General features: G+C 29.8%; 6 protein-coding genes across 6 annotated transcripts in view; 2 read left to right on the plus strand and 4 right to left on the minus strand.

The window, feature by feature from the left end:
• Window positions 1-1,488, minus strand: part of LOC124912008 (subtilisin-like protease SBT3) — a 2,433-nt gene extending 945 nt beyond the window's left edge. Inside the window, exon 1 of the mRNA XM_047452561.1 lies at window positions 1-1,488. This exon is cut by the window's left edge and continues 945 nt beyond it. Coding sequence (XP_047308517.1) covers window positions 1-1,465 — 1,465 coding nt within the window. The 5' untranslated portion in view covers window positions 1,466-1,488.
• A 3,663-nt stretch (window positions 1,489-5,151) lies between these two features.
• LOC124913133 (agamous-like MADS-box protein AGL62) lies at window positions 5,152-5,697 on the minus strand. The gene has a single exon (XM_047453747.1). The coding sequence runs from the start codon at window positions 5,695-5,697 to the stop codon at window positions 5,152-5,154; it is 546 nt and encodes a 181-aa protein (XP_047309703.1).
• Window positions 5,698-19,793: 14,096 nt separating this feature from the next.
• LOC124913134 (secreted RxLR effector protein 161-like) lies at window positions 19,794-20,402 on the plus strand. Its single transcript, XM_047453748.1, has one exon. It carries the CDS (start codon window positions 19,794-19,796, stop codon window positions 20,400-20,402), a length of 609 nt encoding a protein of 202 aa, XP_047309704.1.
• A 17,457-nt stretch (window positions 20,403-37,859) lies between these two features.
• Window positions 37,860-40,151, minus strand: LOC124913135 (subtilisin-like protease SBT3). Its single transcript, XM_047453749.1, has one exon. It carries the CDS (start codon window positions 40,149-40,151, stop codon window positions 37,860-37,862), a length of 2,292 nt encoding a protein of 763 aa, XP_047309705.1.
• Window positions 40,152-63,007: 22,856 nt separating this feature from the next.
• Window positions 63,008-65,056, plus strand: LOC124911616 (pentatricopeptide repeat-containing protein At5g13770, chloroplastic). The gene has a single exon (XM_047452120.1). The coding sequence runs from the start codon at window positions 63,038-63,040 to the stop codon at window positions 64,814-64,816; it is 1,779 nt and encodes a 592-aa protein (XP_047308076.1). The 5' UTR covers window positions 63,008-63,037; the 3' UTR covers window positions 64,817-65,056.
• Window positions 65,057-66,618: 1,562 nt separating this feature from the next.
• Window positions 66,619-72,089, minus strand: part of LOC124911353 (tobamovirus multiplication protein 3-like) — a 7,104-nt gene continuing 1,633 nt past the window's right edge. Inside the window, exons 6-11 of the mRNA XM_047451821.1 lie at window positions 69,892-69,964; window positions 69,751-69,796; window positions 68,250-68,313; window positions 68,119-68,172; window positions 67,635-67,712; window positions 66,619-67,006 (exon numbers count right to left, since the gene is read on the minus strand). Of these exons, the coding sequence (XP_047307777.1) occupies window positions 66,914-67,006; window positions 67,635-67,712; window positions 68,119-68,172; window positions 68,250-68,313; window positions 69,751-69,796; window positions 69,892-69,964 (408 nt within the window). The 3' untranslated portion in view covers window positions 66,619-66,913. The remainder of the gene's footprint in view (window positions 67,007-67,634; window positions 67,713-68,118; window positions 68,173-68,249; window positions 68,314-69,750; window positions 69,797-69,891; window positions 69,965-72,089) is intronic.

The raw sequence follows: 72,089 nt of genomic DNA on the forward strand, positions 1-72,089 counted from the left end.
CGGGATAAGGCATGGCAGGGCCTCGAGATGTGTAGGTTGCAACTTTTGGAGCTGGCTTGATTCCAATGATTGTCTCCTTAAACTTGATGCTGGCTATTGGATTGGAACCATGGTTTCTCGTCTTTGCATATTCAATCACCGATATAGCTTCGTTTGAGGTTATTGCAACTCCGGGCCATGGAAACTTTGAGAAAACATACAACAAGGGGTCGTCGTTGACAAAAATGGCGGCGGCTATGGTCGACTTTGCGATTATTTTGAATTGTTCTTGCCAATTGTTAGTGTTGTCGCATATTATCACGGTTGATGGAGGTAATGTATTAATATACTCTACGGAATCACATAAGGCTATGGTTTCGTTATACAATAGTGGGAGCTTGTCTATAGTAGCACTAAGAGGAAAAGTAGTCCATCCCATGATTGTCATATTGTTTCCTAGTTTCAATGTTCCCGCGAACCTACGATCGGTGTCCCCAGCACCGACTGTTATTGTCCACGGGATTGCATCGGTTATAGATGAAAAGCCTGGCCCCGAGTTCCCTCCGGCTTGAGCTACAACGATACCTTTCTCCATAGCCGCGAATGTAGCAATAGCAATGGGATTTTCATAGAATGGGATGACGGTATCTACACCAAATGAGAGCGACAAAACATCAACACCATCTTCAACCGCTTTGTCGATGGCAGCTAGTACATCGCATGTCGTAACGTCCACTCCCCAATAGATCTTGTATGAAGCAACCCTAGCATGAGGTGCCATGCCACGAGCCGTTCCTTCAGCATATCCAAAGAAATCCACATTATCTACATAACCGCCGGCTGCTGTTGAAGCACAATGCGTGCCATGTCCATCCTCGTCTCGAGCCGATTTAAGCCCTAGGTTGACATGTGGCTTGATGGATAGTAAACCCTTGTTGAATGACCTAGCACAAACTAACTTAGAATTGCACATGGATGCATTGAAACCTTCTCCTTCCTCGCATTTTCCTTTCCACTTATCGGGCACGGGAGTAATGTTGTCGTGAAAGCTCCGACTTTCCGGCCATACTCCCGTGTCCACAATTCCGACCACGACTCCTTCTCCGTAGTCGGAGGCTGGCCATAACCCATTGTTGCGATTTAACGAGAGAAAATCTGTTGTGTGAGTAGTTCGGAGACTAATAGGTTTGTCGTGGTACGACGAGACGAAAGAGGGTGAAGCCTTGACGGATTCGAGCTCGGTTTTGGAAAGGTAGGCGCAAAAGCCATCGGCAACATTGGAGTAGGTGTAGATCACATTGTTTTTGTTGTTGGTGGTGGTGGAAGAAGAAGTTAGAGAAGTGTACCAATGGTGGTTGGAAGTGAAAGGTTTTGGCATTAGAGAAAGATCCATATGGAGTATGTATAAGGATCTCTCATTGCCCAAAACTGGATTGGCGGAGGATGATGTTGTTAGAAGTAGGAGGAGAAGCCATGAAAAGGTCATCTCCAACTCAAATGGAAACTCCATAATCACCACTCATAAGGTACCCCTCATATATATATATATATATAGAACCATATAATGGTATCACTATTATTGTCTTTTATTAAAAAAAAATATAAATTATAATATATAACATTAAATCATTTACATTTATCAATTACATTATTTAATTTATTAGTTAAAATAAAAAAAAATATATTTTTTAAAAATATCATTTTATATTAATAACCTTTAAATATTTTTACCAAAATAAACTCATTTTCAAAATAATCAATACTCAACATTTATCATATTATCTCAGTGTGGGAAGATTCTTACTAAAAGGATTAATATAGTTAATTTCAAGTTAATTTATTAGTGAAAATAACATTTTAAAGTATTTTTTAAAAAGATTTATGAAAAAAAAAATTCGATTAAAAAAAAGAAACAAAACATTACATCAGAAAATTAAATAAAAATACAATAAAAAAAAAAAAAAGTTGAAAAAAAACACAAATAGCATAACACTATTTAAAGTGAATGTTTATTACAATATATTCATGTTATTCTTTTCACCCAAAAAAAATGGATAAATATCAAACGAAACAAATAAAAGAAAGGAAAAAAAGAGTAGTGTATTTGTAAGAATAAAAAAAAATTGAAGAGAAAATATGAAAAATAATTGTTCACGTGATGATATAACTAAGGATGGCAATTTAAAACCGCCCCGCGAAAATCGAACCGAATTGTCCAAACGACGGTTTTTCCCCGAAACCGAACGAGGATAGGGCGGGGATGGTATTTGTGTCCCCCGCCCCGACCCGCCCCAATTTCACCCCGTTTTCACCCCGATTCTGTCCCGAATACCATAAACATAATTAAATATATTAAATCACCATTATATTTATTTATTTACTATATTTTATAATAGTATTAAAATTATTTTTTTATAGTAATATAAAATTTTAATATATTATAATTTATATTATATTAAAAAAATCGTTTATATAACTTTATTGTATAATTTTTATTTTTATTTTTAAATAAAAAATATTAACGGTGCCCCGTGGGATTCCCCGAAACCGAAAAAAACCAAACGGGACAAGGATGGTATTAAAAAAATCCCCGAAATTAAAACGGGACGGGGATGGTAATTGCATTTCCCGCCCCGAACCGCCCCATTGCCATCCCTAGTTACAACCCAATCCCAAAGTTTATTTAATTTTCTTTTTTCCTTATATATATATTATTAATAGTGTATTATTAATGTATATTTAAAACTTTTAAATATACTAGTGACAGCTCTAAAGTCAATACACACGATCTCCACCGTAAACTTTATTAAAGTAAAATTTTATTAACATTTAACCGAACCCAATTGATTTTGAGATAATTTTTCTCTTAAATAAAATTACTTACCCTCGAGTTATTTTGGTTATTAAATAATAATACAACACTTGTTTTTGGATATTTATGTCTAATTAACTTATATTTTAATTTTCAAAGTAAAGTATGGTTTCTTCTTCTTTAGTAAATGACACTATCTAATAAAAACACATCAAGAATAACTATCAAATCAAAATCTAAAAATCATAATGTTAAGTTTTTTTTTAATATTTTTCGAAGTTTCATTAGAGTGTTCAATAATTCAACATAATTTTTTTTTCTCTTTATAATATAATCATTCCATTCATTAATTAAAATATAATATTTTTTATTTTATAATTATAGATTAATATCTTTAAAATCTTTTTATCAACAAATATTATTATCTTCTCAAAATTATCGCCATCATTACTTTTCAAGTAACTCATTTTATTTGAAAAAAACGAATCCGAACAAATTAACCTTAACAAACATATCTTGGATATCTCATTTCCATCAAATCAAAACCTAAATCAGTTTAGTGGTCTCCTCAATAAAGAAAAAAATATATGCAATTGTCGGATGTAAATCAACTAATAATTATTCTCATTATACAATAAGAACTTGTTTGATTGTTGATGTAATATGATTTGGTTTTTTGTTCAGAAAAAATAATTGGTGTGTTTAAAAATGGTTTATTTAGATGATTCAGAATAAAATGATTAAAAAAAGGTACTAGTTGAAGAAATATATATTTATTGATTTATTTGAAAATAATCTCAAAGAATTCACATGACCAAACAAGCTCTAATAATCATCGTCAGCTTCTTACGTTATAAAGTCGTAATGTTTGTTAAAGACCCACCCACCCACCCATCTTTGATTGTTTGTTCTCCTTAGTGGGTGATCATGTCGATTATAAAAGAAGTGAAAGAATTTCATAAATAAGCTATTCAACTATTAGCAATTGTTTATATCCTTCCTCCATCTTTATAATATTTTTATTTAGCTCACTTGAGTTTTAAAAAAGAATAGAAAACCCATTCTTTTAGGATTTTGTTTTTTTGTTTTTGCCATATTGGACATAATATCATAATATCGTGGTTTATAATATAGATTATCAGCCACGAAATTATGTTATCGCCGTGACTGATATTCTAAAAATTCTTAGGACGGCGATAACATAATCGAAAATCGTCGCAAATAATAATGGCGGGAGAGCGATGGGAGATAATAATTTTTTTTTATATGTTTTTTAAATAAAATTCATTAAAATTAAAATTAAAATTAACACATAATATTAATTGCACAGTAAAAGAACAGATAATTAAAGCTGAAAAAATAAATATGTTGAAAGTCTTTTAATATGCTTCTCTCTCAAAATTACATTTAAAACCATGAGAATTATTATGACAAATTTATTAGAACTATACTAATCCAAAATTAAGTCATATTAATCAATGATACTTATTTAGTTGTTTATTTTTAATGGCATGGTTCATCAAATTTAATAGCTCTTTACAAATATATAATTTTTTCAAAAAAATATTCTTAATATATATATCTTTTATTACAATTATTTATATTGATAAATAATTATTAATTTTAGATAAGTAATTATAATTTAGTTAAATTTGTTATTTATTTATGTATTAATATGAATATTTTTGTTATTGTTATAATTCATTGTTTATTAATTATACATTTATTATGAAATTTATAACAATTCTTGTTTTTAACTTATAATTGATTAATAAATTGCAAGAAGTAGTTTGAGATTTAAGAGAATTGAAAACTAAACTGCTTGTTATCTTTCTTTTTTTTCTATATAAGAAACAAAATAATTTTAGAAAGCTAATGTAGACTTTATTGTAATGACCTCAAATTTAAATTTATGGTTTTCTAAATGAAAATTAATGAAACCTTGTAAATATGGACATTAACTTATACTAGTTCTTCTTATTTCAAAAAAACAAACTTATACTATATGTTAAATTAGTGATTAATTACATCAATGAAGTGCAAAAAAATAAGATACAATAAAATATGAATTGTTTTTTCATAAGACAATAAATTTCATAGTAATATAAAGACTAATTTCTCAATTTATCATGATTATACTATATGTTAAATTAGTGGTTAAAGAAACTCATTGATGTGCATAAAAAATCAATATATGATTAATATCAATAAACTATTCATTGTTTCTTTTATAGCAGATTAAATTTCATAGAAATATAGAGTCTGAATTCATTGTGATTATAACATAATATAAATTATAAATATTAAACTTACGCGAATGTGTCTACTTTTTTTATACAACCAGCACATTCTCGACCACCTTAATTTGAGTTGAGTTGGTTGATTCTTTCCTTCACACAATCCTGAATTTTATTTAGTGAATCTTTCAAAATGTTAACTTGATCATCACTAAGATCTGAAATAGGAGTGTCGATAATCGACCACATTTGGCGTGCCTTAACCATTGTGTCTATTCTTTTTTCCCTCTCTTCCTCTTGATCCAAAAGATTGCTCACCTCGATAAACTGACGAGTTAGTTCATCCAATGTTGATCTATAAGAGGCCTCCATAAGTAAATCATTTTCATCTCTATTGTGAAGTTTTTGATTGTTGAGAAGTCTCACTGCAATCGACTCCATGTTTGGGGAAGTGAAAGAGTAGAGCTTCCCTGATGGGGAGAACATCATGGCAATAAAATCGAGACCACAATCAATGCTTAGGTCACTGATCTTTTTGTACAATCCATTACGACGTTTAGAAAATGTGTTCCAACAATCTTCATCCTTCTCCCGACGTTGGTCAATGGGGATTCTTTGACGGCCTTTGGACATCTTGTTGGATATCGAGTTGCTAGGAGCATTCTTCATTATAAGTTCCCAAAATATTATACAGATCCTAAAGTAGGAAGAAGTTTGGTTTGTCTCTCCTTCACTAAGTTAGAGTTCACTAAGTTAGAGTTGTATTTAAATATATAAGAATGAAAAACCATTAGAAATTCAATTAAAAATTTAATTAAAAGATCAAATTGTAGTAGTCAATGACAATCTATCTAATTTGATTTGGCAAGTTTCAAATATAGAAATTTAGAATATTTAAAACTAATTGTAAAGCATTCAACATATTGACCATTTGAAAATCAATTATCATCTAGTCCATTTTAACATATTTTTCAAAGCTCAATAATATTAGTTGTATGAGTACTTGTTTGTTGACCACAATTAAATTATTTACTTGTGTTGTTTTGACTACTATAATTAGTTATTTCTATCTTAAGAAGATATTGTTGTAACATAAATATAAATTATATGTAATATAATACTAATTTATTTTTTAGATATTGTTGTAACATAAATATAAATTATATTTAATATTATACTCATTTATTAGGTCCATTTTAGTTGATATATCTAATAAATCTTTCAACATGCTAAATGTTTTTCCCTTCATATCTATTATAAATATCAAATGCAGATATTTTTGTAACATAAATATAAATTATAATTATATATTCATTACAATATTTATTGAAGTGTATTGCGAATTTTCAATAACTTAGAATTTTCGTGAGTGTGAATGAATATGGTTGATTTTCTAGAAAATATACAGGTCATACTCATTAATATGTCAAATGATCCCATAATACATGTAAAAAGAGGTCATATATAATCTCATGTTACAAATGATTTGGTGTGATATTCTTTATTTCACGATTTATGTACAAAGTTTGAAACAACATAAAATCCACAATAAAAATGTATTTAATTTATCTGTGAAATAACTCCAACAAGACTTAAGATGGGGTGACATGAAAAATAGAAACTTCTAGTATATAAAAAATAAAGTCTATTTATATAACATAAAAAACCTAAGTTGTCACAATTTATTTAAACTTAAATTACCCATCCATCCCTAACTTATTTTTGTTTGTAATGTTCTCAATTCAGGGAAATTAAAAGGTCCAACACAAAACAATTCATGCATGTTTATGAGGAGAACTTACTAAATTTGACGAGACTAGAGAGAAAAATAACTTCAAACAAATATGCATCATCCATCTAACCAATATTTTGGATTCCCATATCCTTGGATCGTCTTATATTTATTGATCTTTCAATGTGATCTCAAGGTGCCTCTTTATAGACTCATCAATACTATATCGATTAAACTCCATATTTTCACTTTGATTCTTGACCTGACTCAATAGTATATCGATTAAACTTTATATATTCACTTTAGTAAGTATTAACATGGAGTGAGTTTGAATCCAACAAAAAAGGTTAAATTAAAAAAAATTTATAAACTAAAACTTTAAACTCCTTAGTAATTTAAACCTTTTTGTATCATCATTTAAACGTTTATTCATGATGATACAAGATGTGTAATACCTTTATCTTTTTGATGTAGTCACAAATAAGTACTTCTAGATTTTGACCTCTTCTAAAAAAAAATATAGATCTGGATAGTTAAATAATAGGCCACAACTTAGATCAAGTTATGAAACCTATCCATGTGAAATATGTGGCACCAAATTTAACACCTTGAATAAACGAGTGGTGATCCAACCAAATGTACAATAAATAAGAAGGAATCTACCTCGAATGAAATATATAAATTGCCCAAAATTCAGATCGAAATACAAATGACGCAATACGGTTTGGTAATCTAACAACGTCAATGAAATCTAGTGAAATAGTGTATTTATATAAAGAAGACGAAGCATCTTGGGAAGAGTTCATCTAGAGATGCTTATCTAGAGATGCTTAATTGTGTTTGGCATAAGATAGCTAAATATAAATTTAGTGACAGAGGGTTAGGGTTTACTTTGAGTATGCGAATGGGCTTTTTTCGGCCCAACCTTAAGCGCACAATCCCTTTAACCCTATTTATTTGTTTCCGTTTTATTAAATAAAATATCATGCGATACAAGGTCCTTTAACTCTATTCATTTTCCTCATGTTTCATAAATGAAAAATCAAATACATTTTATGTTGTATAATCAATTCTCGAATTAAGTCCTATCAATTAGAATTCAACTCTTGATTTTAAATTATGTTTATTGTTTCGATTTTTATATCATCCATTGCAACTATTTGATTTAGAGTACATATGGTATTAAATATTATCCCACTAGGTATATAACTCGCACTTAGTCTATTAAGTGTTTAATTATTTGTCATGTTTACAAAGAAAATATATATATATATATATATATAAATTTTGTGCAACAAGAAATTACGCACGCTCTTATTCTTCATAATTTGCCGTCAAGTGAAATTTTTGTTCTAGATTTAATGCAATTTAATTCGATAGGGAATGAAATATCTGGTTTGTACTAGTTGAATTATTAAATTTGTTTCATTATCTATACTAGTAAAAAACAGTTCAATAACGACGGGAAATGTTGTCGCTATTGCATATCTTTACCGTCGCTAAACATGAATAGTCACGGTAAGACAGCCCGTTGCCAACCGACGCCATTGCTTCCGTAGCTAAAATATAGCAACAAAACCAAGTACTATCGCTGTTGTGTAGCTATAGTAATAAAATACTGTGGCTAAGGATGTGACTATAGGATATATTTACTGCCGCTAAAGGGTACCTTAAATTAATTCACTATTTTTTTTATAATTAACTAAATTTTTAACAACATTAATAAAAAGTTTACAAATATCTCAAAATATGATTTATTTTTAGTAAAACTAGATGATTCATATTACTAAAACAAATATACATAATATCTTTATTAAATACAAACATTGTTTCTCATTCTTATAAAGTAAAAATAAAATACATGAATCCTTAAAATACAACGCTCTTCATTTGTTTCTCAATAATCTCAGTTTATAATTGTCAAATTAGTTGGCTTGCCAAAGACCAAATACTGAATGAAAAGATACCATCATCATTTTATCATCTAAGAATACTATAATGTACTCATATAATCATTTAAATAACAATTAAGTCAAATTTAAACTCAATTCAATCACATTTAAAATACAAATAAAATGAAATTAAAAGTGTCTTAAGTCTAATGCATATTGAAATATAATTTTGTTTTCACAAATATTTTGATCTCCCAATGTGGTCCTTTCACAAATAAATTTATGATTAATTGAGAACAATAATACCAGTGGATTCAATCAATTTCATAAAGTAAAAAACTATAATTTTTTTTTGTTCCCATAAAAAGATAAACAACTTTATTAATAAGTACTAAAAATCTTAATCAAATATTAATATTGAAATGCATTGGTTCAATTATGCCTACATTTAAAAAGGTTAGATTGAATCATAATCAAATAACTAGTCAACAAAATTTGGAGAATGACTTCATTGCTCTATAGGAAGAATTAATGAAAGTTTGCGATTGACAGAAGGCAACAAGTTTAATTATATACCAGAGGTTGTGCATGTGTTTATAACCAATCATCATCCTTTTTTTATATTGTTCATATATATCATCATCATGCACCACTTCTAAAGGTTGGCTAGCTCCGACACCCAAATTTTTCAATTTACATCACCTACCATTATTGGATTTGCAATCTCAGTCCTAGAGCACCCTAGACTCTCTCCTGCATACCCCAATCATTCAGAATTACTAAGAAAGTTAAGTAAATAGTTTAAGTTAACTTATTTCCAACCCATCTTGGATAGGAGTTTATGGCTAATATTATCTAATTAGATATTTGTCTTCTCTACATCATCACTGTTTGCTTTAACTTGTTTTTTATCATCACTGTTTGCTTTAACTTGTTTTTTCTGTGGAGCTTCATCATTGCACGAAGTCATAAATATCTCAAGCTCTTCTTGCGGGATATAGTCACCCATATGGTGTCCCTTTTCCTAGAATCTCCTCCTACCACACACACATTCAGGGAACTTGGTCATCAGAAAGAAGAAAAAACAACTCTTCTTCTGAGAGAAGACACTAAGTAACCTTGAATAGAAGAATGGTGAGACATTTCACCCTTTGAATGTTTCACTGGTCCTCTCTTCTCCTCTCAAACAACCTAACAATAAAAATCAACAAGTCAAGTATAAAAACAAAAACAATAAACAAAAAACAGAAAAACAATAAACATTATGTTGATTTCTTCCAACACATCCCTCATCTCTGCATTTTCTCCAAAACTACTTATTAAATATAACTTCATATGGTGATAAAAAATTTGCTTCAACTGTAAACATTTTTGAACTAGATTGTACATGATTTCTACACCCCTTAAGAAAGGAATACACAAATTAAGAGATAGTCAATTAAGATGCAGTATTATGAAAAACATATTACTATAAATAATAGATAGATGTTAGTAAAAAAATGTTCAGTTCAAAGTAAATCAGAACTAACCAACTTGAAGAGTTATATATACAATGAAAAATTACAATGTGGAAAGAGAACAAGTATTTAGGAATATAATTAAGGCAATAATTTTATTAGTTGAATTAAGCCACCAAATAGAACTATCTATATTCTAAAACTATTTCTATACAATAGTTAACCTGGGGTAGATAATTAAATAAATAATATATATAGACAGAACAAATTTCAATGTTGGAAAAACACAATAGATCAAGTTCTTACATAAAATTATCAAAAACAAAAGAGAAGAGAAGAGGCCAAAACTAACATATTTCAACTCCATCCAACTGAAACTCACTAAGTCTGTCTTTCTCTCTCAGTTAGTTCTCAATTTATAATCTGAGTTAAGTAAGGATCACCCGATTAATAGTTAAAGAAGCTGATGGTCTAGTTCAAACTAGGTAAGCTTATACATGTTAGAGTTTGAATAGGATTCCATCTATACAATAGTTAAGCTGATATGTCTTTCTAATAATAAAGAAGCATTATCCAGAAAAATAGCCATTAATGATCACTTCTATTGGGTATTAAAGATGTGTATAATTGTACACAAAATACGGTTTTGACTAATAGTAAAGACCTTTATTTCAATGTTAATGCTACTTCAACTTATGAAGTTAGAGAAATCTTCATATTAAGACTATTATCAAGTAATAATGTTCGAGCAAAAGATTCTTCATGTAACAGATGAAAATGCACAAATGTCTTGCTTTTAAGGTAGGAAAGTGCAAGGACTCCTTAATTTCTTATTTTCTATTATTTTCTATTTTCTTTTATAAATTTTAAAAAAAGTTTATAAACTAACTTTCATCAATCATTTTATTCATAATTTTTTTTATTTAACTCCAATCCCAACAAAACTTTAAACTCACTTTAATTCTTGGATCTGTCCTTAAACATAATTAATAAATTCTAAATTTAACAACTTTGATTTTTTTATATCAATGATATCAGGTTATATAAGAAAATAAATAATTAGAAATCGGGGCCTTTAGCTTGAATAAGATATACAAATTTTTAATTTTTCTTTAAAATGATTTTGTTCATTAGCATTTTCTTTAAGTTCTTCAATTATTCTTGTTAGAATCTAAACCACAATAAACGAGGATAAAAGCGATAAAGAAGAACGAACACCAAGATTACGTGGAAAACCCTTTACGGGTGAAAAACCACGGGCAGAAGAGAAGATTTCACTATAACGAAGATTGTACAGAATTTTGGTGGATAACGTAAAACTGTTCGAAAGAGAAAAGACGGCCGCAATCTCTATATATTGTTTAACCCTAGAATATGATGTAAATTAAAAGGGGCAAACCCATTAAGACTACAGGTCCATATAGTGCGGGCAAAGCCCGCTGACCTTACAAGAATTCGGGCCGCAAACTCTAACAATCTCCACCTTGAAACGAATTCCAATCTTTGATAGCATAACCACAAAATCAAACATCTTCCACCAAAGCCCCTAAGGGCATAACTCAACAATGAAGACCAACCAAGTTCAAACAATGCTCAAACTTGGTAATAGGAAGTGACTTGGTCATCATATCTGCAGGATTATTGTGTGTACTCACCTTGCTCACAATAATATCACCACGAGCAATCACATCACGCACAAAATGATATCGTACATCAATGTGCTTAGTCCTCTCGTGAAACATCTGATCCTTTGTCATAAAAATAGCACTCTGGCTATCACAAAAGATTGTAGAAATCTGCAAATCATCACTAAGTTCGCCAAACAAGCCTTTCATCCAAATTGCTTCTTTGCAAGCTTCTGTAATCGCCATGTACTCTGCCTCTGTAGTAGACAAAGCAACTGTAGCTTGCAACATAGCCTTCCAACTAATAGCGCAACCACCAACACAAAAAATATAACCAGACAATGATCTTCTCTTATCAAGATCTCCAGCGTAATCGGAATCAACGTAACCGACAACTCCATCTCTACTTTTCCCAAACTGTAAACAAACATCAGTAGAACCACATAAGTATCTGAGAATCCACTGAACTGCTTTCCAATGTTCCTTACCAGGGTTTGCCATATATCTACTAACAACACTAACTGCATATGCTAAGTCAGGTCGTGAACAAACCATAGCATACATAAGGGAGCCAACAGCACTAGAGTATGGCACTCGCGACATATAATCATCATCACTATCTGACTGTGGTGACAAAGAAGACGAAAGTCTAAAATGAGCAGCTAGTGGAGTACTTACCGGCTTAGCACTTTGCATGTTAAACCTACTAAGGACTTTTTCGATGTACCTCTTTTGACTTATGTACAATTTACCAGCCGGTCGATCTCTAAGAATCTCCATTCCAAGCATCTTCTTTGCTGCACCTAAATCTTTCATCTCAAACTCGCTACTCAACTGTGCTTTCACCTTTCTGACCTCTCTTTGATCTTTAGCGGCAATTAGCATATCGTCAACATACAACAACAGGTAAACGAACGACCCATCATCACATACTTTAAAGTAGACACAACTATCGTAATTGCTCCTTCTGAAATCATGAGTGGTCATAAATGTATCAAATCTCTTGTACCATTGGCTCGGTGACTGTTTCAAACCATAAAGAGACTTTTTCAGCTGACATACATAGTCCTCCTTTCCTAAGGCTACGAATCCCTCTGGTTGTTGCATGTAGATGTCTTCTTCAAGTTCTCCGTGTAAGAATGCAATTTTTACATCTAACTGCTCAAGCTCAAGATCGTGGTATGCCACAATACCTAGTAAAGCCCGAATAGAACTATGTTTCACAACTAGAGAAAATACATCAGTAAAATCAACACCTGGAGTTTGACTATATCCTTTTGCAACAAGCCTAGCTTTATACCTGGCTTCTTCAACTCCCAGTGTACCTTCCTTTCTCTTATACACCCATTTGCAGCGAACAACCTTCTTGCTCTTTGGTAACTTCACTAGATCCCATGTAGCGTTCTTGTGAAGCGATTATATCTCTTCCTGCATAGCGATCATCCACATACCAGAGTTTTCGCAAGTAATCGCCTCTGAATATGTCGCAGGTTCTTCTTCTGAATCAATCTCTTCAGCCACATTTAATGCATACGCAACTAAATCAGCCTCTGCATATCTTTGAGGGCGTCTAATTTCTCTACGAGGCCTATTTTTAGCAATTGAATGTTGTGGAGGTGCTTCTGAGGAGCTAGCATCATCCATTAAAACTGGAATAGGCTCTGGAGTTTGCTTTGGTGTAGGTTTCAACCCAATTTCAAGCTCCACCTCAATACTTGACTTCTGTTGATTTCCCTCGGAGGGAGTTGAAGATGGAGACCCCTGAAGCATGCTAGTCTCATCAAAAACAACATCTCTACTGATGACGACTTTACTAGTCTCAAGACACCACAACTTGTATCCCTTCACACCTTGCTTGAACCCTATGAACACACACTTCAGCGAACGAGACTCTAACTTCCCATTATCCACATGAGCATACGCAGGACATCCAAAAAATTTTAAATCAGAATAACTAGCAAGAGAACCAGTCCATACCTCTTGTGGAGTTTTCTTATCAATAGCAGTCGAAGGAGAGCGATTAACGAGATGACATGCATACGTAGCGGTCTCAGCCCAAAACGACATCGGTAGCCCAGCATTAAGGCGCATACAACGCACCTTCTCCATCAAAGTCCTATTCATCCTCTCTGTAACTCCATTCTGTTGAGGATTATGTCGAACTGTATGATGCCTCACAATACCTTCAGTTCTACATAAAGTATTAAACTCATTAGAACAAAACTCCAAACCATTATCAGTTCGGAGATGCTTCACTTGCCTCCCTGTCTGCTTCTCAATCATTAACTTCCACTCTTTAAAGGTAGAAAACACGTCACTCTTTTGTTTCAAAAAGAATGCCTAAACCTTCCTGGAGAAATCATCTATAATAGTCAACATATAGAACGCACCACCTTTAGATGGTACTCTAGAAGGCCCCCACAAATCAGAATGAATGTAGTCTAGAGTCCCCCTCGTATTATGAATACCAGCCGAGAACCTAACTCTTTTCTGCTTACCAAAAACGCAGTGTTCACAAAACTTCAGCTTCGTAATACCCTGCACATCAAGAAGCCCTCTCTTGTTCAATTCGACCATGCCATTCTCACTCATGTGACCTAGACGCATGTGCCATAATCTTGTAACATCGGAATCAGACAAAGACGAACTAGCAACAGCAACATCTCCTGTAATCGTAGAGCCTTGCAGAAAATATAAATTGGCAGTTTTCTTGAGTCCCTTCATTACAACAAGAGACCCCTTGCTGACCTTCACAACTCCACCTTCACCAGTGTATTTGTACCCTTTAGAATCAAGAATACTCAATGAGATCAGATTTCTCTTCATGTCAGGAATGTGCCTTACATCACCAAGTGTTCGAATAGTGCCATCAAACATTTTAACTCTAACCGTACCAATACCAGCAATTCTGCAAGATGCATTATTACCCATCACAACGGTACCTCTAGAGATCACTTCATATGTAGAGAACTAGTCCCGATTAGGACACATATGAAACGTGCATCCAGAATCAAGAATCCATTCATCGCTCTGTTTCGAATCAATATCAGACGTAACGAGGAGTTCTCCATCATTGTACTTTTCAGCAACATCAGCTTCGCCATATTTCTCTGGTTGATTGCTCTTATGATCCTCACCAACCCTCTTATTTTTATTCTGTAACTTATAACACTCAACAACAATATGACCTTTCTTCTTGCAGTACCTACACGTCTTATCTCTGTTCTTGGATTTTGACCTGCCACGGTTATTGCTGCTAGAATACCTCTCCTGCTGTCTGCCTCGTGCAACAAGGCCTTCAGCCATATTATCTGAACCAACAAGTTTATGCATCTTCTCTTTCGAGAAGAGTGCATCATAAACCTCATCCAGAGTCAAAGTCTCACGACTATAGAGAATGGTATCTCTAAAATTAGCATACGAAGGAGGTAGTGAACACAATAATATGAGCCCTAAATCTTCTTCATCGTACTTAACCTCCATAGATTCCAAATTAGAGACTATTTCTTTAAAAACAGTTAAGTGATTTTCTAAAGACGTACCGTCAGACATACGTTGGGAATACAAGCGTTGCTTCAAGTGTAGCTTGTTAGTCAACGTTTTCGTCATGCATAATTGCTCCAATCTTAGCCAGAGTGCAGCAGCTGTTTTTTTCTTCAAACAGTCTTGAAGAATCTGATTCGACAGATGCAGATAAATCTGCGATAGAGCCTTACGATCTGCTCGTTGCTTCTCTTCATCAGTCCACGAAGACGACATCTTGTCAGCGCCATATAGCGCATCTTCCAGATCCATCTGTGCCAAAATAGCTCGCATCTTCACTTGCCATAACGCAAATCTGGTGTTACGATCCAGCAGCGGAATATCATATTTCATCGTGGTCATGACCAAAGAATAAAACAAACAAATTTGGCTCTGATACCAATTTGTTAGAATCTAAACCACAATAAACGAGGATAAAAGCGATAAAGAAGAACGAACACCAAGATTACGTGGAAAACCCTTTACGGGTGAAAAACCACGGGCAGAAGAGAAGATTTCACTATAACGAAGATTGTACAGAATTTTGGTGGACAACGTAAAACTGTTCGAAAGAGAAAAGACGGCCACAATCTCTATATATTGTTTAACCCTAGAATATGATGTAAATTAAAAGGGGAAAACCCATTAAGACTACATGTCCATATAGTGCGGGCAAAGCCCGCTGACCCAACAAGAATTCGGGCCACAAACTCTAACAATTCTCATGATTTTATTAGTGACTTGATTTGATTTTTTTTTTAATTATAATGCTTAATAATGATAAATTTGAGCTTTTTAACTCATAATAATTGTTTTCTTGAAGATTAATTTATGATGATTTCAACATAGGAAAAAAAACAATACATTAGCAAAACTACTTTAAGATGTTTTTAATTATAATCCATTTAAGATTTTTTGTCTCACAATAACTGTTATGAAATTTAGGTTAGGATGATTTTAACATTTTGGAGATAAGTTAGAAATTAACATTCTTAAAACTACATTAAGATGCTCACATTGACTCTAGACTACATAAATTAATCTTATGTAGGCGAATTCTAACTTTAGTTTAAAGAATATATACTTAATTAAACGATGTTAAGAGTCACTAAGAAGGTGCTTTATTTTTATAATAATATGTGGATTTAGTCATTCAAAAAAAACTTTTAATTATTTAAATTGGGTTACTAAATGTTGAATAGACTTGAATAGTTGGGCCTTCTTAATGGGTCGGCCCAATTCTCTATTTGTTAGGGTTTCTGAGGTTTCAGGAGACCGAATGTTATATAAACTCGTGTTATAACTCTAGTTTGTTATATCATCTTTGTAAACAATCTTCTCAATAATAATCTCTCTCTTCTGGGTGGACGTAGTCAAGTTCTATCTTGGTGAACTACGTTAAATCTGTCCCTTTTTATTGTTTACGTCATTCTCACGCGTTCTGTTCTAACAAACTGGTATCAGACCTTCAGGTTATTCGATTGTTTGTTCTTCAACTGAGATGGCAGCAATGAACATTAAAATCGACAAGTTCACGGGGAGAAACAACTTTAGAATATGATAGATCAAGATGCGGGCTTTGCTAAAACAACATGGCCTATGGGGGGCACTGAAAGTGTCATCAGGAGCAGATATATCCGCTGAGATGGCCATTCTGGAGGAGAAGGCGCATTCAACAATAATGTTGTGTCTTGCAGACGATGTTATCACCGAGGTCTTAGAGGAGGAGAAGGCCACTAGGTTATGGTTGAAGTTAGAGAGTCTCTATATGACGAAATCACTCACCAACAAGTTGCTTTTGAAGCAACGTTTGTTCACTCTACAAATGCAGGAAGGTATGCAAATCAAAGAACACCTAGATCAATTAAATTCTATTATGTTAAATTAAGAAATATTGATGTTAAGGTTGATGATGAAGATGCTGCATTAATCTTGTTAGTATCCTTGCCTCCATTATATGAAAATTTTGTCCAGTCTTTCATTATTGGGAAAGATACAGTAAGTCTGGAAGATGTCAGGTCTTCCCTTCATTCAAGGGATCTACGTCATATGGCGTCTGGTACAATAACAGAATATCAATCTTCGGGGTTGTTTATCAGCGGAAGTAATGGGTGAGGGAAAGAGAAGAAACGTGACAAGTCGTTTACTTCAAAGGGTCCTAAGCCGACTGATATATGCAATTACTGCAAAGAGAAAGGACATTGGAAGAATGAATGCCCTTTGAAGAAAAATCCACAGATATTTTTTCTGGTTCTGTAGCTGTTGCAGAAGATAATATATTATTTGACGATGACATTGCTCTAGTGGTAGATGGTCATACCCATCAAACTGATACATAGGTTCTTGATTCTGGAGCTTCGTATCATATTTGCCCTCGAAGAGAGTGGTTTGATTCCTACAAACAGGTAGATGGTGATAGTGTTTCTATGGCAAATAATTTTGTTTATAAGGCAGTTGGGATTGGCTCAATCAAGATCAGGACACACGATGGTAGATTCTGTACACTAAATGAGGTTAGACATGTTCCACTTATCACTAAGAATTTGATATATCTAAGTATGTTAGATAGTAAAGGATTTTGGTTCAATGGTGAAAGTAGAGTTCTGAATGTGTGCAAGGGTTCTGATGTTATTCTAAAAGGTGTCAAGAATGGCACTTTATATTTTTTGCAAGGTTCTACTATCGCAGGTTCTGTTTCTGTTGCATCCTCAGAGATTCACAAGGATGATATGACTAAACTTTGGCATATGAGGCTTGGTCATATGAGTGAAAGGGGGATGTAGATTCTAGCAAAGGAGGATCTTCTTGGAGGTCACAAGATCACGAGTCTTGACTTCTATGAGCATTGTGTTTTTGGGAAACTACATCGCAACAAGTTTCCAAAGGCTATTCACCCAACAAAAGACACACTTGATTATATCCATTCAAATTATTGGGGTTCAGCTAGCGTTGAATCTATTGGAGGTCAGAGATACTTCTTGACAATTATTGATGATTTCTCAATGATGACTTGGTTGTTTGTCATGAAAAATAAAGGAGATGCCTTTAGATACTTCAAAGAATGGAAAACATTGGTGGAAAATTAAACTGGAAAGAAAATCAAAAGGTTGTGAACTGACAATGGTCTGGAGTTTTGTTCATTTGATTTCAATCAGTTCTGCAAGGATGCAATGATTGCTCGACATCACACGGTAAGGCATATGCCACAGTAGAACGATATAGTTGAAAGAATGAATAAGACATTACTGGAAAGAGCAAGGTGCATGCTCTCTAATGCAAAGCTTGATAAAAGTTTTTGGGCAGTGACGGTGACTACATCATGTTATTTGATAAATCGTGGGCCTCACACCGGGATTAACTGTAAAACACCTTACGAGGTATGGTCTGGAAAATCTGTTGATTACTCGGGTCTAAAAGTCTTTGATTGCACAGTTTATTAACATGTTAGTGACGGTAAACTAGAGGCAAGAGCGAAGTAAGGAGTATTTGTGGGCTATGGAGATGGTGTAAAAGGATACAAAATATGATCTCCATTTGAAAAAAAAGAGTTATTTTGAGTAGAAACGTCATCTTTGATGAGAACTCTATACTTAACTCTATTGAGAAATCTGTAGCAGAAAGTAGTAGTGCTAACAAATAGGTGGAGTTAGAAACTACTTTACAAAAGGAAAAAGAACCCCACGTTGAGGGTCAGCTGCTAGAGTCTGAACAATTAGATTCTCAACCATCTAAAGTTATTCATGAGAGTGTAGCTGAAGGTCAGTTAAGGAGGATTAGAGTTAGACCACCTCAGAGATACAGTTATGAAGATATGGTTGGTTATGCACTATAGGTTGCTGAGGAGGGAGTGAATACGTCTGTACCATCCACTTACAAAGAAGCTGTATCCGGGTTTGAAGTTGCGCAGTGGTTCACAGCAATGGGAGATGAGATGGAATCACTTCACAAAAATCATACTTGGGAGTTAGTCTCTTTGACTCCAGGGAGAAAGGTTATTACCTGCAAATGGGTTTTCAAGAAAAAGGAAGGTATAACAGCTATTGAAGGAGTCAAGTTTAAGGCTCGAGTCGTTGCAAGGGGGTTCAATCAGAAAGAGGGAGTAGACTATAACGAAATTTTCTCACTAGTAGTCAAACATACTTCTATCAGGGTGTTACTAGAAATAGTGACACATTAGGATTTAGAGCTCGAACAACTTGATGTCAAAACAATATTTTTACATGGAGAGTTAGAGGAAGAAATATACATGACTCAGCCAAAAGGTTTACAAGTTCCAGGAAAGGAAAAATATGTTTGCAAGTTGAAGAAGTCTTTATACGGACTTAAACAGTCTCCAAGACAGTGGTATAAGAGGTTTGACAACTTTATGATGTCTCTTAACTACAAGAGGAGTGCATATGACTGTTGTGTGTACTACAACAAGTTGAAGGATGAATCATTCATCTACTTAGTCCTGTATGTAGATGACATGTTGGTAGCAGCAAAGAGAAAAACAGATGTTTAGAAGCTAAAAGATCTTCTAAATGATGAGTTTGAGATGAAAGATCTAGGAGTAGCTCGGAAAATTCTAGGAATAGAGATTCTTAGAGATAGAGGCCAGAAGAAACTTTTCTTATCACAAAAAGGTTACATTGAGAAAGTGCTGTCAAGGTTTGGGATATCATCGGCTAAACCTATAGATACACCTTGTGCTGCTAATATTCATCTTACTACATTGTTTTCTCCTCAGACATATGAAGAGAAAAAGTATATGAGTCGAGTTCCTTATTATAGTGCAGTAGGGAGTTTGATGTATGTTATGGTTTGTACAAGACCAGATCTGGCACAGGTAGTGAGTGTTGTGAGCAGATTTATGGTACAACCAGGGAAGGATCATTGGCAATCTGTGAAGAGGATATTCAGGTATCTACGGGGAACTTTTGATGTTGGTCTCATATATGGAGGTGATACACAATATCTGATTACTAGGTATTCAGATTCTGATTATGCTAGAGACGTTGATAGTAGGAGATCTATGACTGGTTATGTATTTACTCTTGGGGGCTCAGTTGTTAGTTGGAAAGCGACTCTGCAACCTACTGTGACTCTGTCTACAACAGAAGTAGAGTACATGGCATTAACAGAAGCTGTTAAAGAGGGAATATAGTTGAAAGTACTAATTAGTGATTTGGGCCTACATCAGGATCAAACAACTGTCTTTTGTGACAGTTTGAGTGCTATATGCTTAGCCAAAGATCAAGTTCATCATGAACGGACTAAGCATATTGACGTGCGATATCATTTCCTAAGGCATGAGAAGAGGATAAATGTGAAAAAGGTAGGAACTGTTGACAATCCTGCTGATATGTTCACCAAGCCAGTTCCTCATAGCAAGTTCCAACATTGTTTGGACTTGCTTAACGTCAGAAACTATTAGTTTCCCTAAGGGCAACTTTAGAAGAGAGAGAGATAGAGAAGATTGAACATCTGGGCATTGACTAATGCATTTGGGCCATCTGGACATTGACTAATGCATCTAGGTCATCTGGGCATTGACTAATGCATCTAGGCATTGACTAATGCATCTGGGCCATCTGGTATTGACGAATGCATCTGGGCTATCTAGTATTGACTAATACATCTGGGTCATCTGGCACCGGCGAGTGTATTTGGGTCATCCGACACCGGTGAGTGCATATGGGTCATCCGACACCAGCGAGTGCATCTGGGCCATCCAGCACCGACGAGTGCATCTGGACCATTTGACATTGACGAATGTATTTGGGAGATCTAAGCATTGACTAATGCACCTGGGACATCAGAGAGAATTTAAGTCAAGGTGGAGATTTGTTGAATAGACTTGAATAGTTGGGCCTTCTTAATGGGCCGGCCCAATTCTCTATTTGTTAGGGTTTATGTATTAGGGTTTTAGGGGACCGAGTGTTATATAAACTCGTGTTATAACCCTAGTTTGTTATATCATCTCTGTAAACAATCTTCTCAATAATAATCTTTCTCTTTTTGGTGGACGTAGTCAAGTTCTATCTTGGTGAACCACATTAAATCTCTGTCCCTTTTTATTGTTTACATCATTCTCACGCCTTCTGTTCTAACACTAAATTTAAAAGAATTCAATAATTTGTACCTAATTAATAAATTCAAAATTTTGTACGTTTTATATATCTCTTGACAAATGTGATTAAGCTATCCACCTCAATATTGCAAGGTTTATTCATATTTATTCTTTGCCTCCCTCTGCTACTTGATCCAACATTGTTGGATTTCTCCATAAGTTTAAAGTTTATGGATAACAAATGGGATATGGAGAGGAGAAATGTGTTTACTATCTCCACCCATCCTACTTCAAGAATTATTTTTATTATTATCTCCACCTAGTTCGATTTAATATAAAGAAACTCTGTGGGGCACGTTATACTATATTCTATAAAAATAAATAAAAAAATTATTTTATAAAATAATATAAACATTATCTTAATATTATATAGAAGAAATTGGGAGAGAGAATGATGTGGCACTATATTACTAGCTAAAAAAATGATAAAGGTTTAGAAGAGAAAGAAAATTTGTTATTTTTTCGACGAATCGGATTGCGTCACGTCATTTCTTTCAAATTTCTTCTACCAAATTCTCTCCCTGATCATTTCTCTATTATATATGTTAATATATTAAAAAATTTATATTATTACAATAAAATAAACTTATAACAATAGTGCAATTGCTCAATTCAAATCAACAATTCATTTGAAACTTTGTTCCTCTTAGGCCTTGTTCGTATTTAGGTTTTCAAAATAACCCAACCAAATCAATTGTCACTTCACTCTCCCTTTTATCCTTCAAATCAATCAAGTCATTAACCAAAATACTAAAATACCCTCTATTTTAAATTATAATTATTTATTTTATTTATATATATTAATATCCTTTAAGTCTTTTTACCAAAAAACATCATCATTTTCTCAAAATTATCACCAATCATTACCAATAATCATTTTTCTCTCTTTCCAGGTTATTTAAATAACTTGAACCGAACAAGCCCTTAGTATTGTCCAATGGATTGGCAGTAGTTTAGAGACGATTGGATGGCTGCGGGAGGATCCAAGTTGTATGAGCTCCACGCATGATAGCCGCAATGCCAGCCACATTAGGGTAAGCCATTGAAATCTATTAAAATAATATATAAAAATAGTATTTATTGTATTTTATGAATTTATTTTTATACATATCTATAGAAAAACTTAATAGTTGTACGAAAAAAAATTATATTAAATATATTAGTTAGTTAAAATTACATTTTAGATGTAATAATATAAATAAAAATAAAAATATAATACTAATGTTTTTTTTGTTTAATGTTACATTAATTATATATATATATATATACATATAATATTTATTAATTTATTTGTATATATATTAATTATTTTAATTTATAATATTACACATTTTAAACTAATTTATAATATAGATTGTTTTATCTTCTTTTTTATTTAGTTTAAATGGTTATAGATATGAGGAACTTTATCTGGGGTAGTAGCGAAAGTCAATTGGACCGCTCTCTGCAAACCGAAGGACGAGGGAGGCATCGGCTTAAAGAATTGTATCGAGTGGAACAAAACTCTCACATTTAAGCATCTGTGGGCTTTGGAGCGAAATCAGGAGTCACAATGGATCAAATGGGTGCATACGAGGTTTATGAAATACAAAACCAACATCTGGATCTGCAAAATTCATGAAGGTATGAGTTGGTCTCTGAAAAAGATTCTGAAACTAAGAAGCGATATTGCAGATCTTTATGACATCCGGTTAAGGGACGGGAAAGGCACTCTATTCTGGCACGACCCCTAGTTCGAAAACCAGACTATCATCTACAAGGAGGAGTTTTAAAATACTCGTATCAGAAGGGACTGTGCAGAAGCGAAAATCAAAGATATTAAAAACGGGAATTGGGACTCACTCATGAAAAGAAATCTAGAAGGACAGAGGATACTTGATCATATAAGTAACATACAACTACATGACAAACCGGATATTCATGAATGGAAAGCTGAGGACAATGGGAAGCTAGTATCGAAGAAAATATGGGAGGTAACCCGGGAAAAAGCGCAGAAAGTAGAATGGGCTCCTCTTATATGGTCAACGAAGATTATCCCTTGACACCAGTTCATTCTATGGCTCGCCTTCTAGGAAAGACTCAACACTCGTGATCATATCAGCAAGTATATGAGCATCCTGGACGCGAGTTGTCTTCTATGCAAAAGAAATGAAAAAATCATAGATCACCTATTAGGGAGCTACTGTATTGCTTCGGAGCTTTGGAACAGATTCTATAAAAGCCTGGAGTTGATCAGTTTCCCGAGCGAATGGATTGAAATCAAAGAAGCGACACTACTCAAAACCAAGGGAAATAGATTTGCAACAAGCGTGTTCAAGTGCGGCTTTGGAACATTGGTATATAACATTTGGCAGGAACTGAATGCAAGGGTATATGGCAGAACCCGCAGGAGCGTTGAAGAGTTATAGAAAGATATTGTATCGGATTACAGCGTCCTCACCGGAACGTGGAGAAGAATTCCAAGCACGGAGCAGAACTGAAATATCTGTAGGAACTGGAATTTACCGTTTTTTGAACTCACTAAAATTGAAAGCATTATAATCAGATAATTCATTTACATTTTTATCTTTTTAGCTTTTATTAAGAATGATACGACTTCAAAATCATTTTAGGCCTGTCTAAAATGGTCTCTTAAACTCGTGGTTTTTTTTCCCGTTATAAGAATTTTTAATGAAATGAAATCGTTTTTCCCCGCCCAAAAAAAATGGTTATAGATTATAAAATTAAAATAATATAATTAAATTAAAACTAAACATTCTAAAATTAAAAATTCAAGTTATTAATTATTATATTTTTGTATTGATATTTAAAATTATTTATTATTTCTGTAAATAAATCCACACAACTAGTAATATATATATATATATATATATATATATATATATATATATATATATATATATATTATTTATTTAATTTATAATGTTATTATAGTTATAATTTTTTATATATAATATTATATTATTATTGTTAAATAAAAATTAATATTATCGTTTATTAAAAATAATAATTATATAAGTATTAAATAGAAAGTTAGAATAAAAAAAGTTTCATAATAATAAATGAAAAATAATGTTAAAATGTTGAAAAACAAAATAATATATATATATATATATATATATATATATATATATATATATATATATATATATATATATTAAATTTTTAAGTTAGTGAGAAATATTTTTTATACTTATTTAGTATTAAAAAAAGTAAATTAAGATTTATATATATATATATATATATATATATATATATATATATATATATATATATATATATATATATATATATATATATATATATATATATATTAAAGAACAATTTAAGAATTCTTGCAAAAATATTCAGATTTACAATTTTTTAAAATTTCTTTTGTATTTCCACCTTGTCCAAATCCAAATACTTAAAGCAATCTTGTATTCTTTATTTATCATTGCTTGAATGTTTATCCCTAAACTTTACTTTTGTTTAAAATAACCCTTGGTCGGCTGCTATTTTGTACACATAGATCCTCTAACTTTTTGATCTTTTTAAAACAAATACCAAACTATTCAAAGTATATTATTCGCCCAAAACATTTACACAAAAGCCTCTATCTAAACTTTCAGATTTAATTGATTTTATCTTTAAACATTTTAAACTGGAATGAGTTAAGTTTGGATTATGATTGTCTAAATTATTAAACAAAAATTATTCATCAAAATAAATTGTTTTTGTATTTTTTTTTAAGTAACCATTAGTTTAAATTTTTCACTTTAAATATTTATCAGTGAACATATTTTGTTATTTCACTTATTGTATCAGTCAAAAAATTAATAAAAAAATATATTTCAGTAACCATAATTTTTTTTTCTTCTTCTAAATTTAACAATAATTAAAAAAGTTTGTATTATTAAAAACATTTTAGTTTAATAATAATCTTTTTTTTTTTTAAATAAATGGTATATAAAGAAAAGTGAGGTCAACCTATTAAACATTAATTAGTAAAAGAAAAAAATATAAACATATTAACTAATGAGATATAATAAATAATAAATTAAATTATCCATATCAAGACTCTCAAAATCGGGAGTTTACGTAAATCGTTAAATAGTTGTAAACTCGTAAAATCTAGATTTTACTTTAAATCGTAAGAGTTTAATTTTTTAAAAATAATAGATATATATTATTATTATTATTTATATATAATTAAGTATTATATACTTAACTAATTTAAATTTTTTATATATTTAAATATAAAATTAATTAAAAAATAATAATAAGTAAATAATACTATTAAAAAATTACACTTAAAAGTTAATTAATTTAATTAATTAATTTAAATAAAAAATAACTTTATTTTTTAACTTTTAAATATAAATTTGTTTTTTTTAAACGTAAAATCGTATAAAATCGTAAAATCAAAATTATTTATAAACTCGTAAAATCGTAAAATCTTATTATCGTAAATTTAAAATCGTAAGAGTTTACTTATTTAAAAGTTACTTAAAACTAAACTCGTTAACGTAAAATTGTAAGATTTTTAAAGTCAACTCGAGATTTTAATCGTCTTAATCTACCCCATGTCCAAATAAATTCAAATCCAATCAACATAATAGTTTAGATTTAGAATTTGATAATTGACTTGGATAAAGTAAAATAAATCTGATTTAAGTATTTGCTCCCACCTAATTTTGACCCAAAGTTCAATTTGATTATTGTTTTTATTAACTTAATAAATGTTTATATTTTTTCACCTTTGATGTATTTAATATTTGGTCTGAACCGAATATTCGACCGAATTCGAATAAACTGAATTTGAATTTCATTTTTCATTTTCGATTTTTTTTTTCGAGTTTGGGTTTCAACTCGAAAACTGAACCGAAAACCGAATACATTTTTTATTATTTATTCTTCAAAGCTTCGTTTAGGTAAAATTTAAAATAATCAAATTAGAATATTTTGAATTCAATATTTAATAATAAAAGGAAAAGAAAGAAAAACATTAGTGGTCTAGTGGTAGAATAATACTTTGTCATGGTACAGAAATTCTCGGCTGGTGCATTTGATTTTAAGTTATGCTAGATCTCATTTATTCCAAAAAATAAAAGTTGAATTCGATTTATTCGTAATTCAAACCGAATATCGAATTCGGTTTAATTAGAATTTATTCGAAATCGGTGCGGTTTTGAATTGGTTAAAAAGAATAAAATTCGAATAAACCGAACTAAGGAACTCGAATAATTCGAACAGTATAATTGTTTTGTGGTTAACTATTTAAATTGCAGTGATTTATATATTACTGAAGATAATTGATATAATACCTAATAAAATACGAACATATTTACCTATTCTAATTAAAAATTTTAAAATTAAATATTATTGTTTCATATATGTATATTTGTAATAATAAAAGACTTTATTTGCAATATAGACATTTAATTAAAATTTACTAAATGGTTAAATAATATATGTACTTATGTAAGAAATTAGAAAAAAAATATTAGTATATAATTAAGATTGCTTTAATTAAAATTTACTAAATGTGTATTGTTAAAAAACATATGTATTTTCTTATAATTAAAACTATATGAGTCTTAAAATCTAGAGTAATTATATTATAATTTATAAGATTATATTAAAATAATATCTACACAACAAAAATGATTTAAAAGTGTAAAACAAATATATTATTTAAAATTTCTTAAATAAAATAATATTAGATAAAATGAAATAAAAATTTAAAATTAAATTTTGTAAATTTACACCAAAAGAATTAATGTATAAAATGTGAAAGCTATAAATATGAAATGTATGACTAAAAAACCTTATATTATAAATAAATTTCTCAATATCAAGATATCGTACCATCACCTTAATTTGTTGAGATACTTAATATAATATATAAAATGGTTAGTGAACTAAGCATTGATTGTGTAGTTGATTTTTTAATTATAATAAAAAATCTGAATCCGGAAATCCTTATACATAATCTTGTTGGAGCATTGAACCAAAGTCCTTAACATCATCCCACAACTCCAATTATTTTTACAATCTTATTAAGACTTAATGAATAACTTTACCATACAAAGAGGGAAATGAGATTAGACAATATATCTGAGAAACAACAAGTGAAGTGAGGCCCATTATAGTACCTATTGTTGAACTCGTTGAAAAAAATGTTATAATATCGGAAGAATGATTTCAATTCATATAAGGTAAGTTGTTTTAGACAATGAACTAGATCAACAACCTAACGTATATCTTTTGAAACCATCCTTCCATCATTATAACATTTTGATATGAGATCAACAATAGGATTACCAATAATAATTGTTGTTCTCATTTTCATCTCCAAATTTGTATTTATTAAATCAATAACCTTAGCTAGTTGGATAGTAAGATTATTCACCTTATTCTTAGTGCATGTCTTAATAAGATTGAAAATATCATTATTCTATAGTTGTGGAATGACGTTAAGTCGTTTTTTCTACAAATTCAATGAGTAAGAAAATGTAAAAATTATCCCGACACAGATTTACTTATAAAATAAAAATCAATTATACAAACAATGTTTTAATTCACTTACCATTTTATAGATCCCATTATGTTTCTTAACAAATGTGATGAGATATTCGCCACATGCGTTAGTTATATATATTTGTTGCCTCCTTCTGGCGTGTCTAACATCCAGGATTGTTAGATTAATTCGTAAGAATGGTTGGAAATCAAGCAAATGAATAAGAAAGAAAATGAAAAGTTGTATTTGTGTCACCTATATCGAGCAAGAACCCTGTTTATAAATATTAGGAGGAAGAATGAACTTAATGCTTATATTATAAAAATATAACTGTGATTATCTTCCATATATCTATTGGTGGAATACGTTTTAAAAATGATGATATTATGTATCTTAATATTTTAATTAACTTTTTTTCTATTTCAATTCAATTTCTTACAATCTTATTTCTTTTAAAATAATTTTGGTAAGATTCTACATTATTACAATAATATAGTTTAACACCATTGAGTCCCCCTCATCTTTTATAGACTTGGTATGATTATAATAAATTTTATTATGTAAATATTAATACACTCAATTTAAATATAGAAGTTTCATTAGTCATACATTCTATATTTATATTTATATGTTCCGACATTTGTTATAAAATTTAAAAATCTAAGTATAAAAAATTACGTTTTAAATTACGTTTTCTAAATTTTGATTTATATTTCATAGTACAAAATAAATATAGTTCAAAATTTAATCTTATTTTTAATATTTAACCGTTTCAAGTTTTATGCACGTGTCAACATTCCCGTAAATTAACAATTTATCTCGTTTACTCTAACAAAAATAAGTTTTGCGTTTTGGTGCGAAAACTCAGTAATTTTAGAAAACTATATATATGTGACAATAATAAATTTCACCCTTTTGTCTCATAATAATTATTTTCTTAAAAATTAAGATATGATAATTTCAACAAAAGAGAAAAAACAGACGCATGACATGAGCAAAAACTACTTTAATATGTTTTTAATATAATCCATTTGAGTTTATTTTTGTTTTTTTTCTCATAAACATTTTAGAGATAAGTTAGAAATTAACATTAGTAAAACAACTTTTTAGAAGCTCATATTTGACTCAAGACTACACAAATCTTAGGTGAATTAGAAATTTGGTTTAAATAATGAATACTTAATATTTAAACGATTTTATTAGTGAAAGTGGGTTATATATATATATATATATATATATATATATATATATATATATATATATATATATATATATATATATATATATATATATATATATATATATATATATATATATATTATATTATATTATATTATATTATATTTGTGAGTAAATAGATATTTGGGTTGGATAGTGAGTTGACCCGACCATAAATTTGAAATAATTAAATATAAAATTAAAAATGTTATATGTATGTTTCGAACTTGCAACATAACAAAAACAAGTAAAATCCTTAACCAACTAAGCTAATAAGAATTATATTTTAAATTCCTCACAAAATTTGATTAATGCGCAACATTCTTAATAATATAATAACGTTTAATTTGAATTTGTCGGATCGAGAGTTGTGGTTAATTTGGATATATATGTAAGCGTAAATGGATACTTGGGTCGGATCGTGGATTGACCCACCCATGAACTTGAAATGGTTGAAAATAAAATTAAAAATTCTATAGGTATGTTTCGAACTTGCAACATAAAAAATAAGTAATATTCTTTAACCAATTAAGCTGAAAAGACTTTATATTTTAAATTATACACAAAATTTGATAAATGTGCCAAATGCATAACTATATATATATATATAACTATATATATATATAATGCTTAATTTGAATTTGTTGGGTCGAGAGTTGTGGTTAATTTGGATATATATATGTGATAGTAAATAGATATTTGGGTCGAATCGTGGGTTGACCCATCCATAAACTTAAAACAATTAAAAATAAAATAAAAATGTTATAGGTATGTTTTGAACTTGCAACCTAACAAAAAAAAATATTTAACAAACTAAGGTAATAAGACTTTATAAAAAAAATGGTCTAATGTTATTTGTGAATTTTATAAAAAATAATCAAATTTTCGAAATATATGCAACAACATGCATGCACAAAATTATAAATAAAACACATCAATCAGAAATGGTTTGATGGTTAAAGTGATCATCTTCCACATTCAAGACAAGAGTTTGAATTCTTAAAAATACAAATTTAAGTAAATTATATGTGTGTATAAGAGGCCGATAATAAATAAAAGGTGGTTGATTTGATGAGGGATAAGAGACCGATAATAAAGAATCGTGAGGTGATGGTTAATTTGATGAGGATAAGAGGCCGATAATATTTGATTGCTAAGGATAAGAGACTTGTGAAAGTTTGATTGAGATTTGTGGTTGGTTTTCTAAGGGAAAAGAGGTCGGTAACAAAGGATTATGAGGTCACGAGATTAGAGGTCGGTTGAAGATTGGTGGTTGGATTGTCGATGGATATGAGAGCGGTAACATTGAGATTGAGATGTGGTTTGTTGATGGATAAGAGGTCGATTGAGATTTTGTAGTTGATTTTTTAAGAGGAATAAGAGGACAATAACAATGGTTTGTCAAGAATAAGAGAATTGTGAAATTGTGTGATTGAGATATGGTTTATCAAGGGATAAGAGGCGTACAAAAGTGTAATTGAGTTTGATGGTTGGTTTACCGAGGGATAAGAGATATGAAAGTATGATTAAGATTTGTGGTTGGATAAGAGGTATGAAAGTATGATTAAGATTTGTGGTTGATTTACCGAGGGATAAGAGGCCGGTAAACTTGGTTTTCAATGATAAGAGATTTTTTTTTATTGATATGATGTTGGTTTGTCAAAAGTGAAAATAAAAATTGTTGGTACTATTGAGATAGTTGATTGCAAAAATGAGGTTACGAGATTAGTAATATGATATGTCTATTATGTAAGAAATGATATTTTTTGTTGACTGAGAAATTATGGTGAAATCGGTAAATTAATGAGAAAAAGTTAAATGAATGTCTCCTTATCAAATATGTTATTATGTTTCTCTTTTTTAATGAATAACAAAAATAACGTTGAATGAAAAAAGTCAGACGACCACTAGATTGTCTCAACCATTGAAGCCCTCATGTTTAGACCATAGATATTGTCAACCAAAAAGATGATGAAGGCGATGAAAACGATAATGATGATGGTGACGACAAATATATGAGTATTGTCTATTTTAACTTTATCTTTGCAACGCAGGGACAATATGCTAGTATATATATATATATATATATATATATATATATAATGCTTAATTTTAATTTGTCGGGTCAAGAACTGTGATTAATTTGAATATATATGTGAGAGTAAATGAATTCTTTGGTCGGATCATAGGTTGACCCGCTCATAAACTTGAAATAGTTAAAAATAAAATTAAAAATGTTATATATATGTTTTAAACTTGTAATCTAATTAAACAAGTAAAGTCATTTAACCAACTAAGCTAATAAGACTTTATATTTTAAATTTTACACAAAATATGATGAACGCGCGACATTCATAATAATATAATAATATTTAATTTGAATTTGTCGGGTCGAGAGTTGTGGTTAATTTGAATATATATGTGAGAGTAAATGGATACTTGAGTCGGATCGTGGGTTGACCCGTCCATAAACTTGAAACAGTTAAAAATTAAATTATGAATGTTATATGTATGTTTCGAACTTGCAACCTAACAAAAACAAGTTAATCCCTTTAACCAATAATAAGATTTTATAATTTAAATTCTACACAAAATTTGATGAACAGGCGACATTGATAATAATATATATATATAATAAAGATTAATTTGAATTTGTCGGGTCGAGAGTTGTGGTTAATTTGGGTATTTATGTGAGATTAAATGGATACATGGGTCGAATCGTGAGTTGATCAACCCAAAAATTTTAAACGGTTAAAAATAAAATAAAAAATTGTATTCGTATGTTTCAAACTTGCAACCTAATAAATCAAGTAAAACTTTTTAACCAACTAAACTAATAAGACTTTATATTTTAAATTTTACACAAAATTTGATGAACGTACAATATTTATAACAATATGTTATATAAGAAAATGTGTCCATAAAGGGTTAAGTACCCCCACATAGACTTCAAACACATTTAACTATTGGACGCATAACTTTCACAAAAAAATGTAATTAAAAAATGCTTAAAATGATGGTATATTGTGATCGATAATAATGAATTAGTGAGAATAGACGGATCGAACGATGTGAGTGACTTGAATTTTTATGTTAGACAAAATGAACCGGATGAATTTATTTAAATATAAACTCAATCTTAAGTTAATGATATACCTTATACCAAAGGTCTTTTTTAATTATATATTTAAAATAATAACTAATGTATATTAATTATGAAGGTGAGAAGTATTTCCTTTTAAATATACAATATAATTTTTAATAAATAATTATATATATATTAATAATTTTATAATCTATATAATTATATATTAAATATATATATATATAACAATTTATATAAAAATTAATTTGTGATATATTATTTGTAATAAAAATAAAAATAAATTATTTTGATTGATTATTTGTCTCATTTAATGATATTTTATTAATTAATTATAAATATATTAATAATTTTACTGATATATTATCAGTGATATATTTAAATAAAAATAAATAAATTTGTTTGATTATTTATTTCTTTTTTATGAATTATTTTTAATTAATAATTATATATATTAATAATTTTATATGTATTAATTATTTTATAATTTATATAATTATTTATTAAATATAAATATAAATATAAATATAAATATAAATATATATATATATATATATATTTGTAACACCATATTTAAAAATTAATTTATGATATATTTAAATTAATTATTTTATAATGTATATAATTATATAATTATATATTAAATATAGATATATAACTTATTTAAAAATTAATTTGTGATATAATTAAATAAAAATAAATACTAGACTTATATACCATATATATATATATATATATATATAAAATTATAAAATAATTTTAATAATCATAAGTGATATATTATTAAAATATTTATATTTTAAATTTGAAAATCGTGAGGATTTGAGAGGAATATTATAAATATTAAAATGTGATATATGTCGTGAATTTGAAAAATTAAAGATTTATTGATCAAAATGCAAACTGAGTTTGTTGGTGGTATATATATAGGTGTGTATTTAAGGGATTAAATGAATAATTGATTATGTGGTGTAGATTTGAGGGACCCTCGAAATGATATAAATGATCATGGTAGATGTAACTAATAATGATGGATGTAACTAATAATGATGGTGGTATATTTTTTTTAGTTTTTAATGTTTAAAATGAGGTTAAGTGTGGTGAATGATTAGATATTTTCTAATTGGCTATTTTCGAATAATAAATCAAAATAATGAATCAGTGCTTATGTATTAATAATTTTTAATTTATATAATGAAATATTAAATATATATAAAATAACTTATTTAAAAATTAATTCGTAATATATTTAAATAAAAATAAATTAATTTGTTGGCTTATTTGTCTCCTTTTATATTAATTTTTTTTCTTCATTTATTTTATTAAATTAAAATATTTTTTTTTCATATTTATTAGATACGTCACTATACTATCATTTTTTAATTTTATATTTTTTCTTTACTTGAATTTTTTAATAAATAATTATATATATAAATATATATATCAATAATTTTATTTGTATTAATTATTTTATACTATATAATTAAATTTTAAATTTTAAAAATATTCTTACATCTCTTATTAAAATTTTCAAATATTTTATTAAAAAAATATTTTTATATATTCGAGTTTATATATAAAATATATACCTACACACAATTATAAATTGAATTCAATAATCACAAGTAGTGGTGTATATATTAAAGTGTTCACATTTCAAACTTGAAATTATGTTTTGTGTCTTAGTTAATGAGCATTTTAAAAGGTGTATTATAAAGATTAAAATTATTATGATGATATATGTGAGTGTATATTTGAGAGATTAAATAATTGTCAGATTTTAGTTGGGATGGATGCGAATTTGAGGGATTAAGAGAATGGTGGTTCGAATTGAATCAAATGCACAAAATGAGGGTATAATGTGATCGATAATGACGAATTATTTTGAGAAAAATGACCAAAGTGAAGGTAGATATTGGTCGATAATAAGATGGAACAAAATGTCCAATGTGTGAGTAGAAGGTAGTCACAGATATAGTAAAATGTTAGTTTTTGGTGTTCAAATTTTTTATTATTTGCTCATTTTCATATATGTTTTATGATTGCAATTGCACCTTATTTAAATGTCTATTTAATGGTTTCTCTTACTTTAAAAATGGTGAATTTATTTGGAAATAATCTCATTTTGAAACAATACTTATTTTTTAAAAAATATTATTAATTTTTAATTTTATTTCAATTTAATTGAGATGATCGTCTAAAATATACTTCACTTATATATATTAACAAATTTAATAACATTTTTTTATTTTAAACATAATTTCAATTCTATCTATTTCTATATTTATTCATATAAAATTAATCAATTAAATTAAAATTTTGTCTTGTACATTTAATTTGAATTTATTTGAAATTTATCAAATAATTTTGAAAACATATAATCTTAATTATTAATTCTAAAATGTCTTTTTAAACTTTAATATAAATGATTGGTATTTATAATAACGTTGATTTCTTATTGTCTAACTCTTTATTTTAATATATTTAAATAATTTTTATAAATTTTAAAATATTTAATTAACGTAAGGGATTTATCCTAGTTTTTATAATAATATGTGATTCTAATCATCCAAAATGTGTTACTCAACTTACCATTAAGAGTAATTATAAAAACCAGAAATTTGGTATCATGAATAGTGTCGATAGTCCACTTAAAACATATAAGTGGACTTAAAATCTAATACGCACCTGGTCCACGCTTCACTCATGCCACGTTGACCGGACGATGAACTAGTTGACCCCATCCCAGACCGCTACCAAAGCCGGTTAAGCGAAGCCTAAACTGCGTCCCAAAAATCTGTTTGGGATTTTTCATATCAATTATTTTTTAACAATTATATTCCCAAAATTATTTTAAAGAATTCAGAAAATAGAAAACAATCTTAAAATATATTTAAAGTATTTTCATAATATATAAAAAATAATTATAACTATTTTTTTAAAAATTATTGACATTTTGTTCAAGAATAGTTGACTACGTCTTGTATGCCCTTCTTAACTACACCCATGAAAAAGTGTAGTTAAGAAGGGCATACAAAATGTAGTCAACAATGTCTTAAACTAAATCGTCAATAATTATAAATAATTATAGTTAATTTTATGTATTATTAAATTATTGTTATGATTAAAATGTTTTAAATTTGTTTATTAATTATTTATGAAAACGTTGAAATGAATATTTATTATTATATAAAAAATGATTTAGATCTATAAATATAAAATATAAATAATTAAATTTATAAAAAAACTAATAATTTAAATATTAATCTTAAAATATATATTATTAAAATTAATAATAATAATTTAAATAGATATATTAAAATATATATAATTAAATTTATAAAATTAATAATTATAATATATATATATATAATAAATTATATTAGATTGGAAATAAATGAATAAGATCATTTTGAGAATTGGAGGTGTGAAGAGGATGTGATATAAATGAGTGATGAAGTTAATGAAGGAGAGAGGCGAAGGATTAAGCTAAGAGGGGAAAGATAAAGGAGAGTTATTTTTTTAATTAAAGTTATTTTATTTTAATAATTTGAGTAATCCTAAACCAACACAAATTAAAACTTAAATCTAATTAATCGAAATTTAATTCAAACTAAATTATCTTACCCAAATTTATATTTTGGATTTGAGTTAAGATTGGGGTTTGAGTAAACTCAAAATATGTTTACCTCTAACTAAAATATCTTTTATTTTAAATTTTAAAATTTTATTTAATTATTATATATATTAATATGGTTAGGTGAGTTTAGTAACCCTTGAATTTGAATTTGAATTTTATTTTTGAATTTGAATTTGAATTGAAATTAAAATTAAAATTGAAATTGGAATTGGAATTGGAATTTGAACTAGAACTGGAATTGATATTGAAACTGGAACTGGAACTGGAACTGGAACTGGAACTGGAACTGGAACTGGAACTGGAACTGGAACTGGAACTGAAACTGGAACTGGAACTGGAACTGAAATTGAAATTGAAATTGAAATTGGAATTGAAATTAGAATTAGAATTGAGTCCAATTTCAAATTATTATGTTTGATACACCATTTAAGATTAAATATTTAAAAATTTCAATAGAATTCAGAAAATGTAATTTTCTAATTATTAATTTTAGTCTTTTTTTTTTTAGTTCAAAATTATAATTTAAATTTTTATTTTTTTATATTTTTTCAAACAAAAACATTCTTACCTCATCATCATTTTTATATAACTAGAATCCGAACATAAATAACCAGAATCCGAACATAGTCATAGACACAAATCCAAGGTTAAGCATTAGATAAGACTATGATGAATAGATATGGTGCGATTAAAAAGTTCTGAATGGCTTATTTAAAAAAAAAATTAATTCATTCTACGTCAAAATGTATTCAGAATTGAAATTCTAAAAGATTTACAAATATTATCTTGGGGAAGTCGATGGTTTGACCCCAATGATCCGAAAATCCTATTCAAAATTAAATCTCAAAAAATTCAAATCTTGATTAAAATTACCAACAACTATTCAGCCCTACGCCTCCCAAAACACTCTCATGCACTTTTCTTGTTCAAATTCGTCCCAATTCTCGAAATTCTTAAAAGTCTATAGATGTTAAAATTCCTCTTTCTCAATAGTTTGTTCTAATTTATTAATAAGTTCTAACCATTGATTCTTTTTTTTATCTTGAATCTAATTTACTTATTTTCTACTTAAGAAAAAGTATGTTTTAACTCCTAGCCTTCTCCGCATTTTTTATATTACAAATCAATTTAAAACTTATACTCGTGCAATTTTGACCTCAAACTTTTAATGTAATATGGATTTACCCAAATATTGTTATTTATAATACTAAACACAAATTGATTTCTTAAAATAATATAGATTGCTATAAAATAATTATAAAAGTTTTTTAAACTATTCTTTGATAAGGTTACTTTTATCATTTTTATTATCAAATTGAAATGAGCATGGGTGAAGATGAGGAGGAAATAAGAAATAAATTAAAATTTTATAAAAACGAACTGGTAAATAATTAAATTCGCGCATATCCTATATCGACAGTAACATAAAATTGACATTAAAGGCTTTAACGACGGTATATTACAACGGTTAATGCTCAAATTTCAAAATCGACTACCCTTAACAACATTAGACGACGGTCAGAAACTGTTGGTGCATTTTCTAATCGATTTTGTGTTTGTTCAAATTCTTCAATATTTTCACAAATTTGTTGAAAGTAATGATAATAAATTTATTAGATCACATAGTAGTTTGAGAAGTTTAACTTACATATTAATAAGGATTCCATGTGGATCACAACTAGAGGAGACACACATGAATTGATATTAGTCTCCGTCAAGCAATGAGATCAACTAACTTCTTAAGAAATTAGAGAATTATTAGGAGAACGAAAAAAGATTATATCATAATCGATAGTAATTACTTTTAGTAACATTTTCTTATAATAGATTATTGGTTATTGAAAAAAGATTTTAGTGGCATAAACTTATATAATGCATGTTAACCTAATTTCACAAAATCAAGTTCATTATTCTAGCTAGAATTGACAACCTTTCAAAACATTACCTTTAATTTATTGCAATCTAAATTAAAAATCTTTATCTCAAAATCAACAATAATAACAATAACATCTAGCCTCCAAAATATACTTATGCAATAAATTCTGGTGATATAACAATAGGGCTCCTAACAGTGTGATTTCCATTTTGCTCAATCCAAATCAACACACCATTTGAAACATTGCTCCTCTTATTTTCATTCTTCCACTCAATCTTCAAGATATAACTTTGTTTATCGTATTTCTTATCAAAAACGAGATGTGTCGGATGGACTACAGCCTTCGAGCCCTCAGGTGCCACCACCTTAGCCTCGTATGTAGCACCGCCTAATCCCACATTTGTCAAAGTCCTATGAAATGTCATTGATACTACTGACGACGATTTATCGTTATATGTAACTATAAATGATGGATAGTTAGCATCCGGTGATGGCTCGGTGCAATTGTAACGCTTTGTCCTAGTCAATGTCATGATTTGTTCTTTTGTATAGTTCAAATAACACAAGACATTGACGTAGTCTCTAGCTGTGGCATCATAGACTAAACCTGGATCGAGGGCTCGATTTGGATCAATATGACCGGATCCCATAGCGAGTGGAGAAGCATATTGAAGATCATTTGATATGTTATCTTGGATAGGATTGTTAGTATTGTCCAATGGATTGGCGGTAGTCATTAGAGCCGATTGGATGGCTGCGGGGCTCCAAGTTGGGTGAGCTCCACGCATGAGAGCTGCAATGCCAGCCACATGAGGGCAAGCCATTGAAGTCCCGGAAACTATAACGTAGTCACTTGATAGGTTTATGTTAGTTCCGACTTTTGCTATCGGCTTATTGGGAGTATACGCCGCTAGGATTAAGGTCCCGGGTGCTATCAAATCTGGCTTTAAGATACCGGGATAAGGCATGGCAGGGCCTCGAGATGTGTAGGTTGCAACTTTTGGAGCTGGCTTGATTCCAATGATTGTCTCCTTAAACTTGATGCTGGCTATTGGATTGGAACCATGGTTTCTGGTCTTTGCATATTCAATCACCGATATAGCTTCGTTTGAGGTTATTGCAACTCCGGGCCATGGAAACTTTGAGAAAACATACAACAAGGGGTCGTCGTTGACAAAAATGGCGGCGGCTATGGTCGACTTTGCGATTATTTTGAATTGTTCTTGCCAATTGTTAGTGTTGTCGCATATTATCACGGTTGATGGAGGTAATGTGTTAATATACTCTACGGAATCACATAAGGCTATGGTTTCGTTATACAATAGTGGGAGCTTGTCTATAGTTGCACTAAGAGGAAAAGTAGTCCATCCCATGATTGTCATATTGTTTCCTAGTTTCAATGTGCCCGCAAACCTACGATCGGTGTCCCCAGCACCGACTGTTATTGTCCACGGGATTGCATCGGTTATAGATGAAAAGCCTGGCCCCGAGTTCCCTCCGGCTTGAGCTACAACGATACCTTTCTCCATAGCCGCGAATGTAGCAATAGCAATGGGATTTTCATAGAATGGGATGACGGTATCTACACCAAATGAGAGCGACAAAACATCAACACCATCTTCAACCGCTTTGTCGATGGCAGCTAGTACATCGCATGTCGTAACGTCCACTCCCCAATAGATCTTGTATGAAGCAACCCTAGCATGAGGTGCCATGCCACGAGCCGTTCCTTCAGCATATCCAAAGAAATCCACATTATCTACATAACCGCCGGCTGCTGTTGAAGCACAATGCGTGCCATGTCCATCCTCGTCTCGAGCCGAGTTAAGCCCTAGGTTGACATGTGGTTTGATGGATAATAAACCCTTGTTGAATGACCTAGCACAAACTAACTTAGAATTGCACATGGATGCATTGAAACCTTCTCCTTCCTCGCATTTTCCTTTCCACTTATCGGGCACGGGAGTAATGTTGTCGTGAAAGCTCCGACTTTCCGGCCATACTCCCGTGTCCACAATTCCGACAACGACTCCTTCTCCGTAGTCGGAAGCCGGCCATAATCCATTGTTGCGATTTAACGAGAGGAAATCGGTTGTGTGAGTAGTTCGGAGACTAATAGGTTTGTCGTGGTACGACGAGACGAAAGAGGGTGAAGCCTTGACGGATTCGAGCTCGGTTTTGGAAAGGTAGGCGCAAAAGCCATCGGCAACATTGGAGTAGGTGTAGATCACATTGTTTTTGTTGTTGGTTGTGGTGGAAGAAGAAGTTAGAGAAGTGTACCAATGGTGGTTGGAAGTGAAAGGTTTTGGCATTAGAGAAAGATCCATATGGAGTATGTATAAGGATCTCTCATTGCCCAAAACTGGATTGGCGCAGAATGATGTTGTTAGAAGTAGGAGGAGAAACCATGAAAAGGTCATCTCCAATTCAAATGGAAACTCCATAATCACCACTCATAAGATACCCCTCACATATATATATATAGAGAACCATATAATGGTATCACTATTATTGTCTTTTATTAAAAAAAAAATATATTATAATATATAACATTAAATCTTTTACATTTATCAATTACATTATTTAATTTATTAATTAAAATAAAAAAATATCATTTTATATTAATAACCTTTAAATATGTTTACCAAAATAAACTCACTTTCAAAATAATCAATACTCAACATTTATCATATTATCTCATATATTGTGGGAAGATTCTCACTAAAAGGATTAATATAGTTAATTTCAAGTTAATTTATTAGTGAAAATAACATTTTAAAGTATTTTTTAAAAAGATTTATGAAAAATTACAAAAAAGTTCGATTAAAAGAAAAAGAAACAAAACATTACATCAGAAAATTAAATAAAAATACAATAAAAAACAAAAAAGGTGAAAAAAAACACAAATAGCATAACACTATGTAAAGTGAAGGTTTATTACAATATATTCATGTTAATCTTTTCACCCAAAAAAAAAAATTGATAAATCTCAAACGAAACAAATAAAAGAAAGGAAAAAAAGAGTAGAGTATTTGTAAGAATTAAAAAAAAAATTGAAGAGAAAATATGAAAAATAATTGTTAACGTGATGTTACAACCCAATCTCAAAGTTTATTTTCATTTTTCCTTTTATATATATATATATATAAAATGATGCTTAATTTTTAAAGTGTTCGGATTGTCGGGTCGAGAGTTGTGCTTAATTTGGATATATACGTGAGAGTAAAATGATACTTGGGTCGGATTGTGGGTTGACCCGCCCATAAACTTAAAACGGTTAAAAATAAAATTAAATATGCTATAGGTATAGTTCGAACTTGCAACCTAATAAAATAAGTACAACCTTTTAACCAATATGTTAATAACACTTTATATTTTAAATTATACACTAAATTTGATGAACGCGAGACATTTTAACAATATAAGTTCAACTTTTTAACTAATTAATCTATATATATATATAATGCTGCTGAATTTTTAAAGTGTCTGTATTGCCGCGGGTCGAGAGCTGTGGTTAATTTGAATATATATGTGTGAGTAATGGATACTTGAGTTAAATTATGAGTTGACCCGCCCATAAATATTTTTACCATAATATTTTTTTTCACGATTTTTTATATTATTAATAGTGTATTATTTATGTATATTTAAAACTTTTAAATATACTAGGGACAGCTCTAAAGTCAATACACACGATCTCCACCGTATACCTTATTAAAGTCAAATTTTATTTACATTTAATCGAACCCAATTGATTTTGAGATAATTTTTCTCATAAATAAAATTACTTACCCTCGAGTTATTTTGGTTATTAAATAATAATACAACTCTTGTTTTTGGATATTTATGTCTAATTAACTTATATTTTATTTTTCAAAGTAAAGTATGGTTTCTTCTTCTTTAGTAAATGACACTATCTAATAAAAAAAACATCAAGAATAATTATCAAATCAAAATCTAAATCATAATTGTAAGTTTTTTTTTAAATATTTTTCGAAATAGTTTCATTAGAGTTGTTAAATAATTCAACATAATTTTATTTTTTTTCTCTTTATAATGTAATTATTCAATTCATTAATAAAATATATATAATATTTTTTATTTTATAATTATAGATCAATACCTCTAAAATCTTTTTACCAAAAAATAATATTCGTATCTTCTCAAAATTATCACCATCATTACTTTTCAAATAACTCATTTTATTTGAAAAAAACGAATCCAAACAAACCCTAACAAACATATCTTGGATATCTAATTTCCATCAAATCAAAACCTAAACCAGTTTAGTGGTCTCCTCAATAAAGAAATAAATATATACAATTGTCGGATGTAAATCAACTAATAATTATTCTCATTATACAATAAGAGCTTGTTTGATTGTTGATGTAATATGATTTGGGTTTTTGTTCAGAAAAAATAATTGGTGTGTTTAAAAATGGTTTATTTAGATGATTCAGAGTAAAATGATTAAAAAAAAGGTAATAGTTGAAGAAATATTTATTTGAAAATAATCTCAAAGAATTCACATGACCAAACAAGCTCTAATAATCATCGTCAGCTTCTTACGTTATAAAGTCGTAATGTTTGTTAAAGACCCACCCACCCACCCATCTTTGATTGTTTGTTCTCCTTAGTGGGTTGATCATGTTGATTATAAAAGAAGTGAAAGAAATTCATAAATAAGCTATTCAACTATTAGCAATTGTTTATATCCTTCCTCCATCTTTATAAGATTTTTATTTAGCTCACTTAAGCTTTAAAATAGAATAGAAAAAAAAGAACCATTCTTTTAGGCTTGTTTTTGACATATTGGACATCACATTATAAATAATATTAAAGAAATTGAAAGGTTGAATGTAAAATATAAAATCGTATGTTCTAGCAGCCAATGTCAGTAGGAGATATATAGTTTGCGACAGTGATAATGGTATGAAATTTTTACGAATATTTTTTTGTCATCTATGACAATTAATCTAGAACTTTTGATAGTATTTGAACATTTAGGAGATTGCATGTACAAAAGAGTTCATTTTTCAATGTTTTATGCGGGTGGTTTATAATGTTTTTTCAATATTTTATGCGAGTGGTTTACAATATTTTATGCGGGTGGTTTACAATGAATGAAATTGAAATTTATACGATATAAATGATAAGAACAATTTGTTGTGATTTTTTACATGATTAGACCTCACTTCTTTTTTCATTATTTTGGCTTGTTGCATGGTGGATTCATAATATTCTTGTTAACCCATTTCATATTTTCTTCAATTTCTCCTTATATATGTTGCTTTTTTATTTTCTTTATTTTGTATTTCTTACTCTTATTGTTTTCTTCAACCACTTTTTAAAATGATTCCCTTTTCAAAAAAATATCTCTTTAATGTCATCTATATTGTGTAGTCCAAACATAAACACTCATGTGTAATGATGGAAACAACAATAAACATGAACATGTTCGGTACAATTAGTGTCGACCAACAAGCCCTAACTCTAGCCCTATATAGCATGAAAAAAGAAAAGTCTAATATATCATCTCTTTATTTTATTTTATTTAAATTCATCAAATAAAAGTTAAAAAAACGATCATATAGTCACTGAATTACACTACATTCACATCTCTTTATTTTATTTTAGAGTGAACATTTAATTTTAGTCGTATAATTAATTCTTACATTGAGTGTAATAGGTTTTGAGTTCAATTATAGGGGTTATATATAACTTGTAAAGTTAGACTAATGCAAGTCAATAATCATGGTCCGCCCTAATAGAGAAGAAAAATGTTAGTAAAAAAATGTTTAGAAACAAAATGGGTCTAAATAATTAAAAAGAAGTTATAGTGAAATTGAATATTTGACAATAATTGTAAGGTTTATTTATATTTTTTCTCAAAAATAAACAAAACAAAACAAAAGTCAAAAGCGCATCAGCCTTCTTTATAGTTGGATTTGCGTTTATAAAAGGACCCCGGGGAGACCACTCTATTATTCACAAGTGGTGGTAGCTTTAATGGGGATGATCATAATATTGTATTAGAAAACATTAATATTGCAATGCACACTCATTCCATTATCACCTATACTTTTTCAAAAAAAAAAACATTAAGTTAGTTCAATTATTGACACAAATCATATCTCAATATTACGAAAGATGTCACGAGTTTAATTTTTTCTAAAAACTTTTTATATAAGTTCAAGTTGAGGGTGACTCTCTAGAAAGGTTGGGTATAGTTTGCTAAATTTTAAAAAATAAAATAAAATTTGTTTTAAGTGAAAAACAAATTCCTATGATTAAATATACTATATACTTTATCACCCACCCCCAACTAATCCAGAGTAAGCAAATCTTTTATATTTATTTTTAAAATAGTATGAAGATAATAAAAAAGTTAAAAACAAAACTCAATAAATAATTTATAAATAATTCTTACTTTTGATATACTCAGCCAGACTTTATCTTCTTTTATCTAGATCCTTCGAATTTAAAGAACATTCGTCAAGAAACAGTCATTTATCCACCTTTTATAATTTAAATTATCACATGCATATAAAAAAAGGTGGATAAATGAGTATCTAATAGATAGACCATTCATGAATTAAATGACGATTGAATTAAAGATAACTCTATAAAAAGTATATAGAATTATGAATACATAATCATTATGTTATTCAATCTATATCTACGTGAAGAATGACAATTGTATGGTCTTTGTGATATAAATGAAGAATGGTTGACTTTTGAGTTGTGACTTGTGACTTGTGATCGAGTGATTATCTACACCTAGGAAATGAGTTCAATATATAGTTGATGAAGCTCGAGGAATAAGTTTGATATTTGATTCTAAAGATGATAAATATGTTGTTTGGTTACAAGTGGAGAAGGACAGACAATGTTGTCTATCTTACTCTTCGAAACAATTTTATACTTCAACCGTTTAATGACATATGTTTACAAAGTTACCTTAATCCTAATTGTAACTCTATTGGAGAGGAAGAGAATGGGAGTTGAGGGGGTTAGTTTTGAGTTTTCGTGGTCGATTGATCTCTAATAAATGTACCTATATTCTGTTAGGATTTGTATCTCCCAAATCCGACCTACTTGAAAACAATCTGTAAAAACACAAGAAAGAAGAATACAAGAACACATAGATTTATAGTGGTTCACTCAAATTGAGCTACATCCACTTCAGCCACCACCAGATTTACTATGAAGAAGAAGAAGGAATACAGAGTTTTTGCCTCACACTTTATCTCTCTAGAATTCTGTCTACCAATGTAAACCCTTAATAATTACATATTTATAGGGTAAACATTCAGGTAATAAACCTAAATAACTTTAGTCAGGCCCAAGCCCAAAACTAAAAAAGATAAACCCAATAAACTCTAATTAACAATGTAGAGTTTATTATAAGTGTAGGCTCCATAACTCAACAATCTCCCACTTGGAGACTAACTTCATCATCTCTCGATCGGTAGTGACTTTCCATTCGGTTTCTTAACGAAGAAGACCAACTGAAGTTGCACACAACTTCAGTTTCTCATTTGTCACAGTTTTCGTCAACATATCAGCTGGATTCTCACTCCCGGGAATCTTCTCAAGAGCTAATACTCTATCTTCTAAAGCTGACCGGATGAAATGATAATGAACCTGTATATGCTTCGTCCTGCCATGATAAACAGGATTCTTTGCCAAATGAATGACACTCTGACTGTCGCATCGCAACATATTTCCCTCGTAGTCTTGACCCAATTCTCGCAAAAAAGGTTGTAACCACATCATCTCCTTAGCAGTTTCTGTCACAGCAACATACTCTGCCTCACAACTAAAAAGAACAACAATCTTCTGCAATTTTGAAACCTAACTGATTGCAGTACCTCCCAGATTACATATCTACCCTGTTGTGCTCTTCCTACTATCAACATCACCACCATTGTCAGCATGAACATATCCTTCCAAACCCATATTAGACTTTCGAAAACACAAAGCAAGACCCGTACTTCCTCTTAAGTATCGTAGTATCCACTATACTGCTTCCCAATGTTGTCTACCCGGATTGCTCATTATCTACTAACAACTCCCACTGCATGTGCTATGTCTGGTCTTGTGCAAACTATCGCATACATAATACAACCAATGGCAGAGGCATACAGAACAATTGCCATGTAATTTTTCTCCTCCTCTATTGAAGGCGACTAATCTTTAGATAGTCTGAAATGACTAGATAAGGGGGTAGTAACTGGTTTTGCATCATACAAGCTGAACCTGCTAAGAACTTTCTTCACATATTCTTCTTATGAAAGCTTGAGAACTTCTTCATCCCTGAAAATTCTCATCCCAAGGATTTGTTTTGCAGCACCCAAATCCTTCATTGCAAACTTTTTAGACAACTCTTTCTTAAGCTTGTTAATCTCATACAAGCTTGCTCCAGCAATCAACATGTCATCAACGTAGAGAAGAAGAATAATATACGATTTATCAAACCTCTTGATATAGCAGCAATGATCAGCTTCACACCTCAAAAAATTGTTACTTTTCATGAAGCTATCAAACTTCTTGTACCATTGCCTTGGAGCCTGTTTCAAACCATACAGACTCTTCTGAAGCTTACACACAAGCTCATTTTTTTCTTTGATTTCAAATCCTTCTGGTTGTCGCATATAAATTTCTTCATCTAGATCGCCATGAAGAAAATCAGTTTTGACATCCATTTGTTGAAGATGAAGGTCTTCTTTCACAACCAAACTCAAAATAGTTCTAATTGTCATCAATTTAACTATTGGAGAGAAGATTTCATTGTAGTCAATACCTTCTTTCTGTTGAAATCATTTCACAACCAACCTTGCCTTGTACCTCATGGTTTTATCGTGTTCTTCTTTAATCCTGAAGATCCATTTGTTGTGAAGTGCTTTCTTTCCCTTTGGTAGCTCAGTGAGCTCCCAAGTCTGATTCAACATCAAAGAGTCCATCTCATCTTTCATAGCAGACTCCCACTTAATCGATTCATCAGATTGTATTGCTTCCTCAAAACATTCAGGTTCACATCTATCTGTCAACAAGATATAGTTTAGAGATGGAGACCACCTCTCAACTGGTTTTCGATTCCTTGATGATCTTCTCAACTGTATAACCGGTGTTTGCTGATTTACCTTTGGGGCCACGTTCTCAACGATTTCATCTTCAACAACACATTGTTCTTCTTCGACAACCGGTATATATTCAGCTGAAAATTGTCTTAAATCGACTGTACCAGTCTCTTCCAACTTGGAATCACCATCTGATGTCTTCCCAAGACAATCTTTGTATAGAACCTGTTCATTGAAGATAACATTTCTGTTACGAATGATCTTCCGATTTTGATTATCCCAGAAACGATAACCAAACTCGATATCACCATAACCAATGAAAAAACATTTATTAGACTTTGGATCAAGCTTGCTCCTATCACATTCATTAATATGAACATATGATAAACAACCAAACACTTTCAAATAAGAAAGATTTACCTTTTTATTGCTCCAAGCTTCTTCAGGAATTCTGAATTCAAGAGGAACAGAGGGTCCCCTGTTTATCAAATAGGCAGCAGTATTAATAGCTTCTGCCCAGAAGGTTTTAGGTAGCCCTACATGCAATCTCATGCTTCTAGCACGCTCGTTCAATGTTCGATTCATTCGTTCAGCTACTCCATTCTCTTGAGGCGTTCGGGGAACAGTCTTCACCATACTGATCTCATTCACAGCACAATATTCTTTGAAATCTAGATTGATATATTCACCTCCATTGTCGGATCTCAAGCACTTAACTTTCTGATTTATTTCATTTTCAACTAAAGCCTTCCACTTCTTGAAAATAGCAAATACTTCAGACTTGTGCTTCATAAAGTAAACCCATACTTTTCTTGTTGAATCATCTATAAAAGTCGCATAGTAGTATGATTCGCCAATAGAAGAAACAGGTGCAGGTCCCCACACATCAGTGTGTACCAACTCTAGTCTTTCTTTCTTGAGCTCCTTCCCAATCTTTAAGAAACTCACCCGTTTCTGTTTTCCAAGAATGCAGTTTTCACATAACTGATGTTCAACAGACTTCAGTTCTGGAATCTGTCCATTCTTCAAAAGAATTTTCATCCCTTTTTCACTCATATGGCTCAACCTGCAATGCCACAACTCACTGTTCTTCGAGTCATCAACTACAGCAGCAACTGTTTCTCTGCAAGTTGAAGTCGTGTATAACGTTCCAGTTTTATGACCTCGAGCAACAACAATTGCTCCTTTAGTCACCTTTAGGGGTGAGCATAATATGGGTTTACCCAAACCCAACCCAAACCCAAAATATTAATTTGGGTTGGTTAATATGGGTTGGGTTGAGTATGGGTTGGGTTGAGTATGGGTTGAGTTTAATTTGGGTTGGATTAGGGTTACCCAAATTACCCAAACTATATAAATTTAGTTTAATTCTCTATTATTAATCCAATATTAACTAATCATCTTCCAACTTTAAGTCGAACACGTTTTTGACATATTTAACATATTTTTCATACGTTTAACACGTTTTATACACATCTAACACGTTTTTAATATTTTTAACACGTTTCACTTATAACATGTTTTTCACACGTTTAACACGTTTTTCACACGTTTAACACATTTTTCATACGTTTAACACGTTTTCACTCGTTTTCACGTTTTTGACACGTTTAACACATTTTCACGTTGTTGACACGTTTAACACGTTTTTGACATGTTTAACACATTTTCACACTAATAAGACTCACCTTCCACGCACCATTTCCACAACTAAAATTGTGACCTTCTTCATCAAGTTGTGTAATAGAAATCAGATTGCGCATTAAACCTGGAATGTGTCTCACCTTATTAATCTTCCAAACAGAACCATTTGCCATCTTCAATTTGATGTCACCAATGCCAACAATATCCAGTGGCTCACCATCTGCGAGATAAACTTTCCCACAGTTTTCAGCCACATAATTCTCCATTAATTCTTTGTGAGCAGTGGTGTGGAAAGACGCTCCTGAGTCGAAAACCCATGAATCTATCGGGCTATCAACAGACAGAAGTAACGCATCAATGACAGATTCTGTAACAACGTTGGCTGCATCATTTTTATCATCATCGTTTTTCTTCGGTTCTTTGTAGTTCCTCTTCAGATGACCCTGTTTACCACAATTCCAGCACTCAAATGTCCTCCCAGACTTGGACTGACTCCTCCTGCTCCTTGACATAGATCTGCTCTTACCTCGGTTGAAATTTCTATCATTACCTCTTCCCCTGTTTTCCACGTTTAGAGCAGAACCTTTGAATGTTTCACCAGAATCAATTTTACGAACCTCTTCAGCAAGAATACGATCTCTAACTTTAACAAATTTCAGTTTAGCATTTCCAACTGAATTACTAATTGCTGCCCTCATAGGTTCCCAACTATTTGGTAGAGATGCTAACAAAATCAGAGCACTAACTTCATCCCCAAAATCAATCTCAACAGATAGCAATTGATTCACAATTGTATTGAATTCATTCAAATGAGTAGTGACAGAAGTATCATCAACCATTCTTAAGTAAAAGAGTCTTTTCATTAAGTGTACCTTGTTGTTAGAAGATGGTTTCTCATACATATCAGAAAGAGCTTTCATCAGACCCATGGTGGTCTTCTCCTTTGCTACATTGTGAGCAACCGTCTTGGCTAGCGTCAATCGGACAACTCCCAAAACCTGTCTATCAAGGAGTTTCCATTCAGTTTCATCCATCTTCTCTGGTTTCTCACTCAAAGGAACATGAAGCTTCTTTCCATAGACATAATCTTCAATCTGCATTCTTTAGAAGACATAATCTGCCCCATCAAATCTTCCAATCCCATGTCCTATACTGTTCTCACTTGCCATTGTTTCCAATGCTCAGATCTAGCCTAGCTGCTCTAATACTAGTTGTTAGGATTTGTATCTCCCAAATCCGACCTGCTTGAAAACAATCTGTAAAAACACAAGAAAGAAGAATACAAGAACACACAGATTTATAGTGGTTCACTCAAATTGAGCTACATCCACTTCAGCCACCACCAGATTTACTATGAAGAAGAAGGAATACAGAGTTTTTGCCTCACACTTTATCTCTCTAGAATTCTGTCTACCAATATAAACCCTTAATAATTGCATATTTATAGGGTAAACATTCAGGTAATAAACCTAAATAACTTTGGTCAGGCCAAAACCCAAAACCAAAAAAAGATAAACTCAATAAACTCTAATTAACAATGTAGAGTTTATTATAAGTGTAGGCTCCATAACTCAACATATTCGTGGTCTTAGAATCATTGCCAACATATTGTGAGACGACGAGTGACTTGCATGCCCAGATGCTTGACGTTTAAGTCACATTGAAAGTTGGCGGTATGACTCCCAAAGAGTCATGATTTCAAGAGCCGGTAGTGGCTCAAGGCGAATGAAAACTGGCAATTTTGCTGACTTGAAAATCAAGATTAGAACATGGATTTGTCCTATGCACATATTTCTGGAAATGATTATCTCTAAACTAAGTTAACATATTTTTGAAATTTTAGGGATTTTTTCTATACAAGGGCCTAAAGTAGTAGATTAAGCCTAAAACTGGTAGTAGAATATGAGACTTAGGTGAGCTTAGTTCTTATGCAAACCATCTACCAAATGGTCTATTTTCATGTTCCGGACAAATCAGAATACAAATTCATTATTTTATTATTAAATTAAGTAGTGGGTTAAAAAAGAGATATTTGAAACCCGAATTTATTTCCGGGTTTATGAGAAGCGCAAAGGAGTGAAGTTTCTTTCGTTTTACTCTGTTTTACATTACCAAACTGAGAAGCATAATTCTGTTTTTACCTGAATGAAGTTTGAATGTAAAACTGAATGAAGCTTCTTTCATTTGACTCTTTAAATAAAATATATTAATTATTTTACCGTCTATATAATTATATATTATATAAATATATATAACAATATATTTATAAATTTATTTGTGATACATTTAAATTAATTTGTATGAATTATTTTATAATTTATATAATTATATATTAAATATATATATATATATAACAACATATTAAAAAAATATGTAAGATATTTAAATAATTTTTTAGAACAAAATATTTTAAAATTTATTTATAAGATATTTAAATAAATTTATTTTAATTATTTTATATTTTATATAATTATATATTAAATATATATATATATATATATATATATATATATATATATATATATATATATATATATATATATAACAACGTATTCAAAAATTTATGTGAGATATTTAAATTATTTGGTAAATAAAATATTTTAAAATTTATTTGTATGATATTTAAATAAATTTATTGTAATTATTTTATATTTTATATAATTATATATTAAATATATATAAAGGTTCATGTAAAACTAATAACACATTTATGTAAAAATATTTATACGTTCATGTAAAACTATTTATGCCTTCATGTAAACCCTACAAGAGAATAAAAAAAATATGAAACAAGTGTTACCTGGAGAGATACTTGTTTCAATAGGTATTTATAGCACTCAAAGGGTTTACTTATTTTATATTTTATATAATTATATATTAAATATATATAAACGTTAATTTAAAACCACTAACACATTTATGTAAAAACATTTATACGTTAATGTAAAAACATTTATAACTTCATGTAACCTCTGCAACAAAATAAAAAAAAATGAAACAAGCGCTACTTGGTGAGACTTGTTTCACTAGTTATTTACAGCACTCAAATTAGTGAAACAAGCGCTACGTAATGAGGTTTGCTTGCTTCACTAGGTATTTACAACGCTCAAATGAGTAAAACAAGCGCTACCTGATGATGTTTGCTACACTATGTATTGACAACGTTTAAATGAATGAAACAAGCGCTACCTGATGAGACTTGTTTCACTAAATATTTACAGCGCTGGTAGGAGTGAAGCAAGTGCTACCTAATGAAGCAAACTTTACTGTGTATTTACATTAATCAATCATTCATTTGCGTTTGATTCACTTTTACTTATATTGTTATTAAAAGTGAAGCTAGGTTCACTGAAGTAATAATTTAAATAAATAGAAATTTTTCTGTTGCACTCCCACTAGTTACTTTCTCTCTCATCGATTTTTCAAACCCTGGCACGAATCTTCTCACAAAAATGACATTTGATGGGAGTGGCGTCGAAGATTCTTTATGGTCTTTGGGATAATGTTAATGCAACATTGAATTCTTGAAGTGTGTAGCGATTTGTTGTTATACATCTGCGAGTTCTCTATTAGAAGTCGTATATCGAGTTTTTATCTTTTTTTTTGCAGATTCGGGTTAACTAGATCTACAAGAGAGTGTTCATCTTCTTTTTTAATTTTAATCGTCTTCTCAAAGTGCCCGGATGAATCCATCTATTAACTAGGTAAAACCTAAAAGATCTTTTCGTATTTTTTAACAACTGATCTTAAGGTATTTATGCATGGTTGAATTAGCAGGTACAACTCTGTTTTTGCCTCCACCATCAACAACCATATTACACAAGACCATCCTCTCTTCCATCTTTGTAGAAACAAGACAAACAAAAAGTACTAGGTTACCAATGAACAAAATCTGTATACTCTGATCTCGCAATAGTTGTTAAAGAAAGTCGACATTGTACCTGTTAAAAAATACGAAAAGATCTTTTAGGTTTTACCTAGTTAATAGACGGCTTCATCCAGACACTTTGAGAAAACGATTAAAATTAAAAAAGAAGATGAACACTCTCTTGTAGATCTAGTTAACTCGTATCTGCAAAAAGAAGACAAAAACTCGACAGACAGTTTTTAACAGAGAACTCGCAGATGTATAACAACAAATCGCTACACACTTCAAAATTCAATGTTGTATTAACATCAACCCAAAGACCATAAAGAATTTTCGATGACACTTCCATCAAATGTCATTTTTGTGAGAAGATTCGTGATAGGGTTTGAAAAATCGATGAGAGAGAAAGTAAATAATGGGAGTACAACAAAAAAATTCTATTTATTTAAATTATTACTTCAGTGAACTTAGCTTCACTTTTAATAACAATGTAAATAAAAGTGAAGCAAGGGCAAATGACTGATTGATTAATGTAAATACCTAGTGAAGTTTGTTTTATTAAGTAGCACTTGATTCACTCCTATCAGCGCTGTAAATACTTAGTGAATCAAGCCTAATCAGGTAGCGCTTGTTTCACTAATTTGAGCGTTATAAATACATAGTGAATCAAACATCATCACGTATCGTTTGTTTCACTCTTTTGAGCGATGTAAATACCTAGTGAAGCAAACCTCATCAAGTAGCGCTTGTTTCACTCTTTTGAGTGTTGTAAATACCTAGTGAAATAAGTCTCACCAGATAGCTTGTTTGATCTTTTTTTATTTTCTTGTAGGGCTTACATGAAGGCATAAATATTTTTACATTAACGTATAAATGTTTTTACATAAATGTATTAGTTGTTTTACATTAACGTTTATATATATTTAATATATAGTTATATAAAATATAAAATAATTAAACCCTTTGAGTGTTTTAATACCTAGTGAAACAAGTCTCACCAAGTAGGCATAAATGTTTTTACATGAAAGTATAAATGTTTTTACATAAAGTGGTTTTACATGAACATATATATATATTTAATATATAATTATATAAAATAATTAAATACTTTGAGTGTTGTAAATACCTTGTGAAACAAGTCTCATCAGGTAAATCAGGTAACGCTTGTTTCATCTTTTTTTTTATTCTCTTGTAGGGCTTACATTATGACATAAATGTTTTTATATGAACAAATAAATGTTTGTAGATAAATGTGTTAGTAGTTTTACAATAACGTTTATATATATTTAACATATAATTATATAAAATATAAAATAATTAAAATAAATTTATTTTATATATATATATATATATAATTATAATTATATAAAATATAAAATAATTAAAATAAATTCATTTAAATATCTTACAAATAAATTTTAAAATATTTGGTTTTATAAATTTATTTAAATATCTTACATAAATATTTTTGAATATGTTGTTATATATACATATATTTAATATATAATTATATAAATTATAAAATAATTCATTAAATTAATTTAAATATATCACAAATAAATTTATATATATATATATATATATATATAATATAATTATATAAACGATAAAATAGTTAATATATTTTATTTAAAGAGTTGAAGGAAGCTTCATTCAGTTTTACCGTCAAACTTCATTCAGTTTTACATTAAAACCTATATAATAACAGAATTGTATTTCTCAGCCTGGTAATATAAAACGGAGTGAAGTGAAGGAAGCTTCACTCATTTACGCTTCTCATGAACCCAAATAAATTCGGATTTTAGATCTCTCTCTTCTTTCAACTCATTACTTAATTTAATAATAAAATAATGAAGCTGCATTCAGATTGGTCCAATCTGGAACATGGGACAGACAATTCGATAACAGAAGATCTGGTTGGCTTAAATACCTAATAATACTATTTCTTGAATGTTTAAATTCGTGATGGGTCATGATCTTATTATTTCACAAAGATAAATGATATATATAATTTGGAAGAAGAAATGAGGGAGAACGTTTTTTGCAATTTGATTGGCTGAAAACGAAAACATAAAATGAATTCTTTATTCTCTCCCTTTTCACATTTTTTTTTCAACCAATGAGATGATGACACTATATTTTTTTTCATTCTCTCTCCCAATTCTTCTCCCCATCCTCCTTATTTCATAATTTAGGTTATGAATAAAAAGGTAAATCCAACCTATTATCTTCAATCCAATTAAATGTTTTTTTTAGACAAAATTAGTTTATATATATTATAATTCATTTAATATTTGTTTGACTCGTTTAATACATTTTTTTACCCATTTAATACATTTTGATCTTATAATACATTTTTTACTAATGTAACATTATTACCTATTCAACATATGTTTTTTTATATTTTTTTACTCCATTTCATATATTTTTTAACCTTTCAACATATTTTTTTTAATAGATAAACATTAGAACAAATTAAAATAACTTAAAAATTAATTTTGATTCAATTTGTATTTCGTATTTAATAAACACAATTTTGACCAATGTAACATGTTTTTGTGCACCTAGGATTGCCTCTCCCAAATTTCGTTGCTCCCCATATTTTCTCTCACAAAGAGGGGCAAAAAAAAGTGTAGTTAATTTATTTGTAAAATAACCGTTTTGCCCCTCCCTTGTGAAAGGGAACAGGAGACATCTAAGAGCACAGAGTATCATATCCCATTTTTTTACTCATGTAATATATTTTAAACTATTAATTTTTTTAAAAAAAATGTCTATTTATATTAAAAATGATAAAAAATCGTTTAAATATAACAAAAAAGCATGACATGAAAAAATATAAATATATAAACGTTACTTAATAGTTTATCGAGTTCGTAAGTACTCAAAAAGAACGATTAACTCTCCGACGAACTCTACTGTCTTCATGAATGAATCTTAGAAAACGTCATAATAATAGAATTATGAATGATACACATCGGACGATTACGATCATTAAAAGTTATGTGATTTCTCTCAAATTAGATAGTCCACCAAAAATAATTAGAATGGTAACCAAAATATGTAGGCATATTATATTAGCCGCATCAATCCAAACTTCTCAGCATCTATCAAAGACTTAAGTATTATCCAATGAATCCTAATAATACTCCACAAAATATTCCAAATATTAGTCATTTATCGACAATACAAAAGTAAGTGAGTTGTCGATTAAACCTTCTCGTGACATATATGACAAGTCTAACCATAATACAACATTTTTCATGCATATATCATCTGTAAGAATTCACTCGTGAATAACGCTCCATCCAAAGAACGAGATCTTTGATGGAATATTTGACTCTCAAAGTTTTTCCAACAAAAATTATATGAAATCATTGATCTTAGCGAACAACTTGTAGTAATGTCTCACATGAAAACTATATATGTCTTGCCAACGCATAACGTTTCGTTCAGACGAAGACACTTGATTACGTCCTACCAAAAGTAAAACTCTATTATGGGACAAACTCTCCATAATGTTTAATCTCATTCTATATCTAATTTGGATAGCGAAACCAATAGACCGAGGATTAAACATGTTCTTAATTGTTACATTTTCTACATATATAAATGGAAGCAAACTAAGATATGTCGTGTTAGACTTTTGACACTACACTAAATGTCGTCTCAAACACTAATCGAAGAACTATCCCCCACAATGAATATAGACTACTCACGAAACTTTTCAACATAGAATAAATTTCTCTCTAAATGTTACACCCCACTGGATAATTAGACATTTTAGTGAACCAATTAGACCAATTGTGACCATAGTTATATTTGATCATCGATGCCAAAGACTATTCAGCTCCGTTGCAAATTTACTACACCATTTTGATATAAAATCAAATAAATTCAAAGTCAACCACTTCCTCTAATTCAGTTCTTTCATATACCATAATTTTGTGTACAGTGTTCCACGTGAAAAGTTGCTCCTGCTAATTCAAATTCAAATTTCCTAATTCTTATTTATTCTATACTTAATTTATAAGTTGTTTCCATAAATATACCCTAATATCATACCTATATTATTTTATTTCCCTAATTTCATATTCTACTAATTATTTCCATCTAAATTAATAATACTTAATTTTTCTAATGTTTTACTGAGGTAAAATCTATTATTTTCTTAATATTTTTTTCTTCTAATTTTCTTTTCTAATTTAATATTTTTAATTAGTATTATTATTATCTTAATTAATTATGTATATAATATTTATAACTAACTTTATGTATATTTGAATTTTTATTGGATGTACAACCTTGAGAATTGGTAAGTTAACATTAATTAATTTTTATTATATTTTTAATTATTGGCACCCTCTAATTATTTGATAAAAAATATTTACAATTATTTGATAAAAAATATTTACTTAGTTTTTTTCCTTTAGTTTTGTAATTCTTGTTTAATAAAATACTCAATTAATCAATTAATTTGAATAGTGAATTTATCTTAAAATTTATTATAAACATTTGAGAGTTTAACATTAAGTTATTTATTTAAATAATATTTTATAATAAATTATATATATGTAATATAAAAAATATAACATCAATATGCTAGAAAAAAAAACACTGATATCCTTACTTTAAAAAAAATCATCAAACTAGTGAAAACTCAATCCACTTGCTCCAAAATTCAAAATTAATTAAGTGAAAATCTTTCAATTTTCTCCTCTAAATTTTAATAACGAACTTCATTTCAGTGAAACGATAAAACTGTTTCCATAAATTTGAAAGTTTCTACCTTCGTTGAGTTGTGTCAATAATTGATCAAAAATGGATTATCAAAATTTTATATTAGGTTAACTAAATTGATTCATATTTTTTAACCTTATATGTTTTCACGCTACTATTGAACGAACATTTTCAACAATAAAGAGGAGAATACAAAACTTCACAATAAAATAGAGGATTATTTTATTGTAGACTATTTGACTCTCTATATTTAACTAGATTTAGCTAAGATATAGATATAGATTTTATTTTAGATGAATTTTATGTTTTAAAATCTCATAAACCTCAACTTAATTATTTAAACATTATAATATAATGTCTTTATATATATATAATTTATTATTTAAATTCAAGCTCACCCCAACCCGAATTCCTAGATCCGTCTCAACGTCTTTATATATATATATAATTTATTTAACTTTTACCTTAATTAATTTATAAAATTAATAAATTATTTTACCCTTTAAATATAAAAGAGAGAAAAATTAGAGAGTATAGTATATAAATAATATTTTATTATTTCATGAATACGATGAGATAAATAAAGTAAAATGTAAGAAAATATTAAGTTTTAGATAAAATTATAAAATACTTAATATCAAACCAGTTCTAGATGTATTCATTATAATTATTTTTCTAAGAGTTTGTTTGATTATGATTATTTGGATGATAATTATTTTTAGAATTTATTTGATATAATTATCTGAGTATTTTATAATTTGTAGATATTTTTTATCTCTCAAATTATGTTTATTTATTTTATGTAAAATAATAGTTTATAATAATTTATTAAACTAATTAATATCATCAGAAATATATTAACAATAATATTTTTTTTCTATTAACTAATGTGATAATTTTAAAATCACATTATTGTACATATTATTTTTTTATTCTAGTTTTACGAAACAATTAAAAAAAAATTAAGTCCACCCTTACTATAATTCTTGGGTTTGTCCCTGATGGCATATAAATATATGTTGATGGAAGACCACCAATCATGAACCGCGTCACATTTGTCAATCTCATCCTTCTTTTATTTTAAACAAAATTTGAGAAAAAATTGACTTATTAAGATTAACTCGAAAACCGGAATATGCACTAAATAACTATAAATATCTCAAAAATATTTATAATTCTTATAGATATTAAAACTTTTTATATGTTTTTGAAATGTTTAATAAGTCTTTATCCATTTTAAAAAGATAAACATTCAACACAAATAAAAATAACTTACTAATTTGAAGCAAATGCTCGCCAATAAGTATACGTTGTATAACTCATTCTAAAAATCTATTAATATAATTTTAATAATAGTAAAATTAGGATTTAAAATGTATTGTTCTTACTTATAATTTAACATTATCCTTAAATGTTATTTTCGCGTGTAATTCATTTCTAATGAATTAGTTTGCAATAATATTAACTAGGGACGATCTTGGTAAGTCCAGCAAGCAAGCCTTCGAGTTAGGGAAGCCCACTCCTCATGACAATTTATTATATTTTTAAACATAAAATGTTGTATTATAGTAGGGCTGCAAATGAGTCAAGCTACTCGTGAGCCACTCGCGAGCCGCTCGGTCAAAACTCGACTTGAGCTTGAATTTGACCGAGCTCGAGCCAAGTTCGAGCCGGCTCTTTTAATATTCGAGTCGAGCTCGAGCTCATATAATGCTTGTTCGATGGTTTGTCGAGTTTTTTCGAGCCTCATAGTATATAATATTTTTTTTTTATTTAATATTAAAACTCAAATAATATATTTTTTCCCTCTCTTTCTCTTTAAAGCCCATAGGCCCACAATCCATAAAGTAAAACCTAATTCCTAACAATCTTCTTCATTTAATCTAATCTACGTGTCTCTTCTTCAATTTTTTCATTCTTTCTTTATTTTCTCTTTCATCTTCACCATTTCTTTCACTAACTCTTCACTATTTCTTTCACTTTTCATCTTTTCTTCCTTCATTCTACACCATTTATTTAGCTCTTAATCTCTTCTTCTTTAGTCTTCACAATTTTTTCACTCTTCATCTATTTTTTTTCTTTTTTTTTCGTCTTTACATCGATCTCATTCAGAAGAGGCTTACAGGTAATTAAAATTTGTTTTCACTTTTATGATAGCTATTATTTTTTCTTTTTATTTAACTATTTCTTTTTACTTTAAGGAAATCTAGTAACAAAGAAATGAAAAACTATTTTATTGGTAAGATAAGTCTTGTTCATCCTTTTTTCATGTATGTATTAAAAGAAATTTATGTTTATATGTCTTTTTTTCATGTATTATAAGAAACTTATGCTTACATAGGTTGGATGAATATATAAAATAATATTGATGGATGATAAAAAGACGAAAAAGAGATAAAAAAAAAAGGTTTAATAAATTATATATAATAAAAGTATATTATATATAATATTGAAAGAGATAAAAAAAAGGGTTAATATATTATATATAATAAAAGTAATATTAATGATATAATAATTAGTTTAATATAAAAAGAAATAAAAATGACTAATATATTATTTATAATAAAAGTATATTATACATAATATTGAGATAAAACTAATATTGAGATAAAAAAAAATGTTAATATATTATATATAATAAAAATAAATATTATAAATATAATAATTAGTATATTATAATATATAATATATAAAATATAAAATATTACGAATAAAAATTGTTAATATATTATATATAATAAAAGTTTATTACATATAATATTGAAAAAGATCAAAAAAAAAATAAAAGATTAAAGTAAGTTTTCATTATTAAATTATTATGTTACAAACTCAATTTTATCACCTATTTAATTGATTTTTCATTTTTTCAGAAAGAGAAAACATATTAAGAAATTTTGTTGTCCGTGTCTACCTCTTAAAGTAAGTTACATTTTAGTTATTTGTTTTAACATTTATTTTTTATATTAATTATTTTTAAGATTAAACATTTCATATTATTGAATGCAGGTAGTTGTACGTGTGCTATGATTGAAGAACACGGGTTAAAAAGATTAATATATTGAATGTTCAAATAATTTATATAGTTTTGTACTTTGATTTTTGAATTTTATGTTTTAGAATTTTGATTAGTAATGGTGATTTAATGTTTTGGATTATCATGTTTTAGAATTTTGAATAGTTATGATTGTTTCATATTTTAATTTTGAAATATCATGTTTTAAATATTTAATATGTATTGATATTTTAATTTTACAAATAAATTTGTTTCGAACTCGAGTTTGAGCTTAAAAATTCAATTTTTGTTCAAGCTTTCGAGTCGAGTCAAGCTTGTATGTAATATAGTCGAGTCGAACTCGAGCTCAAATTTATAAGCTCGTTCGAGCTCGAGTTCGAGTCGAGTTAATAAATACTTAATCGAGTCGAGCTCGAGCTCTAGTAAGCTCGAGCTCGACTCGGCTCATTTGCAACCCTATATTATAGTGGTTCAAGATAAAACTCATAATTTTTGTTTGGTTATAAGTTCATTTTTTTTTGAAAAACGGCTTAATGTCATTTCCTTTAAAAAAGATCCAAAAGTGGGGGAGAATCCAAAATGAGTCAAGATTAAAATTAGATAAACTCTACCTTGATTAAACGAAACACAACAAACCAAATGATTAAAAGACACAAAGCATACAAAACCTATGACATTAAAAGTCTGATTCAAATGAGAAATTTCATCGTTGACTGATCTCTCATTGCCTTCAAATGTTGTTATTCATTTTTTTTAATGAATATTTCTCTTTCTTTTGTGAATATATTATTTCTCAACATCAATTACAATTTTTGTGAGCAATAATTACCACATTTTTAGGGTTTTCTTTAGAAACTTCCCTTTACTTGTATCAGAACTTAACTGAAAAAAAAAATTATGTTTCAGTATGTCAAGGGGATCTTTGTTACTACCTGTAAAGTTATCAATTATTGTCTCCTTCTTTGTTCCAATTTCGCATTTACTTGTACATTACATGAGTTGTATCGAGTGTTAAGATTTGTTTTCCTCTTCTTATCTGCACTTTCATCTCTTAATTTTTCATCTTGATTTTCGGAAACATTCTTGGCGATCGGACTATCAACTTCTTTGTTATTATACCCTTGCCTTTCTGTTCATTTATCTGAACTGCTTCTTATCTTAGGCCTCGTTCGGATTTGGGTTTTCCAAATAATCCAACCAAATCAATTGTCACTTCACTCCCCCTCTCATCTTTCAAATCAATCGAGTCATTAACCAAAATACTAAAATACCCTTTATTTTAAATTATAATTATTTATTTTATTTATATATATCAATACTCTTTAAGTCTTTTTACCAAAAAAATATCATCATTTTTTCTCAAAATTATCACCAATCATTACCAATAATCATTTTTCTCTCTCTCCAGGTTATTTAAATAATCTAAAACAAACAAGCCCTTATCCAATCTTATTAAAAATAAAAATTTTTAACCGTATAAAAATTTCAGTACCAACTCTTATATTAACTAAAATAATTTAGCTGTTTGGACTTCTGGAACTGAACATGAGTTTCTAACATACAAATATTATTAATATATACATAATTAAAATATAATTCAATAACATTATTTTATTTAAATAAAATATTTCAAAAGTATATTTAAAAAAAAATTATCTGTATGTTTTCAATTTGGACTGTGCATTTGTATTTTATTTATTCTATAAAATTAAATACATGTATAATAAGTCAAATGTCATTCATATCCGAAATTTTCAATCAGTTAAATGATTATAAATCTGAAAAATCAACTCGAACAAAGAAAAATTTTCAAAAAAAAATTCTTTACAGATGATTTCTGAAGAAAAAAAAAGTTGTTGGTTATTGTTTTAAATTTAAAAATTTAAAAAAAAATCTTTACAAATCAATGATTTATGAAAAAAAAACAAAGATTGTTGGTTATTTTTTTTAAATTTAAAGATTTAAAAAAATCAAATTTACAGATCAATGATTTTCTGAAAAAAAAAATGCTAGTTATTTTTTTATAAATTTTAACTATAATTAAACATAATTTCATCCATTCTATCACTAATAATATCACTTAATTTATTAATTAAAATATTAATTATCTTATATTTCTTTTTTAAAAAATATTATATATATATATATTAATACTCTTTCAAAAAAATTTACCTAAAAAATAATATATCTCCTCAACATGAGGACTCATTAACATTTTTTTAATAAATTCAAATTTATTTATATAAGAAGCTCATAAAGGATTATTAAATGATCCTAATAATTGTCTTAATTGCGCAGATGACCAGAACCTAATAAAAATTACGTAAATGACCACTTCATTTTTCGAACAAGAATCCCCGTCTCGCGATGGCACGGTTACGTCTCGCGACGACACACTCGACGAATTAGGGTTCCGTCGCGTTACACGACGAAAGTATTTTTGTCCGAAAAATATGAAGTGGTCATCGGCATGTAATTTTTATTAGAGGCCGATCATTGGCACAATTAAGACAATTATCAAGGTCATTTCATCTCATTTTCTCATCTAAGTGTCTTTTATTATTATTTTTAGGTGATTTTTTAATTTTATTATTGTTTGTTATAAGATATTATTAAAAGTTAAGTCAATAAGACACAAGGTTAAGTGGTTCTCAAAAGAATAATGTTTTATTCAAACTTGAAAAATCTTAAATTGAAATAAAATTTTGACTACTTTTCTATGTAAAAGAATATGTTATAACAATAATTTATCAAAATTTTCTCTTTTATAAGATTTTAGAAAAAAAAAAAAAAAAAAAAAAACATGTGGTGCTAGTTAAAGAAAGAACAACATGGATATGATTCATACAACATTGACGTGTCCATCATTAAGTGGCTTAAACAAATCCACGTAATCACAAAAAATCTAGTAAGGATGAAGTTATACGTACATACTCCCGCCAACTAGTATCATCATCTCTTTCCTTTTTCCACACTGAAAAAATGGCCGTAAGTTCGCCGGCGGCCTGGTTATTCACCGCCGTCAGCTGCACTAAATCCACACAAAATCTATCTCATCGATGGAAGAAGAAATCAATCCTCATTTCCAATTCTTCAAGTTGTTCATCACCAATCCTAGAAGAAGAAGAACAAACACCCACAGATCATCATCCACTAATCAAACCATCATCATCAACCTTATCCTTACAATTCCAAGATTTCTCTCTTCTTTCCATGCCTGAATCAAACATCTCTAACGAAGATCTAGCTTACAAGAATTACCAGAAGGCTAAACAAAACCCAGATTTCAAACCTGAGAAATCAATGATCAATACTCTCATTGGGTACTCGTGTAAATCCAGGAATTGGGGTGTTATCAGTTCAATCTGCGATGATTTGAAGAATTTTAAGGTAGTTCCTGATAGTGTTACATGTTGTAAATTGGTTGGTTTTAGTATTAAAGCTAGGAAATTTAAGATTGCAAATAACATTCTGAATGTTGTTGAAACTAATAGAGAAATTGCTACTTTGGTATTTGATTCCGCTATGAAAGGATACAACAAGCTTCATATGTATAGTAGTACTATAGCACTTCATGAACGGATGAAATTTGCTGAAATTTCGTTAAATCCTGGATGTTATTACTGGTTTATGGAAGCGAATTTGAAAGTTGGTAATGCTGATAAAGTCCCTGAAATTTTTCGTGATTTAGAGAAGAGGGGATTCAGTTCGACTGTCTATGATAAGGAGATTCATCAGGTTTTGTTCAAGTCATTTGATGAGTTAAGAAGACCTTATGAAGCTCTTGAGATCTTTAGAGAAATGGTGAATAAGGGTATTAAGGAAGATCATTCATTTTACTCGACATTGATCTCTTCCTTTGCGAGAATCCGAGAATTGAAAGTTGCAGAGACACTTCTCCACGAGGCAGAGGCGAAAAAGATGTTGAGAGATCCAGCAATGTTTTTGAAACTGATCTTAGCTTATATTGAAGAAGATTGGTTAGAGAAAACAATAGAAGTTGTATCCATAATGAAGAACATGAATATCAAACCTTCTGATTGTATCCTCTGCACCATAGTTAATGGTTTCTCTAAGAAGAAAGGACTCAAAGCTGCAGTTAAAGTATATGATGATCTAATCCAACAAGGTAACAAACCGGGGCAAGTCACGTACGCGTCGATCATAAACATCTACTATCGACTCGGTCTCTACCTTAAATCCGAACAAATCTTCCACGAAATGGAGGAACAAGGTTTTGACAAATGTGTTGTTGCGTACTCAAACATGATAGCAATATGTGGAAAATCGAACAGATTAAGGGAAGCAATGAAATTAGTGGCGAAAATGAAAGAGAAAAGATGTGAACCGAATATATGGGTGTACAATTCTCTTCTCGACATGCAAGGGCGAGCGATGAATTTGAGTCGGGTTGAGAAGATATGGAAGGAGATGAAACGAAAGAAGATAAGTCCCGATAAAATAAGCTACACGAGTATGATAGGGGCGTATAACAAGGGTAGAGAGTTTGAGAAATGCATACAATACTATAACGAGTTTAGAGTGAATGGAGGAGCGATAGATAGAGCAATGGCGGGGATAATGGTTGGTGTTTACTCGAAGATGAGTCGGGTTGATGAATTGGTTAAGCTTTTGCAAGATATGAAGGCGGATGGGACTAAATTGGATTTGAGGCTTCATAAGTCTGTTTTGAATGCATTAAGGGATGCGGGAATGTTATCACAAGAGAAATGGTTACTTGAGAGCTTTGTATCTTCTTAAGTACATTTGAATTTTTTAAGGAGATTATTTGAAAAACGCTCAAATCGAGTTGTCGAAAGAGGAGAAGTGAAGTTATTGGCATGGTTAAAAGAATGAGGTGGTGTAAAGGCTCCCGGCAAAAGTAAAATGGTAAATAATGCATCTGCTAAGTGTCAATGGCTCGCTTAGAGTGAAAAGAGTCACCTTGTGATTTACATCATTTTCTAACCACGGTTTTATATACTTTTTTTTTCTTGATTGATGCATGTGGACTATAACGGGTACTCTACTCGTTGGGTATTGATAATAACATACTAATAAAGTATATATTTTCGAATCCGAATTTCAATTTACTATCCAATCCCGAATCCGATGATATCTTTATTTATATCATCATCTTTGATTCGTTGGACACTCAATTTTCGACTGTATATCATTATCCGATTAAAGTGTTATGTATGAGGTAGATGTTAAAAATATGTCAACTTTGTTGCTTTAAAACAAAAAAGAAACTATGTATTGTTACTGTTAAAAAAAAGAAGAAACTATGTCATAAATATGAAACTATTTTCTATATACTATGTGTAACTCATTTTAACCAACAAAAATAATAATATCATAATTATTGCATCATTAGAATGTCTTATAATAATATTCATAGTATATTAATTTTAAAAAATTATCACATATAATTATGTTCCATTTCAACTTACAACCTTAATCAAACAAATTTGTGATACACATTATGTGATCAGAAACATGAATCCATTAATATAACAGCATAATAATAAATACTTTTAAATTTGTAATGTTTAATTTTATTGTAATTAAACTATTCTCAATTTTTTATAGTATATAAAACATTTAAAACAGATGAAATGCAAAAAAAATGTAAAATGTAAAATGTATTTTGCATATATAATTATAAATTAAAACAATAAATATATGATAATATAATACTATTAATTTTGTTTTATTTTATATATATATATATACATATATATATATATATATATATATATATATATATATATAATTAATTAATAGTTTTAAAATATTAGTCTAGAATAGTTAATTCATGATATTTTGATCGGTTTTAAATAATTGACATATATTTTTAATTTAATAATTAACATTATTATTTAAAAACTGCAATTATATTATTTTAAATTATATTTTATTAAAAAAAAACAAGAATAAAAATTATAGTATATAAAAAAGCTAAATTATAAAAAAAAAACAAAAATAATAATTTTAAAATAATAAAGAATATTAAAATAAAAATGCATATTAACTAACCATGTTAATTTTTAAAGTTAGTAAAATAATTATTAAGGAACAAAATCATACACTCTTGACTTAATAGAACAATCTATACAATTAATGTAAAATTAAAGTGAAAAAAATACTAATTACCCCCAAAACATTTACTTGTTAGATAAGTTTACTTTTAATTTCTATTTATTAACCAGGGCTTACCTTGCATTTTGCTCTATTTATTTATGGTTAATGGCAAACACATTGAACTTTAATTCATATTATTTAAAGTTGATCTCCTAAAAGTAACATTAATAATGTTATATGACAGGTAAAGGATATCTAACATTCATGAAGTCAAACCAATCAGTCAATAGATCAAAGAGGCAAAGACTTTGCAGTTCTCCTTTTGGTCAATTGTAAATTCCATATACCCATTTCTCCTTCCTCATCTCCAAAAGACTTTGAAGAAGAAGAAGATGCAGCAGCAGAGAAGAAGCCCAACAAGGTAAGTTGTGTGTAACTTGAATTCTCTTTCGCTTTTTGATCGCATAAACAATTCCAACTTGTTAGAAACAAGTTAATTATTGCGATGATTTTTACAAACGAAATAATAGAGAGAAAACAAAGACTAAAAAAACAAATAGATTACAGAAGTGACACCATATAGGTATTTATAAACTTCTCTTAACTTGGTTGGATCTCCATCTACAAGGAGAAGAACTCACTCACTCACTCAAAGATGCCCCCAACATCATGAATCTTTCATCCCACCCCCACAAATTGTCAATCAAAAAGAAGATCTTAACTTGTTCTTGGACCCTCCTCTTCCTTCCTTTCTCTACTCTTGTTTTCTGTCTCTTAACGAATGGGGTGATACTGGGTAATACCGCGTTTTGGTGGGAGCTTCCTCAGGATGAATAGTACAAGAGTAGAAGGAAGTATCTCTACCAACTGTCACATACCAAAAAATACCGCTTGATTAGTTCTCGTATATTATCTGTCGTGCTCATCTGTAATCATGTAACTAATAACAAAAACATTCACATTTTGTAGCAAGAGTTCACAATTACACCTTCAAAAGCTGTTTCGGTATCCATTTTTGTCCTAATCAAGCCAAAAATCACATAATAATATGGATTATGATCTATAAAATAATCTTTATACCAAAGTCAAAAATCACACTATAACCAAAATCATGATCCAAAAACATATCTTATACCAGACAAACAAAGTTCAGATTGTTACAAAGATCATGACAGCTCAATGAATCAGGCATATTAACAAAGGCCAAAGACAATCTAACAAGAAATCTTAGTCGGGTGGAGTATATTAACTAGAGAACCATAACTATACTAATATTTTTTGGAAGGTAAAGTTTATATTAATAGAGTTTCAGGAGAACTACAATAGAGACTAGACATAAAAACGAAGCCATCAAGACTGAACCAAAGAGCAACCAAACACTCCTCAAAACCTAATTTATTGGTAGTGATATATTTGAGAAGGGTTCATTGAAATGTTTTTGTCTTTTTCTTTTCATGGCATGCCTAGTATCAGCTATTGTGAAAACACTACTTACCCCGTAGTATATCAAGTTTAGCAAGGGATGATCCAACACTTCCAGGTCTGAAGCTTTATCAAATGCATTAAAGCATATCTGCAAGACAGCCAAATAACTAGTCACCATGCACTTGAAAGGTAACCATCATTTGTACAACACTAAGCAACCTCCATCTTGAGTCAATTAGGCCTTGTTTGATCTAGGGTTATTTGAATAACCAAGTGGATATTTCCAATTAATCTTGTTTGATGTAGGTAATCGAATCTTTGGGTAAAAAGACATTAGGGGTACAAATATATAATGAAATTTTTTTATTTTTTTTAAATAAAGGAGATTTTGGTCGATGATTTGAGTCATGTGATCGGCGAGTGGATTATATGAATAATCACAAATAACCCACATCAAAAAGGTAAAACAAGCATGTTTTCCTGTTGCCCAGGGAAAAGTGTCTAGGTTAGAATGCTATGTACAATCAAACTTTATAGTTCATAAATCTACTCACCATAATACACCTGACAAGGAAGCATGAGAAACAGATAGTTGTCACATATCCAACCTGTGAATCAGAAGTCATATATGATTAGCATACAAAGGCCACACAAAAAAACGTAAATAAGTTAAAAGAACACATACCTCTTGCAATTTCTTACGTCGGCCTTTTGATTCTACAGGGAAACGTCGCAACATAAGAAATAGCCTGAAAGAAGATAAAAGCAAAAGTGATGAGCCAACCAACTAACTTTAAAAAATAAACCACCCGGTCCACCCCTAAACTATTTTTTACTTACTTTATTCTTCTAAAAAATAACTCCTACCATACTGAATTATGGAACATTGACTTCACATAATTTAATTAAAGATGTGCAAATTTCAGACTTAACAATCAATTTTTGCTTTCATTAGGTTCTTTGTCATCAATCCATCATGAATATTTGCTGGAAATCTGTCCACTAAACAAAACCAAGTACATTATTTCTCCAAGTACGTCATTGGTGTCGTTCTCACTGTTCTCTTGATAAGGGCCATAAGGTTACTTAAAGTTTTTCAAAGCTTATTTTCACTTCTCTGGCGAAAACAGACAACATTGTTTATGAAAGACTACTAAGCCTAGAGTTGGAGAAAACCAATTGTATGGTCTGCTCAGTGGATGTGAATTCATTCCTGTTAGTTAGTAGAGAGGATTGCAGTGTAATTCAAGGTTCAATCAGCTTTAGTGTATTCCAAAATAAGCATATATAAGAATATCTAATAAAAAGTAATTAGTTTGGTAGCGCACTTCTAGGGTAGTCACTCATTTCATAATGTTATGTTACATACAGCAAGAAATGTCAAGTGGATTTATAGGAGTTATCCATTCAGAAGTTTCACAATGTTGACTCTATGCAACAAGAATTATCAAAGGCATTGATAAAAAGTTATTCAACATACTAGTACCAAAGAGTTATGGACCACCTAAAAAACATAAAATTGCATCTCCCCCTAACCCGAGAACAAACTGAGGAAATACAAGAAAAATTAGATTGTACATTATAAGAATATTATTAGCCTATTTGGACACTGTATTTGCAACAATCACGATCACATTGGAAATCGCTAGTTAAAATTGAAAGAAAATTGCCAAAGCTAAAATTGAGTGATTTTATTTCATTTGGCATACAAGTTATGGTGTAATTTTGTGTTTCATTTAGTTTAGAGATTTTTTCATCATAATTATTTTTTGGATCATGACCCAGATGTTGTTGCCGAACATAATAAACGTAGATTGTCTGGGATCATGATGAACATGACAAAATTTATAATAAAACAACCCATAAAGCATGCATTGCAAATTGTCAATAGGAATCACTAATGAGTTCTCATTGAACCGTGATCAGAGTGGGAAGAACTACTTAATACATTGCCCTCTGTCCTCATAAGAAAAAAACCATAAATAGATGAAGGATTCAGCACATGCCTTTAGAGCTGGGCATGATCACATTATCTAGAGAAAATGGCTTCTAAAGATATCCACATAATATTAACTCAAACCATGATGAACCCTAAAAGCAGTGCATTTCTACAATGCTTCATAAGCATAGTTCTTTCCATTGCCTTGATTTTGGAAATCAAGATAAATTAATATGGTGAACATTACCTTCCACCATACAGAACAAATCCCAAAGCAGCAACCAAGGAAACACCTGCAAAAACCACGTGTTTAGGAACGAACACTTGTTCTAAGTGATGAATCAACAAATCAGAAGTGATATCAGGAACACGTATAATGCTAAAGAACCTGCAAAGAACAATTTTGACATAATGATCAAAGGTCCAATAGGCTTCCACCAGATGATAAGCCACAAAGAAATCTGGAAGAGGAGCATAAACATATTCTTAACACATGGTTACAGAAAAGCAATAATCCGAATTAATCGATACATTTTTCAAAAACAAAACTATAGATGAAAGATAAAGCATGGATCAACTAAGCCCTCTTGGGGACTTGCTTCAGAATAAGAAAGAATTTTCATTGAAATACTAGGGAATAATGTATGATTCTATTCATGGGGGGACGACATAAATATTCCAAAAATAGAAAGTACGAAACAATTGGGACATTTTTGGAAATTGTATGCAGTTACTAATTCATTATCTTAAATCATGATTTGGCTGATTAAAACTTCATTCTCAGTTCCAAATGAATTTTTATGAAAGCCTTTCATTTGCTTCTCTTAGATAGAGTTTTATTTTCTCATAGTATACCATAATTCTTGGCCTAATTCTTCTTCTTTAGAAACTATAATATGTGATCACAAATGCAAATATGATCATCAAAGATCCATGAGAATTGTAACCATGATGGAAAGAAAAAACATTAGGATGTTGTTTGTTGTGATCTATCACTTTTCATGTACTCTGAAGCACACTTAGTCCACAACCCATGAGGAACAAGGAAATGTTGTACATATGGGATTGGTTGTTTGATGATAAATACACCCCCTCTACTCATTCATTTATTAGGATGTTGTTAACCAGATTATAACGGTTGAGGCAGATCCCACTGATAATTTGGCCAAAGTGCAAAATATGCCGTAAATTTTTAATTTGTCCCAAAGCTTCACTGACCTGCTAAATTTAGCCGAAGTTAGGCGCCCAAAGTGAGATGGTCAAATTGGGCTTGGTTTGTTTTCTTTCAGAATTCTAACGGCCCAACAAAGAGAGCGAGGAAGATGTTCCCAACAACAGACAGTAACCTTTGGTGAATACGGAGATGGAAATAGGGGATGGTCGGTAAGGAATCGGTGGTAATGTGTAGGAAGGAAAGGAGACTATAAAAATGTTGACTGGAGAAACAACCTTAGAAATGTTACGACAGGTTTGGACTAGAAAAAGGCCAACAAACAAGGGAACTGTTGGTGAGTGTGATGGAGTGGCTGTCTATTGATGACAAAGAGAGAAGTCACTAATAAGTACGATTGGAGTTATTGAGGGAGACAAAAGGAGTTGTATGTTGTGTGTTGACGAGGGAGTTGATCAGCAAGAAGGTCCACGAACTGGAGGGTGCAGTCAAGAGAGGCTTTTAGTGAACCTTTATGAGGGGGAGACAACTTTGGGAACAGAAGGCAACTGACTGACTACCTGACTCACGGAAAACAAAGAATCATGGCAGCACCTTTGGGAATAGAAGGCAGCCCGACCCCTTGCTAGGGAAGAGCAAAGGAGAGGTTAGGAGCACAAAACAAAACAGGAAAATAGAAGTTTGATTGTCTTCCAGTGGACTGGCAGATGGGAACTCAGAGATGCTCCTCAAGAATGTTGCTCTAATATCATGAAGATTTGTGAGATAATATATCATTTTTATTACATTTTCCTTTCAACATTAGATGCATATCTATACAAAGTATGATATCTAATTTTAGGCATTTAGAATCTCTAACTTAGGTTATCTCCTTATCAATTACATATAATTAGCATAGATAAGGAAGGAAAGAAAACGTCTACACAATCAATTATAGAAATTTGTAAGTATCCAAAACTTGGCCTATTCCAAAGCACACTTTTATCATTTCCAACAACATTTACACTCCAAATGGTTGGAGTTGTCTGTTTCGCAACAAAAGCTCATTTAGTTACTTTCTTTCTCTATTGACTAAAAAATGTAGCAACTTTTGTAATAGTGCAATCAATCCAATTATATGAAGAAACCTCCATTCACTTCAACCTACTACAAGTATATTTCCTAGATTGATTCTCTACATAAGGCATGCCCAAAAACACATTCAAGCAATTAACTATTGGTTTGCGATGTTAAGAGGGGACAAGGTTCTTCAAACGCCACATTGTTAAAGAACCTACTACATTACTATTTCTGCAAGTATTACATTACACAGCATTCACAGTGGAAAGAAAACAACACACCAAAAGATGGTAGCAAAATTTCTCCACTCATTAGCTGGCATTCATTTGACTTAAGATAACCTATAATTGGATCAT

Source organism: Impatiens glandulifera, chromosome 8 (genome assembly GCF_907164915.1).
Source record: "Impatiens glandulifera chromosome 8, dImpGla2.1, whole genome shotgun sequence".
NCBI classification, from domain to species: Eukaryota; Viridiplantae; Streptophyta; class Magnoliopsida; order Ericales; family Balsaminaceae; genus Impatiens; species Impatiens glandulifera.

Bases quoted from the DNA above. Each gene is read 5' to 3' on its own strand.
- LOC124913134 (XM_047453748.1), top strand. From the start codon at position 19,794: ATGAAAGATCTAGGAGTAGCTCGGAAAATTCTAGGAATAGAGATTCTT.
- LOC124911616 (XM_047452120.1), top strand. From the start codon at position 63,038: ATGGCCGTAAGTTCGCCGGCGGCCTGGTTATTCACCGCCGTCAGCTGC.
- LOC124913135 (XM_047453749.1), bottom strand. From the start codon at position 40,151: ATGGAGTTTCCATTTGAATTGGAGATGACCTTTTCATGGTTTCTCCTC.
- LOC124913133 (XM_047453747.1), bottom strand. From the start codon at position 5,697: ATGAAGAATGCTCCTAGCAACTCGATATCCAACAAGATGTCCAAAGGC.